General features: G+C 37.4%; 3 protein-coding genes across 3 annotated transcripts; 1 reads left to right on the top strand and 2 right to left on the bottom strand.

The window, feature by feature from the left end:
• Positions 1-344: 344 nt before the first annotated feature.
• Positions 345-7,407, bottom strand: LOC110459287. The gene is made up of 5 exons (XM_021511471.1): positions 7,310-7,407; positions 4,241-4,556; positions 2,829-3,063; positions 1,829-1,927; positions 345-1,252 (listed from the first exon to the last, which is right to left on the bottom strand). The coding sequence occupies exons 1-5, from the start codon at positions 7,405-7,407 to the stop codon at positions 345-347; spliced, it is 1,656 nt and encodes a 551-aa protein (XP_021367146.1).
• An 8,368-nt stretch (positions 7,408-15,775) lies between these two features.
• Positions 15,776-31,510, top strand: LOC110459286 (inactive carboxypeptidase-like protein X2). Its single transcript, XM_021511470.1, has 7 exons — positions 15,776-15,920; positions 25,719-25,930; positions 26,809-26,958; positions 27,260-27,407; positions 29,337-29,432; positions 30,088-30,135; positions 31,025-31,510. Exons 1-7 carry the CDS (start codon positions 15,776-15,778, stop codon positions 31,195-31,197), a joined length of 972 nt encoding a protein of 323 aa, XP_021367145.1. The 3' UTR covers positions 31,198-31,510.
• Positions 31,511-36,454: 4,944 nt separating this feature from the next.
• On the bottom strand, positions 36,455-48,221 carry LOC110459292 (protein amalgam-like). Its single transcript, XM_021511474.1, has 8 exons — positions 48,088-48,221; positions 47,387-47,532; positions 46,604-46,820; positions 45,974-46,134; positions 44,978-45,089; positions 43,228-43,375; positions 41,079-41,227; positions 36,455-40,395 (listed from the first exon to the last, which is right to left on the bottom strand). The coding sequence occupies exons 1-8, from the start codon at positions 48,122-48,124 to the stop codon at positions 40,277-40,279; spliced, it is 1,089 nt and encodes a 362-aa protein (XP_021367149.1). The 5' UTR covers positions 48,125-48,221; the 3' UTR covers positions 36,455-40,276.
• Between the last annotated feature and the right edge of the window lie 23,868 nt (positions 48,222-72,089).

Raw genomic sequence — 72,089 nt, 5'->3', positions numbered from 1 at the left:
CATACAAACAACTGCTCATTCAATGTGTGACGGGCGTATTATATACCGCTCGCGGTAACCTTGTTTATGTTTACAACACGGTTGAAACTCAGGGGTTGACAACTCCATTAGTTATATACTGTCTTCAACTGGTAAATTGCGGGAAATTCAAATTTTAATATCGTCGACAACATGATTTCGAAACATCTTGATGCCACTGCATGGTATGTTGTTATGTATTGTGTTGAAATGTCTTAAAAGCCTTTTTACCACTATTAATAAGATCTTGCTTTAGATATATCCTTTCAAAGTCACAAATGTAGTGTCACTGGTGATCAAAATTTCTTCAATATTCGAATAGTTTTTTATGTCGCCTTTCCCTTCCCCCGTCCTTTTCCTTTGCCTTTTCCTTTGCCTTTCTTGCTGCAATTATGGCAGTACCATTTGGCATTGTCCTTTTTCAAGAATGCTTCATTTCCTTTAAGATTCACACACTTGTAATGGAACCAGCAATTGCATGTGTCACATGCAATGCTCTCATCTCCAATACTGTCCGTTTCCCATTCACAGTTACTATTACAAACACAGCAAATGTCCACATCTTCAACTGTTTCTTTTGTAATTTTTGGCTTCTTTCCCTGTTTTTCTCCCGAAGCAGTTACTTTTGCACGCAGTGCCTGTTTCTTTTTTCTTGGGACAGTTGTTTTAACAAATTTAAGGGATTGTGAAATTGAAATCTTGAGAAAGTGTTCTGTTACATCTTTGTACAAATCCATGACAAGTGTTAACAAAACTTCATCCTCAATTTCATTATCATCAATGGAGCCAAATAAGTCAATCCATTTTTCGAGAAGTATACCGTTTTCGTCAACTGCAGATCTGCACATCATGTGGATGTTGTGATAGTGTAAATGGAAATGTTCATTTGTCAGCTGTGCCTGAACAACCTCATTTAACACTAAGAAAAATCCAAAAACCTCTTCGTTGACAATATGTAGTCCCCTGGAAGTTCCTTGCTTGAAGTCAATTTCCATCATACTCTCTTCAGTGTCTTGAATTTGGTCTTCACTGATACGGAATTGTTTCAACATAATCTGCTTCTTGTAGTCAAGCCGTCGCACCATTTTGCTCTGTTTGCTACTCTGACTTAACTTTCTGGAAACTGATTCTTGCAATCGTTTCGCGATTTTGTGGACACATGCACCAGCTATGTATCTGATTTTGGCCTTGATGTTCAATTTTTTCTTCTTGTTCTTCCATAACTTTCTGAGATCTGGATTCAACAGTTTTGTCCATTAACCAAAAGGCCAATTTTGTCGAAGACTTGTTCTGCTGCTTTGACAACGTCTCCACTCTGAAGAGGTTTTTCACTTTAGTGATGTGTATGTCACTGATTAAAAACTTGTTCAGTTTTTCATAAGCTGTAGTCCAGTTTTGTGAAGTCTTCAGTTGTCCTTTCGTGATGCTTTCAACAACTGAGTACATAAATTGTAGGTGTGTCTCTAAGTCGTTGGGTTCTAATGACGACAGGAGAGATGTGAAGTTGGAGAAGTCACTGTCACTCAGAAACTCTTGCAAAGACCATGGAGAATCAACAATTTGAATGTCTGAAAATTCAGCTTCATCTGGTGTCAAAAATGTTGATTCATTGTCTGTCGCTTGAGATGAGCCTTGCTGAGGTTCCTGGTAGTGTTGTGACACATTTTCAACTGTAGTAAGGTTGCTTTACAGCAAGACAGGTCATCCTTTGGATCTTGAAAAGGTGTAATATAAAAATCATAAACACATTCTGGGTGTTTCAACATAGCTGCACGACTGTTAAAGTTCCTTATAGATAATCCTGCCTTACTCTCAGCTCTGCCTATGGCCACTCCCATTTGTCCTGGTGCAAAGAATGCAAAGCAATCGACCTCAACATTCCTGATGGTCTGTCCCTGAGCCCTATGCACTGTCAAGGCAAATGCAAGTGTGAGTGGTATCTGCGATCTCGATGCTAATGTTTTTTGTTGCTGAGTATCATATGTTGCAAACTTAACAACTGACATTGTCACAAGTCTACCACTAAAATTTACAACAGGCAGCTGTCCCTTGGAGAGTTTGTGAACATTTCCTCGCATTCCATTGTACAGTCCATTTCCAATGTTTTTTATGAGGATAACTGGTGCTCCCTGTTTCAAAATCAATGTTTTTGGCATTTCCTCGTAACAACTTCAAGATACCTGCAAGTAAAATAATACTTTTCTTAAACCACAATCAAATACATGGTTAATTGATACAGGCCGCTTTGGCCCCTTGTTATATACATAAAATGTTATGTTATTGAATATATTAATGATTTTCTTCTACATTTTTCACCAGAATTGATCATATTGCATAAGAAATTAATCTATAAATCTTTCTCATACAATAATGTATATATACTATCATTTGCATAAAATGTACTGTTCAAAATCATATAAAGAAAACCAGAATTGTAAGCCAATGGATACCCCCACTCTACTATTGATGTTAATGTCTCAGGCAATCGGTGCCATTCAGTGGCCATAGCCGCCAACATGAATCCTGACATTTACAAGCTTAAGTCTGTCTTTTATATAAAATACATATCACCAAGTATCACTCCCACAAAATATCAACAAAATTATAACTCAAGTTATTACTGTTATTTTCCCAGCCAATCAGAGGCCATGCATGGTGGCCATCTTGAATCCTAAAATAAACAGTTGGCCATTTGATGTACCAGTAAGTGATCAAGTGCGACCTTGACTGATGACCATCTAAAGGTTACAACTGTATGGTGTAATTCAATATACAGCACATAGTCTCACACAAAATTGAAATGTACAAACATTCATCTTGGGCCTTGTACACCTGTGATTCTCCTTCCATCTGATCTAGCATCTCGTGATTGACATAGCTAGCATCAAAATTGGTTCCATATAGTCGAATCACTTCGTCACCTTCATTTATGTTTTGTATTTGCCTGTCAAGAGTTTTCATCAACTGTAATGTCTGCTGCGAAGGTGCTCCATTACACAGCTCGTTCACTGCTGCTATTAAATCATCCTCGTGTTGTCGCATAACCTAAGTAAAAAAGGTAAATGAACATTTATTTTCATTTCATACAGGGACATTACTCATTCTCTAAACATATTTGCTCTTTGGAAATTTCACTAAAATTATATATATTATAATTTGCATTTCCATATTGACACCAAAATCAGGAACGAATTCTCCCTTTCATGTAGGCCACTACTCTGCCACAAATATCCACATACAACATGAATACAAAATTTGAAATCTCTGAGTCTCCCTTCATGGATGAATGAACACATTTGCAAATGTAGGAAAGTCAAGGGTGGACCAGACAAACATGTACTTATAGATTTATGCCCATGTCTATCAAAGCAAGAGTAGAACTATATATAATAATATATAAATATAACTTACTTTGGTTAAGTTCACATGGTGAGGAAATGTCTTGGCAAATATGTGGCTTTCAAAGCAGTACTTTCCATCATCCTAAAGTCTGTAATTTGGAACTGGTGGCAGCTGCTTAAAGTCTCCAGATGCAATCAACTTTAAAAAAAGATAAATATTACATATAAGAATGTAATCAACGGTTGAATTTTTACTATTAATATTATACATTTGTAAGTGTGCATTATATTTCTAATACATGAGGCCCAATGGGCCTGCATCGCTCACCTGGTATTAATCTCACACTTGTAATCTTAAAAGTGGACTAAAATACAGCTACAGGCAGAATATCAGTGTTTGATTCAAAAGAACCTATTTAAAGATTTAAACATGAAGCCTGAGTCCTTGAATGTCGAACAAGGACATTAGGTTGAAAGTGGGTCAAGGTCATTCATTTGAACAAACTTGGTAGCCCTTCATCCCAGCATGTTACTGGCCAAATATCATCATCATAGGCCTTTTGGTTATTGAGCAGAAGTTGTTTAAAGTAAAATATTGACGCCGGGCGACGGACGCCGCACCATGGCATAAGCTCACTTGGCCCTTCGGGCCAGGTGAGCTAAAAAAGTATTCAGGGCAAGATACAGCAAATTACGTAGTTATGTGGCTTCCACATTTAAGTGTTATAATGTCTGTCTAGTCTGTCTGTTATATCAACCTGTCTGTCTAGTCTGTCTTTATGTTCTATATACCTGTCTGTCCTTCTTTATGTATACTATATCTACTTTTCTGTCCTTCAGTCTGTGATTTGTCTATATTTTGTACTAATCAAAATAATTACCTGAATACCACCAAAAACATGATCTGTCTGTTTCACATGTCGGCACACAAACTCGACCATCTGGAACACTTTCGCTGACAGCATACTAATCTCATCTATGATCAAAACCTCTGTGGCGAGTATTCTCCCTTTGGCATCAGCATATCTGTCATCATTGTCAAAAAGTTCTTGTGACGTTTCATGGCTGTATCTCCCATCCATAATTCCAGACCAGTGATGGAGTGTTGTTGCATTTGCACCTAACTGGAAGCCGGCCATCCCAGTTGTAGCAGTCAGAGCAACCTTCTTGTCAAAAAGCTGGTCTTTAATGATTCTCCTGGAAAAAATATATATATATACATACACAAAAATTATGAATATTTGTTCAATAGCATGACCGCTCTTGAAAAAAGAAACAGGAATTTCACTGTGAACATATCTAACAATAACATATGAATGTAGATTATAACATTTTTCTTATTTCAATACAGAAATATAACCAGAATATGTAACTTCAGTTATTATGTACTTTTTGTCTTTCGTTGCAGGTTGGCTATCAACTTTGAACACAGAGAAGACAGCTATGTGAAGTTCAAAACAATATTGGACAGATGTGTGGAGTTCTATACCAGTATAGATATGAATGCATGCACACCATCTAAGGAGTGTTTATCGAAAATTATCCCAAGAGTATTCTCGGTGTCACCCTCCTTCAAATATGAGAAAGGTGTAAGACAAGTTGTGTTTAAAAATATTAAACGCCAAACGAGCAGCAGCAGCAAAGCATTAATAATACCCAAGATTTGCACATATTCCTTAAACGAACAAAAGGAATTTGAACTAAAATGTCCACTTACATCTATTGTTAATGGTGAGCAGATGTATTGTACCGTGTCATTTGGGAGGGAAACAACTACTTTAACAGTTAGAGACAAGACATTCAACTGTGGTTTCTCTATGGACATGAATCAAAAATATATAGATGGTGTTCATCTCATTCACTCTATGAAATTTTGCCAAGGTATACATATTGACAGTGAATTTGCCAGTTCTGCATTTGTAAGAGAATCGCTGTCTTGTATCCAAGATGAAAGTAGTGTAAAGGTGATACAGCGATCAGTCTTGCAAGATTATCCTTCCATGGAATTATTTAAGCAATATGTGTTGTGAAAGGTGTAAAAATTCAAGTAGAGTAGCAATAAGTAGAAAGAGAAAGTCCACTGACAATAAGGAAAATTGTGTTAAAAAAAAAACATGTGACAATGCTAATGATACAACTGATTCAATATTAACACCACAAAACAACTGTCAACTAGTGATACAAATAAACAATTGAAAGAGTCGACTGTCATACAACTTTCACATGACGATCATGAAGACATGGAACAAATTTTAGAAAAGGTGACGGGTACAATGGCGGCACCAGATCATCTAAAATTGCTACTACAATCTCAACTACAAAATTGTAAGAAAGGAATTGACGCACATCTAAGACGATGGGATCCTGAAATTATAAGTGTTTGTCTGGGATTATTTTTAAGATCACCACAAGCTTATGCAGATTTGAAAAAATCTGGGTTTTTGGTTCTCCCGTCGAAGCGTTTATTGCAATATTACAAAAATTCTGTCAAGCAATCTCCAGGATTTAACAATGACACTGGATGAAACAAGAGGCAAAAAGGCAAATCATTTCAGACTTTGGAAAACATGGTGGCATTGTAATAGATGAAATGTCGATTCAGGACGATCTTGTGATTTCAAAATGTGGTGATGTTTGGAATCTTGTGGGTATGGTTGATATGGGTAAAACTAACAACAACATTGATATTATATGCAACAATGAAAAGAAAGTTCGACTAGCTACTCATGCTTTACAATTTGTGTTCCATGGTCTAACTGGGTTCAGATGGCCAGTAGTTTACTTTGGGTCTGATCCTGCAACAACGCACCAGCTATATACAATCTTCTGGAAATGTGTTGATGAATTGGATGATCGAGGGTTTACAGTGGACTATGTTATGACCGATGGTGCTTCTACCAACAGATCATTCACCAATATGTTATTCTGTGGACCTCCACGTGCTTCTTCATATCTTTTTGTGATGTGTTTTATAGAGAACACCAGATTGCTTCAATACAAGACATCATGCATGTATTCAAAAAAATCAGAAATAATGTAGAATCCAGCAAATTGGACAATAAAACAAAATCTGGACGTTACCTGGTTTTAAACGATAGATGTATTCTGTGGGAACACTGGATTGAATGTTTTAACTATAACTTTCAAAATGGCTTTGCAACTCATCCTAGCCTAACAGATGAGCATGTCAACCTAACCCCTGCCTGAAAAATGAGAAATAAGCTGGCGATGGATGTGCTTAACAAAAACATGCTTTATCTGATGAAGCAATATCAGGCAACTTTGGGAGATCCAGAAAGACTTGCTTCATCTGTTGAACTACTTGAGCACACTTCTGTGCTTATCAATATATTTTGTGATCAAAACCGGCCACTTTCCAGCATATCTGATGAAAGGATAAAAAACATTCAGCAGGCAGTAGATTTCTTCAACACTTGGAAATCGAATATAAACGAATCGGTAGTACATCTTGCCAAGAAAAACCTCATAACATGGGAGACAAGGGAAGACACAAATTCCTCACTCACTGGATTCATTTCACTTTGTAAACGGATGCTAGGAAAGGGGAACACCATCAACCCTGGATACATAAACTCAGACCCTGTTGAGAACCTGTTTGGCCAACAAAGGGGTCTAAGAAATGGGTTAAATACAAATCCAACACTAGCACAGTATGGGCCTTCCAATACAGCGATTATTCTTGGACAATGTAGCGTTTCAAGCAAGGCCAACTCAGGGAAAACTGCCTCATATTTTTCTGCAACAACACCATGTCCGTTAAATCCAGCTAGAAATAAGGATGCAAGAAAAAAGAGAATGTCTATTAGGATTTAATAGGCATGGTGTCGTTGCAGAAATGTTAACATTTGCCCCTGATTTGGTCGTGTTGACAGAAAACGTGACTTATTTTATTCCTTTATTGCAATAAGATTATTAAATATAGTGCTTACTTCAAAAGATGCGTTTTTCCAGTACCGCATTGTCCTGTAACAATGATACTGTGTCCTCCTCTTCTCAAAGTCACCACCTCGTCATGTGCTCGCGCCATTATTGTTTATATTTTGTGATTCCGGCCGGACTCCGGATCCGTTTTTACATATTACCTGACTATTCACCCCGGACCTGCAAAAAAGATGGCCGACACTTTTCCGTCATGGTGCTCGTGACAGGCGATCTCCGGCAGTTTTTAGCTGAAAGGGAACTGGTTAAAAGCGGTGAGTGATACTTTATGGTTAGCGAGGGTCAAGTAATGTTCGCGGCATCGGTAGATAACAATAGATAGCGTGTAAATCGTATATTTTCTCCGATTTCAGCGACTTTTGTGATTGTTGACATTGGAGGCGTTGCATACCTGTTCTTTTTTTATATATGGTAATACCCTTATTTTTTTATATGATTTTTATCTCAATTCACAGTCAGAATTTCAAACACCTATGAACATATGTAGTTTCAGTTTCTCCTTTTTGAGCTTCATATATGTCATATGCTTTATCTCAGACGTAGTGGAGGAGTAGGGCTCTCCGACGAGTGTCATCGTCTAGCTCCATTGCTACGAAGAGGTTTTCAAGTCTGTTAAGACATCTCTCTCATCTGGTGCCGGCACTCGACTTGTCGACGCCCGAATCAAATGGTGGAAACGCTGGGAGTTTATCCATGGTTTTCCTCGTCGCCAAATGGTGTAACGTTTCTGATGATAGCCGATATATTTCAAAGTAGATTCATAGATGGCGAACACACAACTCCGGACACCATGCTGGTTATTTTATTTCTCACTTTATTAGTGTAGCCGGGTATCAAATTGACCACCAAATCGTTATTTGTCGTGAATAATTCTTTATTCGACATAGCTTAAAACACCTACACTCTGTAACAAACACAAATTAAAAGACTACAATTACTCAGAGCGTATACACATTACACATATAAGTTATAAGAAAGGGAGGTTACTCGTAGATATCACTAGTTACATTTAACACGAGTATAAACTATAAATGGACACATTTAATTACATTTGACTAAGATATCAACTTCGTAAGAATTATTATTACAATCATGCTATTTAAATTATATTAAATAGCGAACATAACATATAACATTAAACTGATTTTTCAGAGCGAAAGATCTACTTTCCTATAAATTACTTGTAAAGATCTAAATCATAATGCACATAGATAAACTTTTCCCATAAATAAGCATAAAAGAGGTAATCGCCTGTGTATGGTACAGAGCCGTTTCAACTTCATACAATACTAATCACCGGTGATCCATGCTTTCTTCCTTTTGCTTACGTGATAACATCTAAAATGCATAAAAGCCTTTCTTACTCATAATAATCTGGATATAAACATACAGAAGATTATGGAATAATTTAACCATTACTCATTTATATTTAAATTGAAGAAAATACAAAATACTACTTTGCACAATGTAAAGTTACAACTCACAATGGAGATTTTGAATAGAGAATAATTTAATTTTAAATGCCAAACTAATAAAGTTTACAGCTAATCCATACTATACAAGATAGCTAAATACAATAGATTGAAATCATACATAAAACAGAACTTACCTACAAATTCTCTGTCTGTCTTACAGTCCCTTTGTCATAAAATGTCTTGATCAAAAATAGGTCTTTTCAGTTTGGCAGGCAAGAGAGTACTGGTTTTCCTTACAAAGAGATTCCCGCCAAACTGACCAAAGGGTATTATCATAGTTTGACCAATAGAAATCTGCACAGCTATCACATGTACGCCATGTGATATATAAAAATAACTATACAGGTAAGGTGATATATAAAAATAGAAATACAGGTAAGTTATCAAATAATCACTCCCTGTAACCTATAACACACACATATCTCTTTTACACACTCTAAACAATTTGGGCACAAACAAATAGACATGTATACATACAAATTATATAATACAGGATAGTGATCACCCTATTACATCAGTAAAGAGTTACTTCCGGTGTTCCGGTCGGGTACATACTAAAGTACTGATTATATAAAATGGACATTACAGGCCTGTATTCAGCGCCGTTGTTATTCCTGACCTCAACAACAAAATAACTTAATGCTTCATTTAGTTCAGGTATTGTTAACTTCATAGTCTGTACTGAAGCTTGTAACATCCATATTTTCCCCACTTGTTTTCTCACGGTCTTGAAGCCATCCAATGAAGACACTAACGGCCCGTTTTGTTTTGTATTGAGTGTTTCGGCAAACACCTTCCTTTAATATTGCATTCAGGTCACCTTCTTTCAATGGTTGTCCACATCTACTCTGTTTTTTAAAATCACCGTCTCCATCCGCTTCATTTCCTGTGTAATATTGCCCATTTCTGCATCAGAAATGTCGGAAAATATTGGAGATTTCAGTGTAAAATTTGGAACATCCTTTTCTAGAGCTAACATATCACTCAATACATCATCAGTATCAACCGACTTTTGAGAAAATGCTGACTGTGTAATAAACAGGCATTCATCGTCGGAGGACATTTTGCAAATGGCAGAAGCATGAAAAGAAATGTTGTATATGCATTCAGTGTTAGAATACCTGTACCTGGTTTATATGTGATGAATGAATTGATAAGGTTGAACGCACAGGTGAACACTCATATGCTAGTACCCGTGATTTACCTGTACCTGGTTTATATGTAGTGGACTTCAATAGTGCTATGCTCAACATGTACTATATGCATAACTCGGCCCTAACGGGCCTCGACACTGTTCCCTCTCACACATATAGTACAGTTTTCGGCTCATCTCCTTAACTTTAATGCCTCATTTCTCACTATACAAGCTCATATTGCTATGCCTTCTAACTTTCTTAGTTTAACATTGTCTCTCAACATTATTGCCAGGTAACGCTGGTGCAGAAATTATATGATGACTATATTATTTTTAGGGGGATAGTTGAACGTGAACGGCAATCAATATTACAAGACCAGGACAGATATTGATGGGAGGAAGGAGGATGAGGAATAGAAACTGAACCTCCTCTCTCATGCCTTTGAGAACGTCATGATTTTTTTCAAAAGGCTGCAAGAACTGTACCAACAGTGACATGTCTGCCAGTTACTGTATACTTTTTTTATATTTCTTGTTTTGGAATGACTAACATATCAATTACAGGCATGAATTTAGCATAGTTACAATCGGCGGATTATAAGACAACGATAAAATATGACAAATTGACAATGATAATCCTAAGTCTCGGATGTAAACACCGATCTAAATATATATCTTCTAAGGCAAATAAACACAATAGGGTTCTGCCAAACATTTCGTATGATGTTTATTATTACTCCAACGATTATGTTGAATGTCGTATATAAAATCAATCAAATATTTAAAAAAAAAAAAAAAAAAAAAAAACACTTTGCATGTTCACATTGCTAACAAAATAGAAAACGAGGCAGTCAAAGAAGAATGATGAAAAAGAAAATTTGAGCACAGATGGCAGCACAGAAAACCAGGCGAAGGGCCATAAAATTAAGCAACAGGAAAGGAAAAAAGGTTACATAAACTGGAACTTCATACTGGCAACATGGTCATACGACGACTGAAAACCTGACATAACAAAGGGGAAGCATTCGAAATCAATTTTTTAAGAAATATTGTAGTACCACAACAAAGAAAATGGTAAGAAATACTTTCACTTGATAAGTAAGTGAATAAACCTCTGACTTCACTTTACAAAGCTATATCATTTTCTCTCAAACTCGTGACAGATAAGTCCACAGACCCTTCCAACAGGGAATAGTTCAAACGCTTTCCTTGCAAATGTTTGCTTAATGGAGAAGTCAGTGATCTTTAGTTGGGACGTGTTGAATCTGTGATTATTGATGCTTACAACCTAATGAATGTGATTGAACAGCTTCTGCTGACTAAAGGCACAAATGTTGGAAACTACGTTGGTTTTGATCAATATAAATCTATGGGTGGTGGGAGCAAATTTGAAAAACGTTAAAAATAGGTTTTTAAAAGATAGAAACACTGGCCATGGCTTCCTACTAGTTATTGTCCAGTGAAATAAAAGTCAGCGCCAATGCTAAGCAGTAAATAAAAATCCCTGCTATTCATTGTACGTTTAACAAGGCTAATGCTCAATATCAATAAAATAAAACAAACAAAAGTTATAATGTGTAACTTGATGTTTGTTAATTTCACTCGATTTTACCTGTTCAACTTTGTACATTAAAACTCGTGTGATATAAGAGAGGAATCCCAAACACGGTTGTCTCTTGGCTATGTCAGTGAAAGCAATTATTTCTAAAGTTTTCAACCATATTTCTTGAATCTTCATTTCAACATTCCATACATCAATTGTTCAAGACAGTTTGAAGGTCAAGCTCATTCATTCAAGGTGAAGGCTACAGCTACACAACATGTAACAGATACATTTTCAGTGCTTTCCTAACTAAGTGTTCAAACAAAATTTTATAAACATCAAATCATGCACTACCTGTTTGCATATACACATGCAATCTCAACTTTCAAGTTCTAATACCAACAATAATAAAAACCGTAATGTGCTCTAGCTGGTACATTTGCAGTACTCTTTTAAAATATATTTGAGACTGATATATACATCTTATTTTAAACGCTGGCCTATATAGATGATCAAGCTTAACATATGTTATGAATTTGTATATCCCCCGCAACGAAGGTTGTCCGTCTTTCCGTTTGTCTGTTGACGCAATGTAGTACCGTGTACTCCTCCTAAACTACTGGATGGATTTCAATGAAATTTGCTGATAACAATCCTTGCAGCTTGGAGAAGCGCGAAAAGTATTTTTCGTTGGGTTATCTCTCGTTTTCATGAGGTGATAGCCCTTGGTTCATAAACTTTCTCTAGACCATGACATTGTATAGAAAACGCAAGAACTTTAATTTTTTTATTCAATTCTTTCCAAATTTAGTATGGTACTACTAAAAGCAATAATGTTTAAACATATACCAAGTTTTCTGTCAAGGGTCAACTTTAAAAAAATGTATAAAGATGTCCATTTATGCAACATGTAATTTGAATCAACTCCTTCTTGCCTATAAACTAAGATTCAGAACATTTTCTATTTTCATTTGAGCATTGATGCAATCCCATAAAAGAAATATAAAAACAGGTCCAATTCGTTTGTGTCTCTAGTACTTACAGTACTTTGATTTATCTAATTTGTTCCTTGGAACAGTGATGCAAAATAATTCCATTTGTCATAAGAAGAGACTATTTCACTGCAGTGAATATGTGATCCACTGTATTTAAAAGCTTTTCATTTTTTTGACCGAAATAAAGGTATGGGAAGCAGTCATCGATTTATTCACAATTTGGTTTCTGCAAGTTAACATCCTTAAATACTGTTCAGTTTTAATGAAACTTGGGTTGTGTATAAGCAATATACACAGACTCATGCGAAATTGAAACTTGAAAAAATCATGCATACCCTGGTCAATGTCCACACTTTACAAGATAACTTGCTTGAATAGTCATCGATCAATATACAAACTTAGACTATAAGTTGAAAGTTGAGCGAAATCCATGCATATTTTTTTTAATTAGCATATTACGCTCCAATTGGCCAATGGCTTTTGCCAAGTAACTTTGTCACTGTCATAAGAACAGATTCTGATGAAACTAGGTTAATATATTATTCAACAACAAAGGCAAAGTTCAAAGATGAATAATCTTTGAATCTGTGCATAATCTACTACAAAATTAGTTCTTATAAGAAGCTGTTTCCACAATAATTTAGTAAAATATGACTTAATTCTGATCAAACTTTGTCAACATCTTAAAATATGCCAGTGATTTATAAGTAATAAGGGAATATCTTTGGCTTTAATGGTTTAAAATAATCAGTTATTGACAAAAGGGGTAAATGCCAATTTTTGTTTTTTAACGTTTGAAATATGGACAAAGGGAAGTAATTCCTACGCAAGTAAATTATCTAAAGGTCTAAAATGGTATATTCTAGAGAAAACTTAGTACCCCTCTTCTGACAAACATATAAAGATATACTGTACACACAAGAAGAATTACTTCACAGTGGTACACTTTTACATAAAACTAGAATTCATAACAAAATTAACAGTTAATCCTTTTTTGTTCCCCATTCCCAAAATAATATATTTGTCTTGGTCTATCTTTTGCCTTAAAGGGGCTGGTCGGGGGAAAAAAATACAAAATATATGTGTCTAAATTCGTTCTCTGGCCTTCCAAAAGTTATACTACGGCAATATGATGGTCGAGTTCTGCTTGCAATGTCCGGTTTTGACCACTGAAATCTCGGGGAAGCCCCGCGTAAATTTAGCGCAGATCTATTTATAATATGTCACGTGGTTGTTTCGAAAGTGAGGCAGTGAAGAAAACAACAATAGCACGCCGTCATGTGCCATGTCGGACACAACTAGCGGACAAGACAGCAATACCATACGTAAATAATCGTTTTAAAAGGTCTTGTATGATGCAAGTGTAGTATTCCTACCTATATGTTGTTATATATAACGGTATAGATACCTCGTGCCTGTCATGACTTTTGCATGCATCTTTTTCTTCCGCCGCGATGTTTACATTTGGCCTTGTTGATGATGCGCGTGCGGTAGAATTACATCACTGATCTGGGTCAAATGAGAGTTTTAGACTGTCAGGTGACGATTTCGGATTTCTTTAATATAATAATATTTTTTACTCTTAGGGAGTGAATTTCAGCAAAATTTGAATCGGTATATTTCATAAGAAGGTATTTTAAACATGTGTATGCCCTTTTAGCAAATATGACATTTTTTCCCCGACCAGCCCCTTTAACTTTCAGTACTTTGATTAGAGTTTGTAGATATGCTTTCATTAGGGTGCCTGCATGAGGGCGCTGTTCCTGTGTTGATGGTTCAATTTGTCAGTTGTAATGTCCGCTGCTTGCACATAAGTTTTCAATGTGCACAGAACTGATGACGTCATGTGATTAAAACTAGCTTGCGTGTATTGCTGACTTTCAGAAAATTAATTTGTACTAAATTAACCCTTATGAACAGTAATGTAGACTTGAGGTTGATTCACATAAAAGATTATACTCAGCAACCCACGTTATTGAGGAAGCTATAAACGGAGGACTTTCCATTTACGATCATCTTTTGTGACTAAAATGATCCCGAGCACTGACGAATGAATGTGTTAGATAATTTAGATGTTCCAATATGAAAAACAACAATTTGAACAGGAACATCGTCCGGATAATGAGTTATTAAGTTGCATTGGAAAGTAACGTACGCGGTCATTATCTGCATATTAAGTCCTGTGATTATCCGGTTATTATCTACCTGTACGACAGGTCTACACGTTCGAACAGGTAGGCTGGATTTAAAAATAGACATGTAGGTCAAGGTTCTTTAGGCATTGATCACGTTCGTGTTATCGTGTAAGCTGGGACGGAACTATTTTCAGGCAAAGTCAACATCTTCTATCGCATTAGTCATATCATTGTCTTGTCATTACATGGGTGGAATCATTTCAAAGGTACTGAGATATGATAAAAACTAGAGATATTTGTTCACTGGGTATGTAGTTAGATGGTCAGGTGTGTGGTATCTTGACTCATTCAGTAGTCATACTACTGTCATATTACTGTTCGTCCTTCAATGACCATAGCTTTTGATAGGATGTTAAACAATACTAAACCAAACCAAACAAGCGTACTCAGTATACCCTTGACTTGTGTTAGTGTGCAGGCTTTACGCTACCTCCCCTCCCGTTCATATCATACAAGTGATTTTAGTTTGAGTAACGGTTATATGATAACTTAATATATACGACCATGAATTGTGTCAAGTTGCATTAACAAGCTACTTCACACATCATGCTAGATAGTTAAGATCGGAGATACATATAAAATTGTAAATTAATTATATAATATGGTCGCCTTCGGGTTTAGTGGATCCCTGTGTCAAACATTTTCTTTTGTCTGTTTGTTAAACTAACCTGCCCAACCAGCAAGTGAGCTTATGTCATGGCGCTCCTCCGTCCGTCCGTCAACTACTTTTAAAACGCTGCTAGTCCTGAACGGCAAAGTCGATTTTGAATAAATTTGGTCTGGAGCATCCGCAGGCCGAGTATACTGAATTTTGTATAAGCGGTGGGTGTATCCCGCCCAAGTAAGGAATGCAATGGGTTCAGTCACCATTCCGGGACATACCAAAGTCCTTAAAAATGGTAGTTGTGATTTCCTATCAAACGTTCAGTATTTAGGGAAATGGCAACAACTGGTTCACCCGTTCTCAATACAATGTGACTAGCCGGAATGCTGTACTTGGTACTTGGTTGGCAATACAGGAGTTCTTTTCCTGTCGTGACCGCGAAGGCAGTTCGGCGACACGTACAGGAACTTGTTCTCGTCCCAACCTACCGACAACGCCAGCACACATGCATGGCCCTCCATCGCCGCGCAACAACCTCTGAACTAGTCGGACTGGCGGAGTACATCGAGGGTCAGTGGATAGACGACGATGTCTTCACCCACGCTTCGTGGACTGTCTTCCGACAGAGTGTCCGTACCAACAACGATGTTGAAGGTTTGTTATAAAATTGCTGTATGACGTAACTTCTACATGTTTGATTCAACGTCAAGGCAGGACATGGGATGGCGCTTTTCTATAGGCTGGTTCCCTTCGTGTGAGAGAGACTTCTCTGGTAGAGACCAACGTTTCTGCCGAAGACTTCGCAAGGGACAATCAGAATGGAGAGCTATATGGCCGACGAACTTTCTACCACTGCGTTGTTGAGGAGATGTACAGCTCTGTACACCAGCAGGTTGGTCGGGGCAGAGGAGGAGGAGGAGGCTAGAGACGAGTAAAATGTGTGCCTCTTTTGTGTTAAGAAACTTATGAGAACACTGTGTTGTTTGTCATTTAATTGTGGTTCGTAAGTAGTGTATTGCGTTTTGTGTTAAATAAGTGAGTAAGTAATTCTGAGATCCAATAAGTGATTCTAGTGCTTTAATTATGGGTCAGCGAGTGAGTAAGTGGTACTAGAAAGTAGTGTACATATTGTGCAAGTAGTGCTAAAGGTTTGTTAGGGTAAGTGTTATTGTGCAAGTGTTCAAGACTTTTATTTTAAGGCGACGAAATTTGGGATTTTATCTTTTCTCTTCTTTCTTCTTCCTAATGTCTCCCTTGACATTTCCTGAATTTTGGCCTTTAGTTGAGCGTTCGCCCCTGTGAGGAAGACTTTGGGTTCTGTCCCCTGGCCGAGACATACCAGAGTCAGGAGATGCACTTTAGTCCATGTACATGTAGGCATTGTGGGATAAGTATAGAACTTGGCATGTATATTAGTTATATGATGATATTTAGTTTGTGAAAGTTTCATACTTATCTGGGTACCCCCAAAGACCCACTTTCGGTACTTTTACCTTAGTTTTTGCACATATAATGCTAAAGGACATTTTTTTTAAATTAAGGAGGTGAAAATCTGAATATACCGGAGGCAACAAAATGGCCTTATAGACACTCATCCGTTGTAGAGATTAATATTAGTTATTTAGTTCATGCCAGGAAACCCACTGTCAGACGTGTCCATCGAAACAAAACAGAAATATATCGGAGGTGTAGCTCGATCCTGAACCCTAGCTACTGTTAAATAAACCAGTGACCCGAATCCACCACGGTAACGTCACAATTACCACGTGACCGGTTTCAAGATTCAAGAAGCTTTATTTAACGTCACATATACATGTTACATAATAACATTTACACTGTAGTGTTATTCTTGCGCCAAAACATATTTAAAATTTAACAAGGATCACAGTACTTAGGAATAAATATAAAAACAGGACAACAATTCAAATTAGATATGCTAAAAATATACAGTAGAGCATATGATATCACACTTGAATGTCACACAAGTGTTACAAAAGACAAGTTAAGACACTATACTAATGTAATGTTCATATATGCTAATGTAGCAAAGTGTAAAAATTTACAGGATATACACTAATATAGTGTGAATTAAAAAGAGGCAATGAAGTCATGAATATTAACAGAGCTATAATTATGATATTGTAAAAAAGTAATGATCTTTTAAATAATGGAGCTCAAATCTAAAATAAATATTAATTATATATTAAGTATATTACTGAAGTATATTAAATTAGATAACACAAGCAGCAGTGAAATTAAATAGTTGTAGTATAAAACATGAAGGTAGATTCCAAATGGGGACAACTCACACTATATGGTGTTTGCAGATAGCACATGAGCAGACATTTTTGTTCCAGGTGCGGAGCAGCCCAAGAAACGACTTATAGTTTTCAGTTAATCGAAGTTCATTTGGTAGGCTGTTCCAGACCTTGGAAGCGGCAAATCGGAAAGATATCTTACCAAATGTGGAGGTGTTCACCTTTGGAATCTTTACCAGGTTATCGTGTCTCAGGTTGTAAAAAACTTCTTTCCTCTCTACAAGATTTTGTAGAATTGATGGAGAAATTTCATTTAAAATTTTAAAAACCTCAGAGGCCATATCTTTCATACGTTTTACATCAAAAAAAATCAAGTTTTGTGTTTTCTAAGAATATCAATGACTGGGGAAACATAATCATTTTCAATAAAACGAAGTGCTCGTTCCTGAACTTTTTCCATTTTTCGAGTATTTGTCAATGTACAAAAGTGCCAGGCAAGTGGACAATAGTTAAAATTTGATAGAATAAAAGACTTAAAAATGGTAAATTTTCCTTTCTTTGTAAGATTGTTTCCCAGTCTTTTTAAAACAGCAAGTTGTTTAGCAGCATTTCTGCAAAGGCGAGATATATGTACATCAAATTTAAGAAGAAAGTCAATATCCACACCTAAAAGTTTCACACTGTCTTCACAAATAATCTCAAGGCTTTCAATATTAAAAGATTTGATAGTGTTACTATTCTTTTTGCCAAAACATATTGCCTGAAATTTCTCTGAATTGGCCTTCATACCATTAAAATCAAACCATTCTATAAGAACTTTGCTCTCTTTTTCTAAACAATCTTTCAAATACATATAATTGTCACAAAGCGTGTTGTCGTCTGCGTAATTGTATAAAATACATTTATCTACAAAGGTAAAAATATATTTCATAAAAATATTAAAAATTAGAGGTCCTGCAATAGAACCCTGGGGGACCCCCTTTACATCAGTCCATTTGCTTGTCTCTGGCCCCAGTTTGACCTGCTGTTTTCTGCCACTCAGGTAGCTGCTGATGAAGTCAATAGATGACATACCCAATCCATAAGCTTACAGCTTCCCGAGTAGCAGATTATGAGGAATGCAGTCAAATGCCTTGGACAGGTCCATCAGGATGGCTCCAACATGCTGATGGTTGTCCAAGGCCTGCCTTATATTCACTCAGTTGGTTATGAACGTAGGAGGCGTTCCAGATAATCTGTTCACACATTTTGTGGACATTTCGAGCCCTCCACATCATTATGGATACTTCACTAGAGTTGCGTTCTTGACCACTTTCTTTTTCAAGTTGTTTCCATACTGAAATTAAAAAAAAGTAGCAAAATATATGTAGACGTCTATAAAGGTGTGAAGTAAAATGAAATGTTAGTTTTCCTTAATGAGCTGATTTCTTGTATATGTAACTTTGTTGTCCAAGGCCTGCCTTATATTCACTCAGTTGGTTATGAACAAGCCTTTCAAAACATTTTGACAAAGAGGGTAAAATACTAACAGGCCAGAATTTACTCTTTTCCATAGGATTGTTTTTCTTAAAAATTGGTAAAACCTGTGCCTTTTTCAGAACATCAGGGAAATGGGAAACAGTTACACAATGGTTAAAAGGCATTAAAAAGCTCATTAAAATTATCACCGGTAATGGGCGGTCACCTTCGGTTTCCTATATCTAGGTAATGAGACACATAAACGCTCGCTGAACAATGTTCGATATTAATTTTAGTGCATTACCGGTTTCGCTTATTTTATCAAAGAGTAAAATTTCTTGGTCAAAATCCTTTAAATGACCTTAGCTGTCGAAAGGACGTTAAACCCTATTACACCAAACCAAATCACCAGTTGAGGCACCTGTCCCTTTTGGCTGTAGTCTACATACGAGTTGGAACACTTTAAATATGGATTTATTCTTTTGATCTTTAGTACAACTGGCATCGAAACGCTAAGTTGAAACATTTGCTTCCGTCTGGTTAAAGAAAACATCATTAAATGTATTTTATTCTATTCATTTGAACTTTATGAATGTTCAATCCATTTAAATGTTATGTTGAATAATTTCGACACGGCAAATACTGGTTACTTTTAGATAACACAGATTGTGTTATACTTATTGGTAGTTATTTAAACATGCATAATCCCCCTGTACACATGTAGGTATGATATGTTGGTATTTGTCTTACCTGGGTAACGGTCAGGTGTGTTATACCTCATCTTATCAACCGGTTGCTATGGAAACCTATATCTAGGGTGGCAGTGTTTACCTGTAGGATGTATCTCGTTATGTACTCCGTAAATACAATTAACTTCTGTGACACACGTGTCGTCGACTGTCGAAGGTCCGTGGCCGGAGGAGGTTCTGACATACCTGGGATATACAAGTACCCCCGACTGTAGGAGGTTAAAGCATACCTGAAATATATAGGGATTTAGTCCTTACCACAAAACGGCATCTGATCAAAAACATTTTAGATCGGAGACCGATTGTATTTAAACCAATGAGTGTTTACGGTGAGGCCAGACATGTAAATGGGGTAAGCGGAAACTTGGCATCGCTTATCTAGTGTAAACTCTGTCCCTGGATCTGGTTTATTTTATCAAACATTGAAATTTGAGTTCACGACAAAGGGATATTTTCTGTCTTTGGACTAGGATTAATGCTAGTTACATCGAAAATTTCGTGGATATGTATGGATATTTTCTCGTTGTCTGTAAGTAAAAAACGAAATGTAATTTGCTTGATATGTCACTCAATATATGTATGCATGGTAACGGTGTTGATATTTTAGAAAATATATTTTGCTTTTTGCCTATTGTTAATGTAAATAGTGATAGTCTAAATATAAAGGGTGTCCAACGAGAAATGACAGATAGTAGTATATACCCAATTCTACTCCTAAAGTGGGTTGAAAGATCCCTTGTAAATAAATTGAATGAACTAATAGTGTGCCATCCCTATGGGCTCGACTCGAGCCGGGGAGGGGGCGGTGTGTAGGATAGGGGTAACCTATCTGTCATTATGGCTGAAGGGAGTGATTCTGAATCTCAAGTTACAACCTTCGAGTTTTAGCGAGTTTTATCACAATAACAGACGACTTAAGACGGCGTTATAGCACGGCCGGTGAGGTGATTTCGAAATTTATCCAAATCTCTGATGTGTGCTTGAAGTGATGAAATAAATGTATAGCATTTCTGTGTTAAATCAGATTATTTACCGTTATCAGTATAAAATGTGATCGGGCGGAATACTATGATACATGGCTTCGTCATGGTATTTCATTGAGGTAGCAAAACTTAACCAACCCGTTTGTAGGTATTTTTCTCAGAAAATAAATATGTATTTCTATTAACAGTTTACCAAAGTAGGGAAGAGAGGATTTGACCAAAACTTCAACATCCCTGGGGGACAATTTCATATCCCCTGCTAGTATGTCATAAATATGCATGTATTACATATTCCACATCATAGCCTTGCATCATTTATGTTCACAGAAGGGCAAGGACAATGTTAAAGTTCTAAATGATCTTGTAATATCAAAAACTATTAGCTTTTTTCTGAAGAAATACGGAAAAGGCCCGAACGGTTTTCCAGTTGCTCAAATTACCTGCATTTCGTGTCGACATTACTGTAGATAACTCCATACACTTTGATGTATGTACCCGATGTAACTAAGCATTATTTTGACTGCTTTTCTCCCAAGGATCAAGATTGAATATGGGTGTAATATTTGAGAACAGTTTCTGATTAACGATGAATTACCTCTGATTGTCGGTAATATTTGAGAACAGTTTGTGATTAACGATGGATTAACTCTGATGGTCGGTAATATTTGAGAACAGTTTCTGATTAACGATGGAGTTCCTCTAATGGTTGGTAATAGTCATTATTAAACAGCTTTAACGTTATTGTCCAACACGTTTCGTAATTACCATCAGTGGAAATAGTTCTACGGTGACAAAATAACAAACAAAAACGCAATTTCAGACTTGTTGCTGATGTTACGGTAAGGATTTAGTCGACCAACTTATATTTCGTGTTCTTTACGGGGCTCACTCGATTAACGAAATGTTAATCAGTATGATTGTTAACGTATATACAAATGTATTACCTGTACACGGGTAAATCGTGAGAACCTTTTGCAGACAAGTAGACTGATAACATCACCACCGATAATGATGGAATGTTTAAACGTAAAATTCCGATTAACAAGGTACGTGTGTCAAAGATTCTTAAAGTGCAGCACGTCAATGGGGGTCCATTAAAAAAGCATTCATGACGTCACGCTTCACGTTCAATTAATAAATAAATGTCTGTTTTTCAGGTCTGATACCCCTGATCAGAAGCCAAGGTAGGTGATATTTTTTTTATTTTCCGCATTAAAAGGTTCGTGATATGATATTCTCTTAATAAATATCGCCTCTAACACCTAATGTAGAGTAATTCCCCTGGGATTGTGAATATGTGGAATGTAAGAGGAAATATTAGTTATCAGGATGGTCTCTCGGGCAAGTTTTTTAACGTGTTTATATAAATAACCCAACAATGAAATTAAGGGAATGAATTATAATCAAGATGTCTATATCGGTAAACAGGTCTGCCTGTATACAAAGGTTTTATCTTTATACTAAATATATGTTCACTTTTTCTCTATACTTGTATTAATCTTTTCATGCTTTAAAATGTGATCGTGTGTCTTGCTTAGGGTACAAATAAATAACATCCGTCTATATAAAAGGTAATCACCAGTCAAAATACTCTCTAGAATTAACGTAGCCGATTACAGTATGGCGGACAAGGTCAAAACGACAAGTACGTTACACGTGCAGCTTTTTAACATTATTTACTTTCTTGATACCGGTGTCTATATGTTTTCGTTGTTAAGCTATTCTAAATCTTATCAAAAAGCTGTCATCTTGATTGAACTTCTTTTTTCATTTCTATCATCTACTTTCCGCGATAGTTGCAGTGCTCGTACTGTTGTCCCACCTGATAAAAAATATGACGATGTCGGTCGGACCTCGGTTCGTCGAATAACTAGTATTCTTCGAACAATTGATCTGAACCCTACGAGTTTGAGTAAACGGTGTTTTACTGTATTAATTGTTTCATGCTTTAAAATGTGATCGTGCATCTAGCTAAGGTTACAAATAAGTAACATGTATGTAAGTAAAAGGTAATCACCTGTCAAAATACAAGTAATCATGGAACTGGTAACGTAAGTATGTGTCTTTAAAATTATATATCTATCACATTGAAATTTTGTGATAAACAAGTGCTGGAATTAATTGTGATAGTAACTGCTTTTTCATGAAAATCTTTAATCTTACTATGTATCATCGAATTCATTTTCCGAATTGTTCATATCTAATAGCTCAAATGTGACTTTATACAAAAGAAGTTTATTGGAATTTTAGACAGAATTGACTATATACATGCATATAACATTATCGTAAATTGTAATTATCTACGTCAATATCCATAGACTTAGTGACATTTAAGATAAGACTCGTGTGTGAAGTTCTATACACCTTAGCACATATGATTACTTTCTCAGAATAGATCATTACCATTGTCTTTTGTCCTTTATTGTATGTACTTGAATTTAACTGTGATCAGATGTTTTGTAAGGTTTAGTTCTAGACTTTGTACGGAACGCATCGAGATTATTTTGGATACTCCAGAATATCCCGCCGTCAAGTCAATAGTTATCTCATATTAAATTTCAGTTATTCTGTTATTAATATTAACGTGCGGAAAAACTGTATGTTATATCTATGAAATAATATCTTCAAGTGATGATTAATCATGTCTCTACATCTTATATGTAATCATGTAAATTAAATAAGGACAACTCTAGTTCTTTTATTGAATATCACTTGTTTTTTTAGCCAACGCTAATTTTTACGATGGTACTTCAATCAATATATTCAAAAGGAGCGTATCTGGTAAAGTTATAAAAACACATTGTGAACCCTGAAATCATTAAACACGTTTTCCTACTGTGACTATCCCTACAACTTAATGGAGAAAATGTATAGATGATGTAATATAACCGTATAGTTAACTTTATTTAAAGTCTGTGGGCTTTTTAAAAACAAATAACAAGCTCTGTAGAGCTTTTGACCGACAAACATGTTAATATAAACTTTATTTCATTCCATATTAAGTTGTATATGACACCACATAACATACAAAGTACAGAGGAATGGGATCCGGAAACAAGTTGAAATAACTTATATAAATCCGTTTCCGATAATTTATCTCGTTAAATTAAGGCATGATGGCATAGTTACTGAATTCTATGGAAAGAAATATAAACACTTAAAACAGTAACTTTTACACGTAGTTCGAGGGATATTTGAAATGTTAGTAAAAGAAGAGGGGGATATAGATGCCCGTGCCAATAAGAATAGAAGGAGAGGAAATAGGTGATGTAAAACAAAGGATCGTTGTATAATGAATTGAACTTAGTCAAATCTCTTAGAATGGATGATGAAGTTTTGTACAGATGAAAAAATTAAAAGCATTTTCATCATCTGTAAGCTCATCATTCCCGAACAAAAGTAAATCAGTTGAGAGTGGATGGTTGATTTCGTTAAATGTATGTAAACGTAGTTGAGAAAAAGAAGAAAAAAAAGTAATAGATAATGTGCATTGGTTTCATTTGCTTGCATGCAAGAACACAGCGGACTATCAATTAGATTTCTCTGGTATAGATAAAACGTGAGGGAACAACACTCCATTCTTATTCTAGCATGATGTATCTGCCCCAGTCTGGTACCATTAAAGTAGAAAATTGGAATTTTGTGAGCGGGCTTGTGTAGATAGGTTTTAAGTTTATAAATTGAAGGGTCGTTCTTGACATAGTCGGGCAAGGAGTTCCAGATACTGATGACAGATGGCAAAACAGATTTATTATAGAGACTCGTATGACTAACTAGTGGACGAACATTATTACCCGTGCGAGTATCATGGTTGTGGTAATTTCGGTAACGCTGAGGTAAAATATTTAGAAGATATTGAGGAGCCAGACCATGAACCATTTTGTGGAAAAGAATAAGATTGTGCTGTATACGCCTTTCCTCGAGGGGAAGCCAACCTGTTTCAGTATACAGTTTAATTCTACCTGTGAGTCTAGTGCCGCCAGTGACTATGCGTGCTGCTTCTTATTGAAGATTTTCTATTAACCAGGTTGAGCTTTAGTAAGGCAGTCCCATAAGATATCGCCATAGTCTAATATAGGTCGAATAAGAGAATTTAAATTTACGGAAGATATTTATTTTAGGTGAAATCTTGGATATCAAATAACTGATGTGTTCATTCCAATGACCATTTCCAGAGAGAAAAATACCTAAATGATTGTGTATAGTAACTTCAGAGATGTTAATATCGTTCATATTTAAGGGAAGGTGAACATTTTTAATGGTTTTTCTACTAATGAGCAGGGTTTCTGTTTTGGAAGGGTGAAAATTTACTAACCATCTTTGCGACCATTTATGAATTTAATTAAGGTCACTATTAAGAATGTCTGCGCTGACTCTAGGAATATCAACGGTTACGTAAAGAGAAGTGTCATCAGCGAATTAATTTATTTTAGCTTAAATATCTTTAACAATGTCATTTATATATATCAGAAATAAAAGAGGTCCAAGAATTGAGCCCTGTGGAACAAACATGTGACATACAAAGACGTTCACACTTGGACAATTTAGGCAATAATAATATATTAAATGAGATAAAAACACTTCAGATTTCGAGCTATTATCAGTATAGACACATTTTACACATTGTAGCTAGAACAATACATCTAACATATATCAAAACACCATCAATCTGTTTGTGGCGCCTTTCAAACCATTTTGAGTGCACGAAAGTATGTACAGCGTCAGGGAGAGGGCTTGTTGTCCAATTCCCTTTAAATAGATTGATTTCGTAAAACATTTTTTAATAAAGTATACAACTTTGACACTACACCAACGGATTTCTGAAGTACAAGGAAATAGTCCATGCGCTAATGTGTAACTTTAGCGTGTGAATATGAATACGTTTGCATTTCCTTGTGTAACGCAATTTGTCTACGATAAATACTTCACAGAGGTCCTACCTTACTTAGTAAATAGACGATCTACTGACAATTTAAATGTTGATTAAAATCATGGACATTCCAGATATGTGCAGGAAGCATTTTCTGTCAGGGCCGGACGGAGTAGCCGATAGTAGCCTGACCGCTTCCTCCACGTACAAAAACAATTCAGACCCGAAACATGACTATGGTCCCTCCAGGGGGCGCTTAAATGTTACTGAGGTCAAGGACGCCTCTGGAATGACCCTGATTGGTGGATGGTCAGCAGATAAAAACGATGTCCACCAGTTCATTGAGGTCTGTATGACTGCATACTGGTTATATGAGATAGAGATCTAGTTACCATTCAATGACAATGTAATATCATTAAACACTCGCCGTACAGAATGGGTGGCGGGTCGGGCCAAAAGCGAAAAACAGTAACGCGTTAGAAGTAACATTAAACGCGTTAGAACTGACTTTTAACGCGTTAAATGCACTTCTTACGTGTTACTTTTTTTTAAACGTTACTGAATATCGTTTTTGGCCCGAACCGCTACCCATAGTACAGTTAATTTCAGTTCACTTGTCGGAATTATGCGGGATAAAAGAAATGTTAAGAAGCTGACATAATTATATGTAAATCTACCGTTTGATGTTATAATGTTTTTAACTTAGTCGTTTAAGATTAATAACAAACACAGTTCAATGCACCTTTAACATTCCGGAAAAGAAATACAGACATACTGCTGTTTCGTCCTTCTAAGACTCAACGGTGATTCTAAGGACCGAAATGTTGGAAATATATTATTAATTACTGTTGAAACAGAAGAGAAGGTGCGCAAATCCCTTTATTAAAGTTATAGTTCCCTTTATTAGGGTATGGGGTGGTGGTTTTTTTGCTAAGGTATTAACATCCTTGCCACAACTAGGTGTCTTCTGCATGGTATTTCAGTGAGATAGCACTATAAAGTCGGCGTCAGATATGCGCTTCCACAAGGAGGGAAATGCACCAACATACCATGTATCTTGCACACACTCACGCGCGCTTACACAACATACAGTAGGTAAGTCCTTAAATGACCTTAGCTGTTGACAGGACGTTAAACAATTTAAAACCAAAATTGAACCAAGGTCATATAAGAAATGTTTTTAACAATGTTTTAGCTCAAATTATTTCTGATTTTCGCCACTAGGTTAAACTACAGGGGCCGACCGTGATCCGAGGGGTCGTGACCCAGGGTCGCAATGGCTGTTGTAAACAGTGGGTGACAAAGTACCGGGTCCTGTACAGTCACGACTGTGTTAACTGGAAACCCGTGGGAGGCCCAAACACAAACGACGCCGTAAGTATTCATACGTAAAACGTGTTGACTAAAAAGCTGGAACAAGTGGAGCAAAGTATCTTGTTCAAAGATACAACACAGTGCTGTGACGTGACACGAGCCCGGCGTTCTACGACTAGACTACCGTACCTCCATGAAACCTTTTTAACATTCAAGTTCGATAATTGAATTTTGTAAAAAATAAAGTTATATTTAACAACTACATACGAGTAGTATGTCTTTTGTGCAAAACGATTGTCCATTTTATAAAGAAGTTTAAATGTGTAGATTCATTTTAAACTTTTTCATTTTTTATTTTTAGTTCTTTAAGGGAAATAGTGATGCGGACACACCCGAGGCCAAAATGTTCCAGTGTCCGGTAGTCGCTATGTGTGTCCGCATCAACCCATTGGAGTGGAACAACCATATCTCCCTGAGATTTGACCTCCTAGGATGTCCCCTTCATTCTGGTAAGTTCCAATGATGTGTACCTCCTGGAATGACACATTCATGCAATAGATCAAAGCGTTCGTCAGTTCAAGAAGATATAACTGACCATACCCAAAAGTAAAAATGACCATACCCAAAAGATATAACTGACCATACCCAAAACATATAACTGACCATACCCACTTGGCATTTTAAGTTGACATTTGTCTTTTTGTCTTTTAGTTTGTTTGATGTCATTCCCTTTCACTTGTTTTATCTACCCTTTATTGGCCCTAAAGACCGCTTCTGCGTTGATTGGCCGTTAAGAACTCAGTAAATATATAAGTCTGCAATAGACTGCACCAATGACACCTCATTGATTCGACTGTTGGGTACTTCGGGTAGAAATTTATGCTTTCTTCCTAGGAGACATCAAAAAGATGGAAATTGATTGCTGCCCTCGTTTCAATATTTGTTACCGATACATTGTTTGCTTTTTCGTTTACTAATTCTGTCCTGGTGTTGAGAGACCGCCAGAGTGACAAAGATTGTGTATTTCAGCACTCTTAAGGCCTCCATTTTGCTTTGACATTTTGCCTTAAAAGGGTGGCGGTGAAGACCGAGATTCCATGTACACAAGCTACTACGGACGATGGTTTGCCCGTGACTTAGACCCTGATCGATAACTTAGTAAGGGATAGGGTAGCGGTAAAGACCGAGATACCATGTATACAAGCTACTACGGACGATGGATTGCCCGTCACTTAGACCCTGATCGATAACTTAGTAAGGGAAAGGGTGGCGGTAAAGGCCGAGATACCATGTACACAAGCTACTACGGACGATGGTTTGCCCGTGACTTAGACCCTGATCGATAACTTAGTAAGGGAAAGGGTGGCGGTAAAGACCGAGATTCCATGTACACAAGCTACTACGGACGATGGTTTGCCCGTGACTTAGACCCTGACCGATAACTTAGTAAGGGAAAGGGTGGCGGTAAAGACCGAGATACCATGTATACAAGCTACTACGGACGATGGTTTGCCCGTCACTTAGACCCTGACCGATAACTACGAAAAGCTGTTGATAATCAATGTGTTGACGGTGTCCTCAGATACATAGTACACAGCATGTTATTTCACAATTAGTAGAGCGTGTTTTGGACCTTGACCCTTTACTTTGAGCGATGACCACTAAATATAATCAGATGTAGAACACCATAGTACCATACTTTCGCGAAGATGACGTTTACCAGTATGTAAGTCATCTGTTTATTCGCTGGGTTGAGTCATCATCCATGTAACAACATTAAAACACACATAAGACAATGTACTGTAACGAAGTCGCTTTACATTAGACAATTGACATTGACACGTACCAGAAATACTAATAACAGATACAAATTCACTAACAAGTAGTCTATGCAATAATATATAAATATGAACCACAAAGTATCGGGCATATGTTATTGTTACCTGCACCCAAGAACATTTTCAGTATATAAATAATAGGCTCTTCTTCACGAGTTTTGGTTAAAACAAATGACCGCACCCATCATCAATATGGACATGTTACGGAAAGGTAGAAAAAATGATAATTACCGAGTTCCAAAAAACCTCAATGTAACCCCTTGTAAGGTAGGACGGTGGTGCCTACTGAAGTAAGATAAAGGATAGAGAAGGCACTAAAGCGGGAAGAATCGCGCAGGGCGATAGAAGTAAAAGGTCAGTTTGACACTGGTCAGATAAGTGTACAATAACATACACAATTACGTCATACCTCTCATACATTCCACTCAAAATGAACGGAAACACGAGACTTGGAGATAACGATGATGGAAACGGAGCGATTGATTAAAATCAACGACACAAAATTATACAAACAAATAATGAAGAGTGGGAAATGCGACGCGTGCCGTGTAAGATGATATATCGTAAATGGAAGAAAATTGAATTTCACTATCGTTTCAGGAAATACCTCTGCAAAATCACAAGTTACCATTGCAACAGGGAGTGGCAGTTTGACACCTGCTGGAGTTACGGCCCCTGTCATTACACCTGTCCCAGGTTGGTAGGACTTTTGACCCATCTCTCCTGCTGACCCATCTCTCCTGCTGACCCATCTCTCCTGCAGTTTCAGAGAAGAAAAAAGCCTGATGTATCCCACTGCATGTCGGACAAGACGAAAAATGTGCCCCCCCCCCCCCCAACCCAAATCCCAACCCCAACCCACCCTGTAGAATTGAGGGTTTTCCTCTGTATCTTCTGCTGCCTCGGTTGCAATATTTGGAATTTTCTTTCTCCTTTCTAACAACCATCTTTTGATTCGAAGAGCCTTCCTCGACAATACCTCACTTTTGGACTTTGAACGATTGCCCAAGTAAGGAATAAAGGCAATGGGTTCTGTCCCTGCTAAACGTTCAGCATTAAGGGAATGGCAACAACTGGTTCACCCGTCGTCAGTATAATGTGACCGGGCGGAATGTTGTGGTGGGTGCCTTCGGCATGGTATTTCAGCTATGTAGCACTATAATGTCGGCATCAGATCCGCGCTATCGTCACGAGTCAAATCCACCAACATACCCGATCTCCAGCTAAAGATTAAGTTACAGAAATGTGTCCTGTTAAAAATGCAAGATGGACATATTTCACATTTTCTTGTTAAATGTAATCAATAAAAGTCGGCACAATTGAAAACGTTTGTTTCCGTGTTTATTTACAGGAACTGGTGGGGTACCTGTCCGACCTGTGAACCACGGTGTCAAGCGACGTAAGTACCGTGCTGTATGTACAAGAACAGTCTGAACACCTACTACGTAATAAATAGAAGCATTGAAAGGAAATGATTGCAGTTTGTTTTTTTATCAAAATTAAAACATTAGCATCTGGTTCATAGATTTGAAGGATAATACCGTGTTCTTTGGCTTAAATGTATTTATTTTTGTCACTCATCAAAAAGGATCAGGCACAAGTTATCTCAACTTAGAAACGTCTTCCCAATAAATTTCATTATATAAATTACATGAAAACAGCAACAAATATATTTATAAAGACAATAGCTATATGATAGAAGAGGAAAGGAAGAAAGAAAGAAAGAAAGAAAGAAAGAAATTGAAAAGAATAAGAAAGAGAAATGATTTTTAATGTAGGTAAGCTCTATATGGAGAACTCATCAGCCAGTTTTGGTGAACAGTAAAGAGGAACATTAGGAGAAATATTACAACAACGAGAGATTTCATCATTCTGAATTTGTCGTTTTCTTTTCACATTCATTTCCACATGCACACGCTGGATCACTTATAATATTAACTCTATGCAAATCATACTTTAAACTACTACTATAACGTTCAATTTACGATTTCCAACATAAAAAAATCGGCAACAAATAATCTAGGTTACATTGAATTAGTTATTTAAAACTGTGAACGGATTGCTGTTCTCTGAATGTGTTTGCTAAATCGTTTCGTGTTTTTATGATCTTCGTCCTCGCCTTGAACTACTATATTAGTATGTCTAGCCACGTTCCTCTTTCATATTATTTATGTAACTGGTCGTTTGCTTTACAGTAGCATCAGTTCAATGACATCGGTCTTACATTGACCTTAAGCATTACAGCGAGTGTAGATATGACCTTTGTCTGACCTTGATCTTTGTTACAGAGTGTGTAAAACAATGCAAGGGTATGGCCCCGGGAGTTTACCAGTCGTGTGATACCTGTGACGGCTACGTTACCTGTGTGTGGGGGTTTCTGTACAGGCAGCCGTGCCCGCCGGGCCTCAAATGGAACGACAATTTCCGAGTGTGCGACTTCTCCTCCACCACATGTCCATAGACCTGCTCATCTGACCCGTGGACGAAATCACCGGAATTGACCACCGATACTGACCAGTTACCTAACTGATGAAACCTTCAACAGTGTTCTGTGCGGGTTTTCCCGAAATTTGGCGTCGACCGTACTTGATAGTAAAACTATAATGGACATCATTATGTAATATATGTAATAATAATAATAATAATTCGAAGTTCTTGTATACAGCCTTATCATAACCTAGTTCGTAGGTCATCTCAAAGCGGTTCACAAATTGCTATAGTGCATTTGCAACAAACTATCTCAACTCCCTGGGGAGCATACAGCCGTTGCTGCCATTTCGGCGTCCACAGCTAGCATTCAACAGTTCTAGCACTACCCAACCACGTACTCATTTACAGCTGAGTAGACTGGAACCAGCGGGGTAAAGTATTTTGCTCAAAGATACAACACAGTGCCGTGACGTGACTCGAACCCGCAACCCTTCGACCTCCTGTAAGACTTAGAACCAGGATATGCATTACCTTAAGAATCCCATACTAAATACGGTCACAATACATAGTTTATATCACTCGGACAACGCTATCTAATCTAAGCAGAGTATTTAACTCTTATACAAACAATACTAATGTGACACATATGATGTAAATATTCTCAGTGATTTTGGTTTGTATCTCAGCTACCCCAGAGCAAAGGGAACTGAGAATGTGTTATATTTGGACCTTAACTAAGGTGTTCCCAGTAATTTTACTTGTTTTAGAGGTTAAGAACAACTTGAGGTAAAAATACCGCCCAATCAATCCCAACCCAACCCAGTGAGGATATATACGAGCCCTTCACGTATACATCATTATTAAGGAGGTGAGTGGCTTTTTACCGAAAGTTGTTGTAAAGCCCTGAAACGTGTAACATTATTCGGAACTTCTTAATTTACGTCCAAATATAGCTGTAACAAAATATCAGGTCCCTGTGCCCTAGCGGACAGTCCTTTCTGCAATCTGATCCCTTCAAATGCATAAGGCACATCTGTGTAAACGCATGGTGTTCTTAATTTATATTTTCTAACATATTCGCGGTAGTTATATTTTTGCATTTAGAAGAAGCTAATTGCTTCCATTAATATACATTCAGTATTTACCTAAAAACAATATGTATGACGATTACGATGGACTCAAAAATTTGTACCAGCAGTGAATGCCTATCTGATCAGACACACTAGCTTCGTCTGTCAAACCCTCTATGGTTATAGTAACTGAGAGACGAGCCTAGTATCTGTGATCTGATAATTCACCAGACCATTTATCTATTCTGAATGAAAAATAACACGTCCAATCGCCGTTTTACAAAAAAGGGAGACGGATTTTCATACTTTGTACTTGTTTTCGAATCCTATATGTATATTATGGTTGTATTACTGGAATATCATAGCGATATTGAAATAAAGTTTAAACTAAAATTCTGTGGGAAACAAGTTCTTCATGATTTTCCGTTCCTTTATTTTTTTAAGTATTTCTCGAAAAGTCCAAAAGATATCAATTAAAGCGATTGGAACAAAACAAAGTGTTTAAGAATTGAATGTATAGTATAGACGACCTTGGCTGGTTCAGGGTCAACACGTTAAAGACATACAACTACATACCTACCTCCCCTAGTACTGAGATGGTTACAGACAATCGGGAACCGTCAGCACTTTCCATAAACGAGAACAATATTTTCTCGTTTACGGAGAGTGCCGACGGTTCCGATTGGATTACAGATGGTTCTAATCTACCAACAACAAGTGCGATCGAGGGTCTTGTTCTTGTAGGTTTTTATAAGTTCATCTTACTAGCAGATCATATTTATTTTCATATTTATTTTTTAAAGACTGAATAAATGCATTAATTTATTGCTGTGTTTTTCTTTCATATTTGATTTCATCACTGCAGACTGTCTTATTGAAACATTACTTAGGTCGGGACTTTTCACAGTACACGTTTTGATCACATGGACCTGAGAATTTGTTACAGCTACATTTGAACCTAAACTAAGAAGATCGGAGTAACTTTACATAGTTTAGGTGTTTAGATCGACTTTCGGTAAAAATGACACCCCCAATGATCGTTGTACAGGAGTCTTCTATATGATCATTGGGGCTGATTATCAGGCCCATGTGGTTTTGATCATCAAGATGTAATGGTCAAACATCAAATTAGTTGACCAGATCAGATTGTAATCGTCGACATAGATCTGTGACAGCAAAATCTGTAGGACCAGTGGATAGCTGTATCGAGTTTCCACCATTTGGGACCTAAACAAGATATATGTAGAGCCAATATTTTGGTTTATCTCCCCTTGCTGTTAACAGAAATATCGGATAGGGTCTGGACCAGCTGTATCAAGCCTCACTAATGATGTTTTCAGGTATAGTAGCTGAGAGTGGTGATTTATAATCTCGGGATGATATATGCATGTTTTTGAGCAGTAAAAAATATAAATAATCTAGCATGTATTAACATTTGTAGGTTTTAAATACTTATTTACCACCTAAATAGTGTAACATTGCATGCTGTACACCAAATTATTGACCATAGCAAAACTGACTCAAAGGAACTGGATGCATAGTACCTAATAAAATTAACAACGAGGTAATTATCAAATATACAGTTTCAAGTTGATGGGAACCTTTATTTCAAGATATCTCAAATTGAATTTAAGAAATCTGAAATTATTTGTACAAATGTTAAATGATGTGAAGATACGTACTGGTGCAACTTAATTTAAGATAGTGACAATTAAATTACAGAATCCCTGATTGAATTGGCGATATCTTACAAGTGGATTCTAGATATCAACTGATTTGAGTCTGCATTTCTTTAATTTAACTGAATACATATAGGTTCAATTTTATTCAGCATTGATCTGTGTTAATTTGAAGATATACCTACACTCGGGTAGAAAGCGTATTGATTTATCTAAGCATTGATCTATGTTAATTTGAAGATATTCCTACACTCGGGTAGAAAGTGTATTGATTTATCTAAGCGGAGGTCTGTGTTAATTTGAAGATATACCTACACTCCGGTAGAAAGTGTATTGATTTATCTAAGAATTGATCTGTGTTAATTTGAAGATATACCTACACTCGGGTAGAAAGTGTATTGATTTATCTAAGCATTGATCTATGTTAATTTGAAGATATTCCTACACTCGGGTAGAAAGTGTATTGATTTATCTAAGCATTGATCTGTGTTAATTTGAAGATAAACCTACACTCGGGTAGAAAGTGTATTGATTTATCTAAGCAGAGATCTGTGTTAATTTGAAGATATACCTACACTCCGGTAGAAAGTGTATTGATTTATCTAAGTATTGATCTGTGTTAATTTGAAGATATACCTACACTGGGGTAGAAAGTGTATTGATTTAGCTAAGTACTGGTCTGTGTTGATTCGAAGATATACCTACACTCCGGTAGAAAGTGTATTGATTTATCTAAGCATTGATCTGTGTTAATTTGAAGATATACCGACACTTGGGTAGAAAGTGTATTGATTTATCTAAGCATTGATCTGTGTTAATTTGAAGATATACCTACACTGGTGTAGAAAGTGTATTGATTTATCTAAGCATTGATCTGTGTTTATTTGAAGATATACCTACACTCCGGTAGAAAGTGTATTGATTTATCTAAGCATTGATCCTTGTTAATTAGGTATTCACAGTCTAAATGAATCACACAGCTGGAGTACATTATGCTGTTTGCCTATAAAGCCGTGTCATTCATATAGACTGTAAATGTCATATTTCCACACAGTTTAATGCTTATATTTACCATTTTTAGGGGTTATTTTAATAGCATAAAAATTAAACCTGCTTAATAAAATTCACCTTTTAGTCTTAATTGGTTTATGTTTTGTGTATGTTTAATTCATTGAATAGAACAGCCTTCTTTCATAGATAATCCTTATATAAGGTTACATATATGACGTCATAATCACAGGGACCTGATAATCTGTTACAGCTATATTTGGACTTAAACTATGTGATCGTTGGTTGGGAGTGGAATTTGTAACGGAAGTCGGTCTAAACCCATAAAATATGTAACATTACTCTGTACATCTTAGTATAGGTCCAAATATAGCTGTAACATTACTCTGTACATCTTATTATAGGTCCAAATATAGCTGTAACATTACTCTGTACATCTTAGTATAGGTCCAAATATAGCTGTAACATTACTCTGTACATCTTAGTATAGGTCCAAATATAGCTGTAACATTACTCTGTACATCTTAGTATAGGTCCAAATATAGCTGTAACATTACTCTGTACATCTTAGTATAGGTCCAAATATAGCTGTAACATTACTCTGTACATCTTAGTATAGGTCCAAATATAGCTGTAACATTACTCTGTACATCTTAGTATAGGTCCAAATATAGCTGTAACATTACTCTGTACATCTTAGTATAGGTCCAAATATAGCTGTAACATTACTCTGTACATCTTAGTATAGGTCCAAATATAGCTGTAACATTACTCTGTACATCTTAGTATAGGTCCAAATATAGCTGTAACATTACTCTGTACATCTTAGTATAGGTCCAAATATAGCTGTAACATTACTCTGTACATCTTAGTATAGGTCCAAATATAGCTGTAACATTACTCTGTACATCTTAGTATAGGTCCAAATATAGCTGTAACATTACTCTGTACATCTTAGTATAGGTCCAAATATAGCTGTAACATTACTCTGTACATCTTAGTATAGGTCCAAATATAGCTGTAACATTACTCTGTACATCTAAGTATAGGTCCAAATATAGCTGTAACATTACTCTGTACATCTTAGTATAGGTCCAAATATAGCTGTAACAAATTCTCAGGTCCCTTTAACAGGTAGGCCATTGCAGGAGGTAATTCAATGTTATATTTCAAGTGAAAGTGAGGAAACGAGCAGTAAGATATATGTGTTCCCTGTCTAAATATTATGTTGATTAAATTATGCATACAAGTGTTTGTTTTATATTTCAAATGAAAATGCACAATTTTTAAGTATTATATTTTTTCCTGGTGATGCTGTATCTACTTAAAATACATGTGTGTACTGTTTTGTTAACTGTTTTGGTCATTCCTTAATTATCTCTTGAATTAAGATGAACATCTATACCTTGCAAGATTTGTGTTTTGCAGTTGTTTCAAGCATTATTTTCACTTACTTATCATTAAAATCGATTTTCAATGTCAATTTCAACCCTCGTTAATATTTTAAGAAATATAAAAAAAATAGCAGAAATAATAATTTTTCACTTTATTTATCAATAATTCTGTTTGACAAATTAATAATTATCTGAAAGTAGAAAATAGTTCACATATCTTTCTTCATTAACCAGTTACCATGGATGTGAATGGACATATGACCCATGTATATGAACAGACAACAGTTTCATTCTCTCAAAATTATAATGCATAGTATTAATCCTAGACAGCCGTTTTTAATCACTTATACCACATCAGTCTCTCAAAAATCTTTTTGAATTTTCTGTTATATTTGTCATGAACCAATTAAATGGGTTTTTTCCTTGAAAAAGTTTGAATACATAATTTCAGGTGTTTGTTTTAACCAGGTACATTAAAGTTATATATAGTGTTTTTAATGAACATTCAAGATTTCATAAGTAAAAATCTCTTAAACCCATGTAGACGTTCCAACTTGATATTATTTAATGGGTGGGGTCAGTCTAACTCTGTGTTAAGCTTACATAAAACTTGGTCCTGGATAAACAGTTATCTGTGATATAAGTATATATTATAGAGATATATTGTATCCTTCTCTATATTATTCATTGTATTTAAATCAAATATAAAAACAATGTAATGCAAAAAAATGGAATGTTTGTTAAAATGTTGTGTACAAAAAGATGATGTTAAAAAGGTTACAATTTACAAATGTATGAAATATTTAAAAAGCACTCTCTCCCAATTCACACCTAATTCGATCTACAAACATACAATTATTAAATGTATCTGTTACATTGCAAATTGGAGAAGACATAATAACTGGAAGTTAAGGTAAGTTGAAGCATGTTAAAATCGCATGTACAATTTGAGTCTGCCTCCATTATTATAAACAAATTGTAGGTTAAAATTCTGAATTCCTGAAACAAATTCACAAACTTGATAGATATATAATAGTAACCTGGTAATATCACGACAATCAGACTGACGAATACATACCTCTACCTAGGTATACTGTATTATATTTTATTAGCTCTAATGATTTGATAAACAATGGATGATTTTGAATGGGAAAACAAGATAAAAATATAGAAAAAAGTCCCGCGAAGTCCCAATATATTTCTCAATATTGCATCGACGTTTTGTATTTTTGACGGCATGCTATTATGACGTCATAGATTCGATGTGTCATTGTGACATCATACAGTTTAAGCAAGATGGACTTGCTTGATACAATCGTTGACTTTCGTCCTTGAAGAAGGCCATAGGCCAAAATTTTGAGACTTATATTGACATTTGTTCTATATTTCTAATGATTTATATTCAAAAACCAAATAGACAAATCTTTCAAATATTTTTTTTTACAACGAAACAATTTCTGGGTTCAAATTCATGCATTAGTTTAAAAGAATCACAAAAGAAGATACTTTTTCACCAATGGTGACATTTAGAAATATCGTTCTTATATACAACTCCTAATGTGGTCACATAGAAAAATATATATATATGTGTGAAATATGGTTTATTTTTACAATATATACAAAAATTTAAAATACTGTGAAATCAGATATTTTCGTGGAGCCCAAATTTTGTGGTTTCCAGATAAAACACCATTCCGTGGGTACATGAATCGGGGGCGTTTCTTGGATATTTGAAGGAGGTGGCGTAGAATGAAATCTGTCGGCGAGCGGAGCGAGGGTAAAAAAAAATTGGACCCTTTTTTTGCTAAAAAACATAAAATAATTGTGAAATGCACTAATGTAACGGTTCCTGATTTGGAGCATGTATTTTTTATAGTTAATGTGTCAGGGTTTGACATTTTTTATACCCCATTTCAGACAATTTAGCTGAAAATGCAACCCCATTTGTCGGAGCATACCCAGTATCATATTTATAGTGAATTTTACGGATCACCCATCGGATGGAGGAATCAGTATAAAATGAAATCAGTGTATGTGTTTAATTAATGAATATGATAAATTGCCATATTCAATACAATATTAGTAGATTACGGTTTTGTTTTGTGCTTTTTTGAAAAAAAAGGGGGGGGGGGTGTACACCCATTACGCCCTCACCTGGACCCGCCCCCATATGTATATTACAGGTACCCACTCTAACAGAGAATTGTTTTATGTCAAACTTGTAATTACTTCGCGGACCTATGAATTTGTGCAGAACCCTGGAAACCAACAAAATAAATAATCCAACGAAAATTAGTAATTTTACAGTATTTAACACTTGATTACACAATATAACAGACATTGACTGAATATGACTTCAATATGTACATATGGCTACAAGATAAAGATTAATTGATTTTCTTTCTTAAGTTATGAATAAGGTATTACTCCGAAACAGAATCTAAGCAGTTTGCTACTTCATAAACTATGTAAATGTTATTTTCTGTTACAAAATAATACCCAACAGAAACACTTCTAGCATAATGGAGTTATTTTGAAAGGAAGAACAAATGATCACATTATATATTGTTTTTTGCATATTTAACCCTTTTACCACTGTAGATCATAATGGACTCGTCCATATCAATACATGGTAGAGTCTACTTATAATACTTAGGGGTGAAAGGGTTAACACAAATTCCTTGACAGACAAAGAACTTTCTCACCATCAATAATTTTATAAGGTATGTATTGATTTTTGTTTTCAGAAATAAAATTGTATTTGTTAGGTAAATTACTAAATCATGTAACTAGAAAAATGTACAATACAGCAGACAGAAGCTGTTTGTTCTCAGACCTGACATCATTGTGTTGTCAATTGTGACCATTATTGGAGTGTTATGCAGTGAATTTCTCCACCATGTCATACTTTGTCATACTAACTGGTGTAATATGACTTTCTATTGTTATGTCACAGATGGTTCAATGATGATGTCGTGATAAGTCCTATAGATAATACATCATAGACTACAAGAGGGTATAGTCGAAAACTTGATAGCTATTAGAGAAAATGTTAAACTTTTCAAAATATTTGAAAACAAAATCTGGCTGTGTGAACTGAATCTTCAATAAATTAAATAGATTTTTTTTATCATTTCTAGTTCTTATTTTAGCATGACAAAATCTAAACAGAATGAAAAGTTCGACATTTGTTTCAATAATTCATATAAAAAACAAACTCTTTTGATCTTCCTTGAATATCTGAATAAACATTTTAAATTATTTTCATCAATCATGAAAACCACAAAAAGTTATAAAAGTCCAACTGAAGTTTTTATCACAATAAAACCTACTTCGATGCTTTATAAAGAAATTTGGTAAAAAGACAATTCTTTTTTTAATAAACATACATAGACTATTCAGTTACTTTTACTGTAAATGGCTTTGATTACAAATGAAGACGTATAGAAAGAAGTAGCTTAAGAGAGAGATGTCAATTTATTTTCATGTATTTTTTTTAAAATTAGGGACCGTCTAATCTCCACCTGAGTAAAATATGTGTAATTATTGTCTTGTAGATGTGTCTAGTCCGTGAAAACAAAAACAATCATAATACACTTGTACAACTCAAGTTTGTGACCAGGGCCTGTATTCATGAAACTATTCTCATGCTCAAGCATGGATTTTGGGCTCAAACCTAATTTCTTGTCCTGGTTACAACTTAATAAATAAATCATATTTTGTCAGTGATTTAGAAACATTTTCAAGAGATTTACAGCCAAATACTGTTTTCCAATGTTTACATTTGACATGATCTGAGCACAGAATCTGAGTTTGAGCATGAGGACTGTGTGATGAATACCGGCCCTGATGTGGGGTTCAGACATGTCCAGTCTGAGGACGGTGTGATGAATACCGGTCCTGATGTAGGGTTCAGACTTGTCCAGTCTCTGTATGATGAGTTTCCGACATGACAAAGTTTACATTCTCTGTAATAGACACACCAGGAGGAGAGTGAAAATGGTTGTAAGGCTGACACTGAGAACCCCGGCCCCGCTACGGATCTGTCCGGTACTGTCAGGGGTCGGACTGTTGGATTCTGAAAAACAGCAAACAGACAATTATTAACTTTGTTTTAAGTTCAAATTACAGGAACCGTAAAAAAATTCAAGGATTATGATAATGATTCAAGGCTAGTATTAACATCAATACTGTTGGACTACTATATACTGGAACATTTTTACTCCCAGTCAATTTTCCTCCAGTGTTAATTTCGCCCTTCGCATTTAATAGCTATGCTTACTTATATTTACTGCGATAGTAAAATTGCCCTCATTTTGGAGGGCGACAAAAAGCGAAAGTTTAACTGCAGAAAAAAAAAACCTGTATAGAATATCAACAACAAAGTTGATTAGTTGTTTGTATTAACGACAAAGAGTTGACAAATTTATACTATCGACACATATCACTGACAACAACACATATCACCGACAACACCACATACCACTGACAGCAACACATACCACTGACAACAACACATATCACTGACAACAACACATATCACTGACAACAACACACATCACTGACAACAACACATATCTCTGACAACAACACATATCACCAACAACAACACATATCACTGACAACAACACATATCACTGACAACAACACATATCACGAAGTGTGAACCCCAGATTATAAACCACTAGTTTTCTGGTTGAGATACAGCCCCAGCGTGGAGTAGTAATCCCATTGGTAGGAGTGTATGATTTCCACACTTACGTTTGAGTTCTATCTGAGCTGGAGTCGAGTCGCCCTTGATGTTGGAAGCCATACAGCTATAGAGACCATAATCGCTGAGCTGCACGTTGTAGATGGTCAGTTTAGTGAATACCCGGTCAGATGCGCCCTGGATATATATCACCTTGTAGCTAGAAAATCAAATTAGACTTGGTTACAACACTTTAATTTATCAATAAAGTTATAGTTAGAGGTTAGATTATGTCTTATATCAGACCCCGGAGTGAACCAGCGAGTCTGGGATCTGACGTAACACAATCATTTTATGTCCTTCTTATCATCAATAGTTATATATGTTCTATCAATAAAAGAAAAACAAGTTCTATCATGTTTACAATTTAACAACATTTTCCATTGGTTAATAACCATGTATATTTGGACAATAGACAATGCATGCATGCATGTGCATGTGTTATTTTCCATCAGACCCATGCTCTTCCAAAAAGCTCCCCCTCAAATGTTAATGCGTGACTGGTTAGTATTGTATGTATATGAATATTTGGTAGCGGATAAACAAAAACAATTCTAGGTAACCTCTAGATCTAGTTAAAACCGGTCACGCTCAAAGTCAAAATGATCCGCCGAATTTATAAACAAGTCAAATGTTGATTCACGAGTGATGTCACTAGATTGGTGTATTTGATTGATTGAAATAAACATCCAGTATAAAGCATGAGGTCAGTGTTGAATGTTTACCATCTCACGACAAAATGGCGACCAAAATAGACAAGGTCATAGTCATTCAGATCCCTTGCATACAGAGTTTTAGAAAATATTTTGGGTTGGTGTTATAGTCAGTTTGCCCTTCACTTTTACAGCAATTAATTTGTATGCCCCCACTATAAAATTGGGGGGGTGGGAGCATATAGTGTTGCCCATGTCCGCATGGTCCTGTCCCGTCCCATCCCGATTCAACGTTAACACTTACCAACTTCTTTCTTGCTAAAAAAAAACCCGTCAGAGCTATGAAAATAAATTGTGAGGGCGTCATTGTTGCTTGTAAAATGACTCACTAATTGATAGATATATAACATAGGAGCCATGGTAGTGTTGTGGTAGGACGCTCGGCTCGTGACCGAAGGGTTGCTGGCTTGAGTCGCAACACAGCACTGTGTTGTGGTAGGACGCTGGGCTCGTTACCGAAGGGTTGCTGGCTTGAGTCGCATCACAGCGCTGTGTTGTGGTAGGGCGCTGGGCTCGTGACCAAAGGGTTGCTGGCTTGAGTCGCATCACAGCACTGTGTTGTGGTAGGACGCTGGGCTCGTGACCAAAGGGTTGCTGGCTTGAGTCACATCACAGCACTGTGTTGTGGTAGGACGCTTGGCTCGTGACCGAAGGGTTGCTGGCTTGAGTCGCATCCCAGCACTGTGTTGTGGTAGGACGCTGGGCTCGTGACCGAAGGGTTGCTGGCTTGAGTCGCATCACAGCACTGTGTTGTATCTTTGAACAAGATACTTTATTCTTGCATACTAGACCGATATATCCACATTTCTGGCGGTGCTGGAAATTCTATCAGACCCACTGGTCTAGATCGCTTACACGAGCAGACTGGTGGGGGAATTATAGTGACCTTTTGGGGTCACGCTATTGTTCGTATTGACGTCACTAACAATTGCCATCCGTGCTTCATATGCAAATGAGAAATGTGCAGACAGTTTACAACTTTACTATAAGAGCAGCTGTTTTTACGGGTTTTAGGTAATAAGCAAGAAATAGAATCCATCCCTGATATGAGGTAAGGATAAGGTAATACAAACCCTCGGGATAAGTTATTGAGCAAAAGACCCTCGGCAAAGCCTCTTGTCTCCTGCTCAATATTTTATCCCTTGGGTTTTGAATAACCTTATCAATACCTCACATCAGGGATGGATTCTATTACTTTGCTTGTTCCAGTCTACTCAGCTGTAAACGAGTATGTGGTTGGGCAGTACTAGAATTGTAGAATGCTAGCTGTGACCGCCAAAATGGCAGCACTGGCTGTATGCTCCCCAGGGAGTTGAGAAAGATATTGGCTGGTTGCAAAAGCCCTATAACCAAGAATAATACCGCTTTGAGAAAACCTACAAACTAGGTTGTGATAAAGTGGTATATAAGAACCTCAAATTATTATTAATTATCATTATAAACTTACTTCCCTCCAGTAACAGGTTTGCCGAGCTTTGTCCATATGAACTGGCTCTCCTCGGGTATAGGGTATCCAGCAGCCGTACACTCGAGATCTGTCCGGTACCCTACAGCCTGGGACACCACCCTATGTCGCTGTTCCACTCGCGGCTTAACTGTAAAAATATGTCCATCATGTTATTTTTTTCAATAGTTATGAAAAACAAATCGGATAAAGCTAAAATTTATGAGTTTTTATCTTTAGTGACTAAAATATTCAAAGAATAATTTTTGTAAATACATATTCACACAATCTATTTCTATGGGTTTTTGTTTTTTTTGTTTCAGGGCCAATATTTATTTTGACAGGGGTTTTTTTCATTCTTTTCAAACTTGCCAGTGTAACAACTCAAATTACAGGATTATAACATATTCTCACAAATTCTATCTAACAGATTACCCCCTTGGGGTGAGATTAATATAATCTTTACCTTGGGGATAAGACAGAATCTGACATGTCTATGTAATGCGCTTTTTATACCCAGCAAGACCCATACTCATTACCATGCAAGGACCAAACTAAAATGTCGGCACTTCCTTAGAAACGATGGGCAGAACAGATGGGGAAGATCTCAAAAGCAGAAAAAAAACCACTTTTTTTTAAAAATCTCAATTAAAAGCTTTTTAACTTGCACCGTCAGCTTTATGTGAAGGTTACTGCATAAAGAAGATAAACCAAAGTGTTAATATTTAGTGTTTCACATGAAGTAAAACAGGAATCCTTAACACTTGTCATGTTACTATTTCCCTGGTATGGTACTATTTCCCTGGTATGGTACTATTTCCCTGGTATGGTACTATTACTCTGGTATGGTACTTTTTCCCTGGTATGGTCTATATAAACCAATTTCACTTCCTTCAAATCCATCAGAAGATGTTACCAAATTAAAGAGTTTGTTAGTTATAAACAAGATGCACTGGGCTTAAATTCGCTTGAAAAGGGCAATATTTTTTGTTAATTGCTTCTAAGCTTTCATTTAACTTCTATTTTCAAATTTACAAACCCCTAGGGTGTTTGCCAATTGAGAGATATTTTTTCATAAAAACCTTTCAAACATCCCAAAAATAGCCACAATAGACACTTTCGTCAATAAGTTAGTACATTTTGGGGACATGATTGGATGTGTTCACTAGAAAAAGGATATGGGGGTTCTGTCAATGAATCAGACACTTTGTTGTCAAATGTGGTGTCTATAATTTGAAAGCCTTAATCCCTATTATATTTTGGACAGTTTTAGACAAGCCTTATGAAGCTGAAATACTGTTTCTACATAAAGGAAGTGTATACTGATTTTGGGTGGAAACATAACAACATGTACATTTTACTCTAGTGACGGGCAATCCATGTAAAATTATAATTGACAATCAGTTTGTTATTGGAAGTAGTAAAGCTATCGATTGCATAATCAGTTTATAGTTATATGGGGCTGAACCCCCCAGTCACGTGAGCACACTACTACTACATCAGTAGACATTGCTGCTTACTGTACATTAGGTTTCATTCTTTTATAATGAATGGATCTTAACCAACTTTCATGCAGATTTATCAATCATATACATGTATTAAAAATCACCAGTACATTGAACACATTTCACACTTGGATTTCAATGATGAACTGATTATATTGATCAAATTATAATCGATAATCGGGACTGGAAAGGGTAAACTGATCAATTTTGATTACAATCGATCATCAGTAAATTGATAAAGTACTTACACACTATTCTGACGGCAACAATACGCGTATCCTTCCCAGCTTCATTCTCCGCTGTGCACTTGTACGCTCCACGATGGCTTGGGGTGGCGACACCCATGTTCATGGTGAAATCCTACAAATAAAAGTTCAAGCATTGCTAGGTTACAAAAAATACAGGACAAAAATAGAAATCTGACAATAAAATTCAACGATTTACGGTCATTTATCCTTTATTGTATAAAACAGCAAATACAGATATGTGACCTATAGTATAGTAGTGACCTGTATGTGACCATGTGATATCAATCATAAATGCCTGTTTTCCTTTGCCATTTGACCATTAATGTACTCCCATATTGACTTATAGTGTATTACTCATGCTAAACATGTCCAGAACCCAATGTTATTAAGACCTCATAAATGTGAAAAATAAATGACATTCCTCATAATTGCATTTTTAAATGCTTTAAAGTTATAGTGCGAGTCAAATATAAATGATACAGCTATTTATCTTCCTCTTTATGCTGATGCAGTAGAGAGTACACCATGTTACTGTTAGACTCAGCAACCAACACTGTGTAAACACCAACTTTTACCTGTACACAAACATGATGTCAAGTTGGTGCCAGCAAGTGTTCCTGTCACTTATATTTATGTCCCGACCTACATTCTTTGTCCCTATGATAGACATTGTCTCTGTAACCTACATATTGTCCCTGTAACCTACATATTGTCCCTGTAACCTACATATTGTCCCTGTAAACCTTATTTTGCCTGACTTTGAGTACTTTCACTGTGACCTATATAGTTTCACTGAGTGTGACCTATATTTTGCCCTGTGACATTTTTTAATTTCACTGTGACCTAATTATTGTCCCTGTGACCTACACTTTGTCCCTGTGACATGAATGTAGTATCCCATACAATAGTGTATTTACCTGTGACCTATGTATTGTCCATGTGTATGTACCATTCCTGTGACCTATATATTGCCCATGTGACCTATATTGTACTGACCGCGTGTTCAGCGCCCCCACTAGGGAGGAGTCCTCCAGCCAGCCGTTCCCACTTGACCTTGGGAAATGGTTCCCCTGTGGCATTACACCGGAGTGAGAAAAGCGTGCCCTCCTCAATGGTCATATCACTGTCCGTCAACAGGTCCAGGATCTTAGGTGGATCTGTAAAAACAAATACTTGTTTTAGACAATTCTACTTTGTAAATCTAATATGGAATGGAAGCAAGGTATCAAATAATTAGAAACATTGACAACACAGAGTAAATGTTTAACAAACATACTTTGAAGAATGGAATTTTAATTGTTAAATATCAACGACCAAATTTGAAATCTTCAAAAAAGCTCTGGAAAAAATGATAATTTCAAAATGGTAGCCAGTCGGAAGGCATTGTCATGAATTCTGAGCTAATATTCTGGTAATTGGAATGAGAGAAAATATTCTTTCATATTGTGGAGAGTAAGAAAAGGAAATCTCATCCTTGTGATATTCAAATTGGACAAAAACCTCAGTAGGCCACAGGTTTTACCAAACTTGAAAGCCCCTCAATAGAAATTTCTTTATCCTACACCCAGGAGAGTTCTACAGGTCTAAGATTAATTGCCCTTTTCCTATTTTCACTTGCTGACTCACCTACAACCCTGAGCGTACGCTCATCTTTAGCGTATTTCTTGTCACCGATCAGAACCTGACAAAAGTAACGAGCATTAGCCCAGACTTCCACATTCTGGATCTTCAAACGCCACGAAATGGCAGACGGTTGGTCAACTTGATAATGGAACGGATCCTTGGAGTCTTGTCCAGTAGATATCGTGAAGGAGAATTTAGGGGACCAATATCTCCACTCCACCTGCACATAAAAACATAGCATTTACTCTTACAGGTCAACCTTGATTTTATAAAACTGAACTTTTTGGCAAAAAAGAACTGATTTGCTATTTCCAACTACAGTGAAACCCCACTTACTCGAACTCGCATTACTCGGATAGTTCTCTTGGTCCCGACGGTGTTCTTATATATTCGATGTAAATTAACCTCGGATTACTCAAACTATTCAGCTATTTTATATCTTATTAAATGTTGTCATCTTTATTAAACTGAATTTTTCATTTCTATCATCTACTATCCACGATAGCTGCAGTGCTTGTACCATCTTTCGTCCCACCTGATAAAAAAAATGATGATGTTGGACGAACCTCGGATTCGTTGAATACCATGTATTCATTGAACTACTGATCTGGACCCCCCGAGTTTGACTTAACGGGGCTTTACGGTACATGTAAATTATACCAGGTTGGGTGCTGATATGAGGTGAGCTCTTTACCTCCGTTTCTGTCGGTTTACTGGGGGAGTTTGAAGTGGTAATTAAAGGTGATGGGTAAGACACAGTACCTCCTAAAATTGATCAAATCTTACCTTAGTGTCGGCATCTTTGTTGTGTACAACACATGTTAGGTAAGCATCCTCGCTTTTATTGATGACGATTTGGTTTACACCACCAGGGGTCCTTTTCGTCGGAGGTCTTGTGTCCTGAATCAAGACTTCTGGGTCAACACATAGAGCTGAAAAATACAAAGACAGCCGTTATTGATGTGGGATCTATCCCATTACACACAACACAGGTCTTTGATAGAGGGCCAGAGAAAACTCAGGTTTGCAAATTGTAAGCTGTTAACTTTTGTGACAAAGGACACTGTCGCAGATTTCTGTCCGTCTGGTGCCTCACATTCATTAAAAAGGGGTATAATATAGTACATTTTCACTAAAGTTAAATTGGAGCACAGATGTTCATTCCAAATGTCTGAAATACACATATGATATACACAATAACTTATGTGTTGTGACCGATAGTAGTATATGTATAGCATATGTGTATATCAGACATTTGTAACGAGCCCCTTTGATTGGAGAACCTGTGTATATGGTAACAAAACACGTATCATTTTATGTATTCTGTAATTATAAATAATAGTTATATACGAACACTCAACTATCATAGCTACTTCCGGAAGTACATGACTCATGTCACATCTAAACACACCTGTGCCTTCATAATCCACCTGTAGTTTCAACAATAATCGTCGGCTAATATATCTTTGTAATAAGTATTAACTTACCGACCGGGAGTACCACAAACAGAAGCAGTAACTTCATTGTAAACAGTGTATTTAGTTCAGCACATAGCGCAAATTCCTTCCTTTGCTTTCAAACATGGACGCACACCTGTGTACATGCGCAGATGATGTTTACCTGTGAAGCGGGCAGGTGAGTCAGAGATGCGATCGCGAGTTATCTCCCTCAGAACGGTTAGCTACAGCAGTATCGTCTAGACACCAGTTTCGCGCGTTATGTATTTCCGCGCAGACATTTTATCAAGCTATATCTCGTAACTACGTGACCTGCTGGACACAACACAAGGATATTTTAGACGTTTGGCCATCGTCTGTAAACTGACACAAAAAATTACCGGAATTCGTCCGGAAAACATAAGATTTAATCACTGATTAAAAAACACGCTTAAATATGCAGTTTTGCTTAATGCTCTTTTTATCTTGCTCAAAATAAACCCATACCTGAAAAAACGGTGATATATTTCATTCATGAACCAGTCTTTTTTGTAGTCTGACAAACGTACGAAAATGTCGTATGCAAATGCAATCTGATTAAAATCATATGTTACAAGGCTTCGTTAACTTCGTACTAGGAGCCATGTAACAGATGATTTTAATCAGATTGATGCAAATGAGGCCACATCTCCTCGTATATATATGTGTAACGTGAAACGTTAGCTCTGAGGAGCTATTCTTACGACAGAACAAAAGAACAGAACACACAAAGATATACCATATTTAAATATAATCAGATATTCATTACATAACACTATGAGAACCACGGATTTGGATGTTCTGGTTGCGGAGATACTAGACTTCAATGTGAAATATTAAGTGTCTGTTTTGGATATAAACGATGTCGAACGTTACAATCAATTTCTATTTCTAGAATTTTTCTCGATATACCATATAGCTGGGAGTACTCTTTGTAATATTAAGTTTTCAGATGTATTGTCTCCAGGATATTGATATTGATATTGTCATAGCCCCAAACTCAGCAGCTTATAATGATATTGGGTTAACTAAAATATCAAATAATTTCAATTGTAGATCAATAGGCAAACTTATATTTCTTATCTTTCTATATAAAGTAAACAATGCTTTTTTTTGCTTGATCAGCAATTTTCTTTTTAGCTTTACCATAGTTCCCGGTATAATTTAGAATTATCCCGAGGATGGATATGAATCTACAATTTTAATTTCACTATCATATAAGGTAAATGTAAAATTTAGACGTATTTTCCTTTTTTGAAAGATATTTTGTTTTACTTTTTTGAACATTAATTTTAAGCCTCCACATTTTACAATCATCACCAACTACATTTACGGCTTTTTGTAGACCTTCCGCAGATTCTGATAATATAACTGTGTCTTTTGCATATAAAAGAATAAATAATTTTATGTATGTACCAATGAAATTCTGGCATTGGACACCAATATCTTTAAGCCAATCCACATCATGAAGAAGGAACTACGGGAAGTGGAATGGACAGAAACTTTGTCTAACCTGGATACTGAAGAAGCGTACAACAAATTTCTCCGTATCCATTATACTGTGGACAAATATATCCCAAAAAAGAAGAACACAACTGCAAACAGCAAAAACGGCCTAGCGTTGAACAGGGATCTTAGGAATAAAATCAATAAAAAACATCGGGCTTGGACGAGGTTTATGGAAACAAAAACACAAGATAGGTATAAGGAGTATGCCAAACTCAGAAACCAAGTCAAATGGGAACTCCGGAAGGCAAAAAAGGAGATGGAAAAGGAAATTGCACTTAATGCGAAGCACCAGCCTAAACGATTCTGGAAATATATAAATGCTAAGAGAAAAGTGAGATCGGGAATTTCGGACCTAAAAGGATTGAACGGAAACCCTACAGAAATAGCAACTAGTGATTCGGAGAAGGCAGAAGTATTGGTTAATTTCTTCACGAGTGTATTTACTAAAGAACCACCGGGGGAGCTACCTCCGTTCCTAGCCAGACCTGTCAGTCACCTATTTCAAGACACGTCAATCAATGGAGATGTAATCAAGAAACTACTTTTCAATTTAGATGCTAACAAATCACCAGGACCCGATGGGATGCATCCGAAAGCTTTAAAGGAACTTCGCGATGTTTTGTGTATACCAATTTCGATAATCTTCAATAAATCTCTCTCTGAAGGAAAACTACCCCAATCATGGAAGGACGCGAACATCACCGCTATTTACAAAAAAGGTTCAAAAACCGATCCTGGAAACTATCGACCTGTTAGTCTTACTAGTATCATCGTTAAAACAATGGAAAAACTTATACGTGATAGTATAGTTCAACACATGCAACTGAACAATTTATTCAGCAAAAATCAGTTTGGATTTCTCCCCGGAAGATCAACAACACTTCAAATGTTAATCGTCCTAGATGAGTGGACTCATATGTTGGATACGGGAGGAGAAATTGATGTCATTTATATGGATTTTATGAAAGCTTTCGACAAGGTACCCCATCGCCGTCTAATACACAAGCTATATAATTATGGAATCAGCGCGAAAACTGTTAAATGGATAGAAAACTTTTTAAGTGATAGACATCAAAAAGTAGTGGTTAACGGATCTACATCCAAATTACAGAACGTCTTAAGCGGAATTCCTCAGGGGAGTGTTTTAGGACCAATACTATTTGTTATGTATATCAATGACATGCCCGAGAACACTGCGTCATCGTGCCCTCTATTCGCGGATGATACTAAATTATACCGCAAGATACGAACTGATGAGGATAAGGAAATTCTACAAGCAGATTTGAATAATCTTCAAAAATGGTCTGATGATTGGCTTCTGAAATTTCATCCGAATAAATGCAAGGTTCTTCAGGTTAAAGGATCACCAAACAATAATAGAACATACCGTCTCGCGAGCAAAACTGGAGAAGTCGTACTTGACAAAATCAACAGTGAAAAAGATTTAGGAGTAACGGTGGATGCAAACCTGGACTTTCGGACCCACATTCAAAACTCAATAAATAAAGCTAATTCAGTACTCGGGATTATTAGAAGATCATTTACTTTTTTGGACGAATCGATTTTTAGACAGTTATTTAAGGCTCTGGTAAGACCGCATCTAGAATATGCAGCCAGTGCGTGGAGTCCGTATAAACTTAAAGATATCCAGATGATAGAGAATGTACAGCGGAGAGCCACTAAGCTTCTACCTGGATTTAAAGAAATCTCCTATGAAGAACGTTTAGAAAAATTAAAACTACCGACACTAAAACACCGAAGGACTAGAGGTGATTTGATTAACGTTTTCAAGATTGTGAAGGGGAAGTTTGATGAGAAAGTCACGTCAGACATATTTGTCTACGATATTAACGAAAGAACACGAGGACATAAATTTAAGCTGTATAAACAACGATGTAGTACAGAGCTAAGGAAAAACTCGTTCACGTTTAGGGTAGTTGATATCTGGAACGGTCTACCGGAATCGGTTGTAAATGCAGAAACCACGAAGGACTTTGAGATCCTGTTGGATAACCATCTGAAGGACACTATTTACAATAATTACTGATAATGACTTTTAAAATAACTCTTTTTGGAAAGTTTATATATGTTAACCAGTGACAATATAATATTTTTATACTATGTTTTGTGATATGGACTTAGAGGCTTTCAGCCTGCGTCCATTATTTTTTTAATTAAATTCAATTAAATACATCATTGTGTATAAAGTAATCTTCCAAATCATTCAAGTAAAGAGAAAATAAGAAAGGGGATAAATGTTCCCCTTGCCTAACTCCGATATTACACATGACAAAATCCGTTTGTTCCTTTCCAAACTTTACATACGATTTAGTATTAATGTAGAAATTAAAAATGATATTCAAAACTTTACCTTTAATATTGCTTTTTAGCAACTTTTTCCATATCCCAATTCTCCACATAGTATCAAAGGCCTTCTTAAAATCAATAAGAACACAGTGCAGTTTCTTTTTAGATGAAAAATAAAGTTCAATTAGCGATTGTAAATAGAAAGGAAAAAAAATGTAATGAGTATCCTTTTCGAAACCCCGCTTGGTTCCCATGTATAAGATTTATTTCATTAGATAGTTGATTCAACCTTTCATCTAGTGTCTCTGTGACGAGTTTACCGAGACAAGAGATGAGAGTAATTCCCCTATAATTATCGCGATAATTTATATCCCCTTTATTTTTTTATGTTTGTTTTATTTACCCAATAGTCCACGATTCTGGGATTATACCTGTGTCGAGAATTACATTAAAAAGTTTTACATATATAGGTAAAAAACACAGTTAATTGTAGTTTTCAAATATTCATTGAGAATCCCGTCCGCTCCCCACGCTTTATGATTATGGAGTTTATTTACCGCCCTTTCTCTTTCTATTTCAGTAGTTGTACCGTTTAAGATGATGCCATCAACACTTATCACCAATTACCAATATACTTATCCTTTCCGATCCTCCCATTAGCGATATACGAATTCATTCTTTTACATAGATACATTAATTTATACCCAGTGTTATTTGGTTTGGACTCGTCCTTACTTAATCGATCTACCGGTACCTGATACATGTATAGTTTTTCATAATCATACAAGTAAGCATACAGTTCATCACTTTCACTAACGTCGAAGTTTTCGATCAAACTATGTTCTGGGACAATACAGTCAGGGAGTGTTTTAGCCTTAGCGTTAAAATCCCCCAGTAGTACAATGAGAGTATGACTTTCCGACATAAGAATCAGTTCCTTCTCAATTATACTAAACGCATCATTATTTACGTATTTTGAATTTTCAGGAGGTAAGTATACACACATCCAAAAGTAACATCTTGGTCAACATTTAGAACTTTTTTTTACAGTGTACATCCATTGGACATATTCAACCTCAGTAGAGTAAATAGCCTCTCAATTTTTCTTTGTAAATAATGACAATACCACCAGATCGTTTTACATAATGACCTATGTTTTGCATGAAATTCATATTTATTTGGTAAGTCATTAGATTTGATCAACTCTACAAATTCAGTTATAATATATTAAGACTTCAGACCACACACATTCAACATAGTCATTTTGAGTCCTTCTTGCCGTCCTCTTGAAGGTGGAGGTGGATGAAGCGGTGGCTGATTTCCCTGGACGTCACGTTCATCATCCCCGTGGTCACGCTCGCTGTATTCAGTGTCCGGTACCATGTTCCTGTTGGATTCGCGCTAGCGCACATGGTGGGGTAATGCGTTCCTATTTGAGTCGCGCCAGCGTTCCTTGCTGGACCCCGTTTTCCAACTGGGATCGCGCCGCGATCCTGGTTGGGTCCCGCGTTCCTATAGGGTTCGCGCCCGCGATCCTGGCCCGGACGGTTATAATGCCTTCGGTTACAGGAAGTAACCGTGTTCCAGCTGGGGTCGCGCCAGCGATCCAGTTTAGGTTCTGCGTTCCTTTGGGGTTGGCGCCTGCGATCCTGGCACGGACGGTTATCGCGCCTTCGGTCATGGGAGAGACCCGCGTTCCAATGTGAGTTGAGACCGCGTTCTAGGAGGCGCGTTAGTCTAGTGGTAGGACTCCGGGCTCGTGACCGAAGGGTTGCAGGTTAGAGACACGGCACGGCACGACACGGCACAGGGGTGTATCACCTTGAGCAAGATACTTTACTCCGCTTGTTCCAGTCTACTCAGCTGTAAATAAGTACGTGGTTGGGCAGTGCTGGAATTGTAGAATGCTAGCTGTGAGCGCCGAAACGGCAGCACTGGCTGTATGCTCCCCAGGGAGTTGAGAACGATATTTGCCGGTTGCAAAAGCCCTATATCCACAGATAATTTGTGAACCGCTTTGAGACGACCTACGAACTTGGTTGTGATAAAGCGGTACATAAGAACCTCGAATTATTATTAATTATAATTATTCTCGCGAGGGCTTATCATATGGACGGCCGTCTACGTATACAGTGTGTCATATACTATTTTGGCGTCCTTGCCCCTGTTTGACTTTCATGACTATGGTTTAGGTGTAAATTACAGATAACATAAAACATTAAAAAAAAGTTAATCACATATTTATTGCCTTCAACAAAATTACATAATTACAACACACATAAGTTATATAAATATGCATTAATTGAACAGACAGCGATTGGCATGTGTGTTATGTGTGTTGTGTAACACCTGCCGACATAAAATACAAACAAACCAACTCTGAATTGACATCGACCCCTCTTAATAACTGATCTACGTTTAAGGGTTCTTTACAAATGTCAAAACTATATATGCTATACTGATATAGGTTGGAACACACCTAGGTATCTTACTATATTGAGTTTAAGGAAACTCCTGTATTAACTGATGGCTTACTTTATTGGATTAAAGGATATTCCAGTATTTAATGATAGCTTACTTTATTGGATTGAAGGATATTCCTGTATAAACTGATGGCTTACTTTATTGGATTGAAGGATATTCCTGTATGTAATGATAGGTTTCTACTATAAAAGTTAAGGTTATGCTAATAGTGACGAGGCGTGCATGTCATAAATGAAGGATATCTTGGTGTTTTGATTCATTCGTTTTCTTGACGTTGAAAATAATTCTCTCAATCATACAATGGAAACGTTTTCATAAAAACCCAAAGCATAAGTCAGTGGAGGGTTATATGCTTAGGTGTGCCGTGTGCCCCGTATCAGTGAAGCACCTGTTGTTCATACACCCTTGTCCAGTTGCGCTGTAAAGCACCTGTACACAATTGCTTTCGTGGGATAAAGCATTGTCATGAACCAGCTCAATGTCATGCAATCAATCCTCTACCTGGTCGCTTTTTCATGTAAAATATCTTGTCATATATCAGTAATAACTCTCTGTGAACCTTGGCAGTGATAGTTTTCCCTTACTTTAACAACAATATGAAACAAGTTATTGCAACTTAATCACTCTTGATGGCCCGAATGTTAGCGCGGGGAGGGAGAAACCCGGAGTACCCGGACCTTCAACCGTAGACACAAGTGGCATACAAAACGTTCTTGGTTCTTTTTACACCTCTTGCAATCACTGGCCTTTCTTGATTTCTCGACAACCATTGCTTGCTATCAATGCCCCTCTGTAGTTCAGAGTAATTGACCCTGTAAGTAACTCAAACAACTTTCGTGTGTCGCAATTGTGGTGCTTTTTCAATACGTATTGAGCGAGCACATGTAAAACGTTTGTCCTGTTGTTGAGATGTCAGCAAGATTCATCGGGCACCAAGATTTGTTAATTCCCAGCATGTGGTCAGACTGTGATGTGTACTGCCCTCTGAAATGCCGACCATATGATCTATCTCAGAAACGACATAACGACCATCATCTTCACTTATTGCTTTCATAACAGTAAGGTTCTTCTTGTGGTCTGCCTAGCCACGTGTCCATTCTGATGTCAACTTGACCATCCTTAATGTGACAGCAGAGGTGCCTTTTATGCTGCACAACTCTGTATGTACCTGCTCTGGCGGTATCTGTAAAGCACACAATGCTTTGGTATTTGAGCGTGTTTCAGTTTTAGTCTGTTCCTTTATTTAATCATTGAAAGGTAGCCAAAAGCCACGAGTGCAAACCATTCACCAATGAATAGCTTGTCAGCTGATGTCTAAACTTTGCTCGTGGCATTGTTCGCCAGACTATTTTGCAGTCTGCCAAAGCGCTAGAATATTTTATTGTCCGTTCGCACGGAGCTGTTTTGGAAAGTATTGAAAATATTAGTTATGAAATGTATGTATCATTATATTCATTTCCAAGTTTCTATAACTGCCTTCGTTAGGTAAGGTATAGCTGAATATCAACCATATGACAGTGAATGTCATTTGTCTCATAAAATTGGTAGATTTGACAAGAATTAACTATGCTTATACAGTCATATATAACAAGCATATGACTGTATTTTGTAATCCATCCTTTTTCAACTTTACAACCATTCCGGATTGATCGTCGCCAATCTCCGAACGGTTGTATAAGGATGATTGAAGAAGAGTTATCTCCCCGTGACTATAACTGCTGCCCTGAACTCCATTAGACATGAGAGTTTAGATGTGACTTGTGCTAGGATGTACGCGAGCTGTAGGGTGTACGGTCAACATTACAGCACAGCTACCGTAATCACGTGCTGTAGGGTGTACGGTCAACTTCACAGCACAGCTACCGTAAACACGTGCTGTAGGGTGTACGGTCAACATTACAGCACAGCTACCGTAAACACGTGCTGTAGGGTGTATGGTCAAAATTACAGCACAGCTACCGTAAACACGTGCTGTAGGGTGTACGGTCAACATTACAGCACAGCTACCGTAAACACGAGCTGTAGGGTGTACGGTCAACATTACAGCACAACTACCGTAAACACGAGCTGTAAAAACGAACTGAACTCCAGTCCAGGAGTCCATTTCTTGAGAGGTTTCTTTAATCAGTAACATGACAGCATGTAATAACTGTGTTGTACCTATAAGGGTTTTTGGGTAATAAAGAATGTAATAGCAGAGGTGTTGGAAAATAAGCACAGAGTTTTTATTTTTCTGGATCTCGTCTAGTTGTATCTCTGTTTTTTACGAAAAAACGTCATTATTTGTCAAATAAAAAAAAAATCTGTTTCGTTGTAAATTTAACTTTTAAAAATCTATACATGTAAAAAAAATAATATATATATTCAACGTTCTTTGACTATTGGAATACCAAGTAAGAACGTATTGTAATAAGCATATCTTGTAGAGATGAATGTACAGGGGCAATAACTCGTAAAAATTAACCAAGAGAGATAACTCGTGTTGGCTTAAAAGTATGTTCGATTTTTGACGACTTCATTACTATAATCCGTATGCATGAACACCAAATAGTTTCCTGCTTCTCTACAGGTAATATGCTAGCAACTGAAATGTTTTTTAGCGTGAAACCATATATATCTTTTGTGATTTTAGTGTCTGACTAAGTGTCCTTACATAAAACTTTACCGAACTTCGCGTGTCAAGACGCCTCAGCTTACCAATAGATTTGAATAAGATGTTAATCACGTAATAGTGTGGGTTTAAAAAAAATAAAAGTTGTAAAAAAAATGATTTGATTTATCAAAATAAACATATGACGATAGTTTAGATTTTTTCGATCCCACTGAAGAACAACTATTTAACATTGGTCTTCGTATGCTAACTAATCTTCACACACAGGAGTCGAGAGGAGCTGTGTAACCAGAACAGACTAGCTGATGACGTCATAACAAGATCTGTGGCCGTATAATCTAGAGATATGACGTATTCAGTGACCTGTAAAACAAACAACAGCAATACCGTGTAATTTGAAGACACGTATATCATATACGCAATACATGCATGTATATGAGACTGAGTTTAATTCTGTTTACACGTAAAAATTCACAGGGATCCGAGAATTAGTTTCAGCTATATTTGGACCTAAACTGAGGTGTCTGAAGAAATGTTGTACGTTTAGGTGCTTTTCATTGGGGTGGCATTTTTACCGAAAGTTGATCGAAACCCATAAAACGAGTAAAATCACACCGTAAACCTCAGTTTAAGTCCAAAATGTAGCTATAACAAATTCGCAGGTCCCTGTGGTTACATTTCTTCGCATTTATTTACACATGGTTGGTAGATAAGTCTACTGTGCCTACTGTGTATATCATGCTAACGTTTGATGTCTTCTAAATCTGTAATCAAAATTACTTTTTATTAAAATGTTAACAAATTAGCGACAGAAATAAAACGGGGAATCGCATCAATGCTGAAATTTCCTCGTACTCTCCTAAACCTTGCACGAGTTCTCGTCCTAGAGTGCAGCTATTTTTTGTGGTGTTCCATGTGCATGGTGCAGACACATTGGTATTGGGGCTGGCTATGCACGTGTTATACACGTGTCTATACTCAATCCAGTATGTGCTGAAGTGAACCTTACACTGTCAATCTGGGCCGTTCTACACGTCTGTGACATTGAGATGAGAGACAGGTCCCTGCACATCTGATGATGTTTAACGAGTGTTAGACTTACTCAAGTCCCTACACATCTGAGTATGTTTAACGAGCGTTAGACTCACTCAAGTCCCTACACATCTGACGATGTTTAACGAGTGTAAGACTTACTCAAGTCCCTACACATCTGACGATGTTTAACGAGCGTTAGACTCACTCAAATCCCTACACATCTGACAATGTCTAACGAGCGTTAGACTTACTCAAGTCCCTACGCATCTGACAATGTAGTCTATATATCGAGTGTCGTTAGACTTACTCAAGTCCATACACTTCTGACGATTGTTAACGAGTGTTATACTTTTTCAAGTCCGTACATCTCTGGCAATGAAGATTATATCGAGCGTTAGACTTACTCAAGTTCCTTCACTTCTGACGATGTAGATATATCGAGTGTCGTTAGACTTATTCAAGTCCCTACATATCTGATGATGTATAAGGAGTGTTAGACCTATTCAAGTCACTACACCTCTGAAGACGAAGACTTTGAGTGTTAGACTTGCTCAAGTTCCTACTTCTGTAACGGCGTGGATCTCGGAAGCTTGACATGCTCAATTCTTTAATTTATTTCGTTGTAGATAATAAATTATGATTATTAAGTTTTTAGATTTCAGACTTTGTAGGTATAGTTAAACAGGCTTGTTCTAATGCCAACATTTAACATTTCTAACAGTGTGAGATATTGAGTGATTGGTAACTCGCGATCCTAATTTAATATAGTTTATATTAAAACTAAGTGAGCTGAATCCAAACATATCAGGTTAGCTATAAGCTCGCAGATGTTTTCTTGATACTTCCTGTATTGAGTATATCCTATGTACATGCATAATCTAAGGAAATATAACATGACTATAAACCCAACTTTCCGTATAATCTAGAACAATGTGAATCTCTCTCGTTGTGTAACACACTATTCACCTCTACCTGGCCTTCCTCGATATCCAGGGGTTACGCCCACTTTTGCTCTCTACACCCCTGGAATATGTCAAAGCAAAATTGAAGGCACGAAGATAGCTGTTTGATTGGTGTCAGGTTAAAAAAATGACCAATCGCTAACCTGAGCCATGTCCTTTGAAGATAACAAAGGAGAGACGCCCGACTTCAAAGCCTGTCAATTTTTACCGTTACGTGACCGCGAGATTTATTTGGTGTACATCAAAGGATCGAACCAGTATTCGTGTCTCATCAACAAGGTGGCGCACACTGTGCTTTCAATTTTACTATGACATATTCCTGGGATGTAGAGAGCGAAAGTGAGCGTAACCCCTGGATATCGAGGATGCTACATGGCTGGATCAGTGGTCACGTGTTGCTGTTATTGTACTGACCTGTACCCAAGACGTGTCGACCTACCTTACAGTCAGAGGGTCGCTTTATTACACAGACAATAGAAACCCTCTAAAGCTCTAAAGCAATTAATGTTTTAGCAAACGTTGTTATGGTTTATAACACACATTGCTATTGATGACAAACTTAATAAAGCCAGGCAGAGCTGATGTAAGTTTGTCAGCAATAGAAATATGTGTTATAGGACCATAACAATATTTCCTAAACTATTCATTATTTATGTTACGCTTCATTTAGTTATTAAGTGTTGACAACAATGAAATTGATGACGTCACAGTATAGATGGATGACGTTTCAATAGCAAATGTTGGGAGGCACGGTAGTCTAGTGGTAGGACGCCGGGCTCGTGACCGAAGGGTTGCGTGTTCGAGTCACGGCACGGCACTGTGTTGTATCTTTGAGCAACATACTTTACTCTGCTTGTTCCAGTCTACGCAGCTGTAAATGGTTGGGCGGTGCTAGAACTGTTGAATTGGCAGCTCCGGTTGTATGCTCCCCATGGAGTTGAAAAAGTAACCACGGATAATAATTTGTGAACCGCTTTGAGACGACCTACGAACTAGGTTGTGATAAAGCGGTATATAAGAACCTCGAATTATTATTATCATTAATCATTATAGTCTCCTAACAACATTTGCCTTCTCAATGAATGCAATGGAAGGATGCAGAGTAAATATGTTTTCATTAACTTGCTTAGATAAATTCCTTGAAAGTGACGTTTTTACTATACAAAATCATTATTAGAGTTAAACTAATAATCGAGAGGAACGGAAATCTGCTAGACTTCAGTATAATGTTCAGGAATAATTATGAAACTTGGACTAGTACACTCCCCTAACAAATTCACTACGTTGTCAAGTGTCAGCGCGAGCTAGGCACGTGACGTATGTCATTGACGAGACCATTTGTCTTACTGTCTCGACGACTTTCCTTTCCATCCAAGGTTAATCTCACGTCCGTAGGGGAGATTCTACATATCTACATTTATATGTACCTGTCACTTATATCCCAGTGTGTGTGTGCATATTTACCTGTATGTCGTATATCCACGTGGACAGCCAGTGTCAGTGAAGTTTTTAAACGACGTCCACTTTTTGGTACAAAGTGACGAAAGGCCTAATGGGCCTGCTTTCATGGAAAATTGGTCAGAGTTGTGAGAAACATGAAGGAACTTCTTCTAAAGGCCCATAAAGCTCAGAGTACCGAAATTTGGCCGGTAGCTTATAGCTGTAATAGAACACTATCAATTTTTTTAATGACCTGTTTGAACTTTGACGAAATGAATAAATAACTAGTAGTTACTCACCAGGAGAAGAGCAGCCGTGTTCAGCCTGTAGTGTAGTTTGCTGCTCGCTATCGAGTTTGTTGAAATACATTTACTCTTGCCCCACTTTGAAGGCTGATGATGGTGTCAATAGCACTGAATATCAGTAGAGCGATGTATACCCAATAGGCCTTTTGTTAAAAGTTAATGCAGAGACGTGTATACTACAAGGCTTTATATGTCTCTGGTTTATGTATTTGACAGTATTAATATCAAGTCTATCTTGCTCTATGTCGACATGTTTTAGAATTACTACAGAAATATTATAACAGTACGATATGGTCTCAGTAGTCATACCAATCGCCATTCTGAATTCTGAATGGTTGTAAAAAAAACACCTTATTAGGGTCAGACGGGTGTCTTGTGTTCTATTTATAAGCTTTAACTTCTAAACTTTCCTGTAATAATCTACTCCAGCTGGGGTCTAAATTCGGAGTTCAGTTCTTCTTTTTGAAGCAGTCGCAGAGTTTACTTTTTTATCCCAAGTGCGGACGATGAATACTTTATTGCAAGTTATTAAAGTATTCCTCTGCAGTGAGGGATTAAGAGGATAGAACAGGATTTATCATGCCTATTTGAATTCCTCTCTTATGCACTTTCGTTTCTTTGAACAGTATGTTCGACTTAAAGTTTCAAGAACTTTGGTTACTAACGTAAATAAAAATTACGTTTAATATTTGTTTGGAAACAATTAAATCTACCTTTTGTTTTATAATTGATCACATTGATTGAAACATATATGTATTATACCACGGAATTAGATTATATGTTATCTAAGTCTGTGATTATACTGTCCGAATGTAAGTCGTGTAGTAATTGGATAGTTACTGGTCACTATTAACGTTAGCGCCACCTAGCGGTCAAAAGCCTCCCATACATCTATTACCCTCGCCCTTAGGTCACAGGTCAAGGTCGCTCTTACGGTAAATAGTTTTTTGTACAATAACTTGAGTTTCCTTTCGTCGATCAAATCACCAATCTGATTAAAATCATATGTTACATTGCTTCGTTAACTTCGTACTACGCCTGAACATCTGAGTGTGCCGCGGTCAGGGTCACGTTCAGGTGACCTTTATATTTATAAATACTCATTAAATTTTGACATATCAGAGACCCTCTTTCAAAGGGCGCTCGGAGTTGTAACAAATATGGCGGACATTGATGACAATGATGCGAAAGTTCTGAAGTTGTTTGAGATTGATCGTCTGAAACCCGAACAGAAAAAGATATTCGAAACTTTATCAGAGAAGAAAGACTGTATGGCGGTGTTGCCTACGCAATTATTACTCAATGGGTACATTTTCCTTGGCGTCGTAGAAACGTCAGATCCCGCCGCCATATTTGTTTGAAAAATTAATCTGTTCGATACCCTCGCAAATTTTTGCTAGCGCGCCTCTGATTGGTTCATCTAAAGGTCACTTGAACGTGACCCTGACCGCGGCACATTCAGGCGGAGCCATGTAACAGATGATTTAAAGCAGATTGTCAGATCACGGACTTGGATAGCAATATAATCCCGTGGTCAATCTAAAACGTTAAACATTGCTGTCTACATGCAAATGTTTGCTTTGAATTGCATTTCATGTCCAAGGGTCAAGGTTGATAAATTCAGAGACATAAAATGCCAGTATCATATACGTATCTGATAGAATACACTGTGTGTTTGTAAAAAAGAGCATAAATTATGGGTCACGCAGATACCTCACACTCAAAATACATGTACAAGTCAGGTTGTCCCTGTACTCAGAGACGTTTTATAGTATACGTCTCTGCTGTACTGTAACACCGGCTGGGATTAGTGTAGCTCACCGATATCTTGTTAACACCAGTTTATCCAGGGCTACAGGTGATATGTTGTCTCACCTGGCCACCAGGGACCATTGTTTCTGATAAGACTCTTCGAATGTGTGCTAAGTACTTACTGTATGGAAACTCGTTCATGTCAAAAACAACGGAATTAGATTAAGTCCGTGCAGAACGAAATAAAGTTCAACTCCAACATTATAAACTTCATGGGGTTCACAATATATTAAAACGCTTTCGTATTTAAAGTGTTTACAATTTACGAGTTAAACGCAATAAACAGCATTGTGTCGCGTTCAATGTGACATGAACGACCTTTCAAGCTCGGTTATCAATCTCCACCAGACTTTATTTTGACAGCTTGATTGTCTTTTATTCGTCAGACAATTAAGCTGTCAAAACAACGCATATCTGGCTATTTCAGTGTAATTATCTTACTATGTAAAGTGTTATATTGATATCCTTGTTATCGTTAAGTGACATCAATGAGCGAACTACATCCAAGCTATCGTAACCTAACAGCACGCGCAGTTCAAGCTCACTATGCGTAATGTATGTAATCTTAAGTTGTCCGACGGGCAGAAGTGCATCAGTAAACACAGGGCCCCGGGGAGGGTCACTCGTACTAACACAGCAGAAAAGGGCCCCGCGGAGGGTCAATCATACCAACACAGCAGCACATGGACCCGCAGAGGGTCAATCATACAAACACAGCAGCACATGGACCCGCAGAGGGTCAATCATACATACACAGCAGCACAAGGACCCGCAGAGGGTCAATCATACAAACACAGCAGCACATGGACTCGCGGAGGGTCAATCATACAAACACAGCAGCACATGGACTCGCGGAGGGTCAATCATACAAACACAGCAGCACATGGACTCGCGGAGGGTCAATCATACAAACACAGCAGCACATGGACTCGCGGAGGGTCAATCATACAAACACAGCAGCACATGGACTCGCGGAGGGTCAATCATACAAACACAGCAGCACATGGACTCGCGGAGGGTCAATCATACAAACACAGCAGCACATGGACTCGCGGAGGGTCAATCATACAAACACAGCAGCACATGGACTCGCGGAGGGTCAATCATACAAACACAGCAGCACATGGACTCGCGGAGGGTCAATCATACAAACACAGCAGCACATGGACTCGCGGAGGGTCAATCATACAAACACAGCAGCACATGGACTCGCGGAGGGTCAATCATACAAACACAGCAGCACATGGACTCGCGGAGGGTCAATCATACAAACACAGCAGCACATGGACTCGCGGAGGGTCAATCATACAAACACAGCAGCACATGGACTCGCGGAGGGTCAATCATACAAACACAGCAGCACATGGACTCGCGGAGGGTCAATCATACAAACACAGCAGCACATGGACTCGCGGAGGGTCAATCATACAAACACAGCAGCACATGGACTCGCGGAGGGTCAATCATACAAACACAGCAGCACATGGACTCGCGGAGGGTCAATCATACAAACACAGCAGCACATGGACTCGCGGAGGGTCAATCATACAAACACAGAAGCACATGGACTCGCGGAGGGTTAATCATACAAACACAGCAGCACATGGACTCGCGGAGGGTCAATCATACAAACACAGCAGCACATGGACTCGCGGAGGGTCAATCATACAAACACAGCAGCACATGGACTCGCGGAGGGTCAATCATACAAACACAGCAGCACATGGACTCGCGGAGGGTCAATCATACAAACACAGCAGCACATGGACTCGCGGAGGGTCAATCATACAAACACAGCAGCACATGGACTCGCGGAGGGTCAATCATACAAACACAGCAGCACATGGACTCGCGGAGGGTCAATCATACAAACACAGCAGCACATGGACTCGCGGAGGGTCAATCATACAAACACAGCAGCACATGGACTCGCGGAGGGTCAATCATACAAACACAGCAGCACATGGACTCGCGGAGGGTCAATCATACAAACACAGCAGCACATGGACTCGCGGAGGGTCAATCATACAAACACAGCAGCACATGGACTCGCGGAGGGTCAATCATACAAACACAGCAGCACATGGACTCGCGGAGGGTCAATCATACAAACACAGCAGCACATGGACTCGCGGAGGGTCAATCATACAAACACAGCAGCACATGGACTCGCGGAGGGTCAATCATACAAACACAGCAGCACATGGACTCGCGGAGGGTCAATCATACAAACACAGCAGCACATGGACTCGCGGAGGGTCAATCATACAAACACAGCAGCACATGGACTCGCGGAGGGTCAATCATACAAACACAGCAGCACATGGACTCGCGGAGGGTCAATCATACAAACACAGCAGCACATGGACTCGCGGAGGGTCAATCATACAAACACAGCAGCACATGGACTCGCGGAGGGTCAATCATACAAACACAGCAGCACATGGACTCGCGGAGGGTCAATCATACAAACACAGCAGCACATGGACTCGCGGAGGGTCAATCATACAAACACAGCAGCACATGGACTCGCGGAGGGTCAATCATACAAACACAGCAGCACATGGACTCGCGGAGGGTCAATCATACAAACACAGCAGCACATGGACTCGCGGAGGGTCAATCATTCAAACACAGCATCACATGGACCCGCGGAGGGTCAATCATACATACACAGCAGCACATAGACCCGCGGAGGGTCAATTATAAAAACACAGCAGCACATGGACTCGCGGAGGGTCAATCATACAAACACAGCAGCACATGGACTCGCGGAGGGTCAATCATACATACAGTTACAACACTAGGACTGAGGGTATCCATAGATTGTTGTGGTTCTGTAGAGGGGTCTAGCAACGGGAGACTTGATCTAATTGTAAAGTTTGTTTTTCAGTTGTATAGGATACTCAAACGTGAACAGAAAGTAAAATCTCGATGTTTTAAGAAGAAATTAACTGAATTTGATTACATCAGTTATGACACAAGTTAATCAAGATCTGTTAATCACTCTTGACACACGGCTGGTCAAAATACTCCCGTGTCAATGTGGAGGCCAACGAAAGGATTTTTTTTGCAAATTCATACTGAGGCATCAAGGGGAGAATTTCGCTAAAATCCTATTAAGGCGGCGAATTCAACAAAGACATGTTTTGAAATTTCATAACTAAACAAACAACTGAAAATATTGTCATTTCCAAATCAGTCGACCAATGGAGATATTTTTATTTATATTAGACTCATATTAAGTCCAATGCATAACAATTACCAGAGACGTATTAAGCCAGTACGTAAATAACTTCTGGTCGTGTAAGACTGAAGTTTGACACTCTCGAAAACTCTCCGTCTTTCGGTGTTAAGCCCAGTAAAAGGTCCCTGTAAAATATATAAAAGACTGGCGCACCGCGGGCCCTCGGCGAGATAGTCGAAGAGTCTTTGTTGACTTTCCGCTTTGTGACGTAACATTGGACAACGTGTCGTAAATTACCGAACCCAGCATGTCATCCGATAGAATATCCTTTGTCCGAAGGTAAATAACAAATTCAGCCTGCGGCCAAAGTGACCTGTAACACTGACCGCTAAACAAATGTGAACAAACAACAAGTGCAAAGACGTAAAACACGTTAGTGTCACGTCACAAAAAACACCGGAAACCTTGATAAGTCGGCGTCTAGAGTTGTTTTTGTTACAGCTATGAGCTTCATGTTTGTCCGCCCTGTACCCTCAATAAACCGGGGGAGGTCTTAGATATTGTTTATCACGTTTAGCTTAAGACTGATAACCCCAACATGAGAAATAAGTTCTGCGGGGAGACTAATTACGCCCTTTTGATGACTTCGTCACTCTGATCTGTCCCTTTGACAACAGTCCATGTCTTCTCAATCTCCCCCTGTTGAAGAACAACCCCCTCTGTACATATTTATATATAAAAAACAGCCCCCTCTGTACATATTTATATATAAAAAACAGCCCCCTCTGTACATATTTATATATAAAAAAACAACCCCCTCTGTACATATTTATAAATAAAAAACAACCCCCTCTGTACATATTTATATATAAAAAACAACCCCCTCTGTACATATTTATATATTAAAAAAACAACCCCCTCTGTACATATTTATATATATAAAAAAAAAACCTCTGTACATATTTATATATAAAAAAAAAAACACCTCTGTACATATTTATATATAAAAAAAAAAAAACCCTCTGTACATATTTATATATAAAAAACAACCCCCTCTGTACATATTTATATATATAAAAAAAACAACCTCTGTACATATTTATATATAAAAAACAACCCCCTCTGTACATATTTATATATGAAAAACAACCCCCTCTGTACATATGTATATATTTATATATAAAGAACAACCCCCTCTGTACATATTTATATATATAAAAAAAACAACCTCTGTACATATTTATATATAAAAAACAACCCCCTCTGTACATATTTATATATTTATATATAAAGAACAACCCCCTCTGTACATATTTATATATAAACGACTTTCATTCAATTTTTCCTGTTTTTCCAAACGCCCAAAGTTTATACCGAACATTAATAATGTGACAATTTGATCTAAAATTTTGTCAAGAAAACGTCTCGAAAATAATTCATACAAGATCCCCTGAGGACACAGATCAGAGGGTTAGATATCCCTATATTGGCTTTCTCGAGTTTTACACTTTTTTTCTATGTTCGTTTTAGCCTTACATCATTAGATATAAGTATTTCAAAACATTTATGATATGTGAATATCTAAAGTACCTAGGCCTGGTATGGTGATGCAATTTAAATTTCGATTGCAAAACTCTTTCCGATCTGCAACAAAATCTGGTTTAAGGGACATGTTAGTGTAGATATACTCGAGCTCTTTCACCTTATTCGGATTTGGAATTCTTCCGTGACGAATATTAATGTTATCAATATTTATCAAAATTGATAGTAAAGTGTAAAACCTCCCCTGATCCCTGAGCCTAGACGATAAACGGGTCAGCTACATCGATGTTATTAGTACTTCAACACTGATATGATAAATCTAGGTATCAACATAAACAGCTGAAATGTCTGATGGTATTAATATCTGGTTGTGCCTGTAATCTTTTGAAATCAGCACAAAATAGGTCACTGTGACCCTGATCAACTTTATATATTTTATTTTCCAACGTTGTTTTTCCGATTCGATTACAACAAACTAGGAAATAGATAAGTATACGGGTGTGAAATTAAAATAAATAAAACACAAATGTGTGAAAAAGTATGGAAGTCGCCTGCCCGACCACTTGGGTTTTCTCTGGGTACTCCGGTTTCCTCCCACAGTAAGACCCCGGCGCGCTAACTTCCGGACCAACAGGAGTTTTTAATATAAGTTGAAATGGCTTCTTTCATAATTGTTTTAAAATAAATAATGTAAAATTGAATATCAAATCTTAATGTGATATATCCTGTAAATGACGAAGCCCCTCCCTCCGCCTCTAGAAGACATTTCCAGCCTGACGTATAATATATACAACCGACCAGCAAGGTGACGTATTAGGGTTGTGCTGCCCTTTTGTCTTACCTGTAATATATAAGTTTAATGATCGTCGTATGGTTAGCTTCTTAAACGTTTTTGGTGTGTGAAGACGCTTCGGTAAATAAGTTGGATTTTGAAAACTGCTTTTGATTCGTGTTTATCACCACAGCCTCTATAAAATATTTCCGATAAATCAATTTTTAAAGTAAATTGAATTTAATACCTGCCGTGAGAGTCGTAACGGTTGATGCAGTAATCCAGGCACAAAACATGTCTACGTATAAAAACGTTTAGACTAACAGAAACAAGTTTTTTGTGTATGTTATATGTTCAACAACGTAATCCAGCTAACCAACAGACACGGCGTCAAGCTTACAACTATATAACCCATTCGGTAGAGAACACAATTTAAATAAATACATATTCGGTTGAATACAGAATTGCACCAACCAGCCAACATTGAACAGTACAATTCTCAGGTGAGCTGTTATTTATAGCTGTATGGCTCAAACTCCGACACACAGGTGACTTGTGATAGAAATCCACGGCGCTATCTGGTATAAAGAATGAAACTCAACAAAATTGGAGAGCCCTTGATATGTTGCACCATAAAATCACAGGGACCAGAGACTCAATAACAGGGCAAATGATTGTGCATGTCCTGGTGTGTAGGGGGTACATGTATTTAACGTTAATACATAGGAAGTGTGTATGTGTTTGGAAGGGAGGAGTGTTTGATCACAGGGTCATGCGAATCAATTTTAGGGGCATGCTAATTGTATCCACCCTGTTGTGTAGGGGGTAATATCAGACGTTAAGAGGTTTAGATCACAGGGACATGTGAATCCATTACAGGGAAAATTAATGTACATAATTATCCTGGTGTGTAGGGGGTAAGAACAGACGTTTAGAGGTTAAGATCACAGGGAACCGCGAAACAATTACAGTTTGTATGTTTTACATATCCTAGCGTGTAGGGGGTAATAACAGACGTTTAGCGGTTAAGATCACAGGGACCCGCGAAACAATTACAGTTTGTATGGACCCGCGAAACAATTACAGTTTGTATGTTTTACATATCCTAGCGTGTAGGGGGTAACATTAGACGTTTAGGGGGTTAAGATCACAGGGACCCGCGAAACAATTACAGTTTGTATGTTTTACATATCCTAGCGTGTAGCGGGTAACATTAGACGTTTAGGGATTAAGATCACAGGGACCCGCGAAACAATTACAGTTTGTATGTTTTACATATCCTAGTGTGTAGGGGGTAACATTAGACGTTTAGAGGTTAAGATCACAGGAACCCGCGAAACCATTACAGTTTGTATGTGTGTACTTATCATGGTGTATAATATTTAGACGTTTTAGGATTTTTATGTCGAACAGAGTTAGAATCAGGCAAATATAAGGCTAAGGAGTCGTCTTACAAATATAAGGCTAAGGAGTCGTCTTACAAATATAACAATTATTAATTAGTACATGCCTGGTGGACGGTTCCCTCTCTCCTCTATCACCCCTTTCTATCCCTCCACTACAAACTTTATCCCTCCAACTCATTTCCGATTTTTTTTCTGCGTCTGCTGGATGGATAACCGAACTACTCGGTAGTGAAGCGGACGTAAAACCACTTAAACTAACAAAGACAGTTTTAGGGTTTTCGGTCATCACTCGATAGATATTTCCCGTCCCCATATGATGACACAGCTAAAATAAAACTCACATATGAATCTCATAGACATGGAAACTTGATTGAAATTGTCTTCATCCCAATAAGAAGGTTATATCCTAAAGTCACATGCTTTCCTGATCGTCACCCAGCCCTCAGTGTGGCCATTTTCATTATATGTCTATCATCCTCAATGTCACACTTCTATAGCGTCACATCTGTTAAGTGTTAATTATGACGTCACAAGGATGATATCACAAAAGTAAATACGTGAATTACACGACATAGCTTACTGAATAACACAGTAGTGATGTAATGAAATTGTATGTGATCGTATTATTACATGCACTGTATATCAGTTTTAAAATGTATCAGATATTTTATGCGTCGATCGACCCTAGATGTCGTCGTAGCGTGGAATATTCAGAGAAATATGTTCTGAGGATCCCATTATATTGGTTTGGATTGTTTTACGTCCTATTAACAGCTATGGTCATTGTAGGACGTGCCAGGTTTTGGTGGCGGAGGAAAGTTGGAGTTCCCGGAGAAAAAAAACACCAATCTATGGCCATTGTCTGGCCATTGCCTGGCGACTGCCCCACGTAGGTCTCGAACCCGCGACCCAGTGGTGGAGGGCTCGTGGTAGCTGGGCCCCTGCCCAAAACCCCGATAGGGTATACTGTTCTAGGGTGGGTGGTGCATTGTGTCAAGTGAGGTTTCGCTTTAACATATCACGGTCACAAAAGCAGAGAGAACAACAAAACTACCTGTAGCACACATGCATACACACTACGTGAACAAGTCAGGTGGCCTAGGGCTATAGTAATAAGCCTGATAGGAAAGCTACTGTGTATACCGCTAAGCGTTTTTGAGAGCCTGATAGGGAGCTTTATCAGATATTGTTTATCAATCTAATGATATGGTCACTATGACCACATAGAGTACTTATCTCACCCAGGGCCCCGGTTTTGTTCGTTACATTGGCTGATTTGTGCCTCTTCTTTGTATTGTATTTCGCCCCGAAAATACGAGATTTTGTCACTTTTAATTCTCGTTGTTTCACCTTTTCGGGGTGAATTAAGGTAAATTTATTACCGAAACCCTCAGTGAATTCTACACCAAATTGTAATGCATTTCTATATAAATATACAGCATTTGATATAGCGCCCTATCTAGCTAGAATAAGCCCCGCTTTACGGTACATAGCTACACAATATATACAATCAATACAATAAGCATATATACTTTAATCAATATAATTTTGAGGAATTCGCAGGATAGGGAATCAGCACCTTATCAGGCGCTATCAGGCGCTAACCATTAGTTTTATGCCACCTGGCTAATATCTCCCCATGTGTGTATGCCTGCGTGAGGTATTGCGTTCTGTTTGTAGTGGGACCGTGCTTCCAACAGTATCATTTCTCTCTCTCTCTCTCTCTCTCTCTCTCTCTCTCTCTCTCTCTCTCTCTCCTCGACAGTGTCACCCAAGGCACCCGTCTTCACGAACCCCGGGCTGTTACGAGCACGTTAAACCCCAATAAAAATGTATAATAATACTTTAGTATTGTATCTTTATAATCACATACACATTAATATTCAACTGGCCGTACTAAATCACACGAACTGAACTAAACAACACACACGCACCGAACTGTTCCAGTAATCACTACTATCAGCAATGATATCGGATAGAATTCGTTCAGAAACAATAGCGGATCCTATAACAGAAGCATTTAATTAACTAAATACCTTTGTGATAGTCCGTGTAAAACATGCAGGGCTATTTAACAGAGCCTATTGTGGTACAGACGGCGTGCTGACTTTGTACGGTTTAACGTGGAGGTCAGAATGCCGTTTAAAGGAACATCTGACAGATACAAATCGGTCGAGTTGTCCCTTATAGGACATGTGTGTATATATATAGTCAGGTAAAGAGGACAGGCAAAGGACATCTTAAATGTGATATAAAAAAAGGAAACATAAAATAAAATAAAAAAAGAAACTTTGTGAACGTCATTCGTTGACATTACAATGTACATAAATGAGCATACGGATAGTATATAATTATATTGGTATTACATACATGTATATAAAACTACAGGTCTAACGAGTACAACACAGGTGAATTAACGATAATAACAAACCATGCAATTAAACCATCATCCAAACATTTATCATTTTTCTTGGAGATCGCAATGATGTTGTTGAAATATTATAATCCCTATCCCACTAAAAGTTAAAGGTACTACAGCATTCCGCTGTTTGTCTTGTAAACATAAAGTTACGCCCCACCCCAATCCTCCACTTCATTTCGTCCTGGGTCTAGCTGCAGAGGAACTGATCCAGTGTATAAGT

Source organism: Mizuhopecten yessoensis, unplaced genomic scaffold (genome assembly GCF_002113885.1).
Source record: "Mizuhopecten yessoensis strain PY_sf001 unplaced genomic scaffold, ASM211388v2 scaffold10007, whole genome shotgun sequence".
Classification (NCBI taxonomy): domain Eukaryota; kingdom Metazoa; phylum Mollusca; class Bivalvia; order Pectinida; family Pectinidae; genus Mizuhopecten; species Mizuhopecten yessoensis.
Note: the sequence above shows the minus strand (reverse complement) of the source record. Positions and strands in the feature narration are given on the sequence as shown.

Coding starts and splice junctions, on each gene's coding strand:
- LOC110459287 (XM_021511471.1), bottom strand. CDS start 7,407: ATGGCGCGAGCACATGACGAGGTGGTGACTTTGAGAAGAGGAGGACAC. Junction 1,928..2,828: donor GTACAAGGCCCAAGATGAAT/GTTTGTACATTT, acceptor TTGCCTTGACAG/TGCATAGGGCTCAGGGACAG. Junction 1,253..1,828: donor GGCCATAGGCAGAGCTGAGA/GTAAGGCAGGAT, acceptor TGTTGAATCCAG/ATCTCAGAAAGTTATGGAAG.
- LOC110459286 (XM_021511470.1), top strand. CDS start 15,776: ATGGCCCTCCATCGCCGCGCAACAACCTCTGAACTAGTCGGACTGGCG. Junction 26,959..27,259: donor GCCCAAACACAAACGACGCC/GTAAGTATTCAT, acceptor TTTTATTTTTAG/TTCTTTAAGGGAAATAGTGA. Junction 30,136..31,024: donor GAACCACGGTGTCAAGCGAC/GTAAGTACCGTG, acceptor TCTTTGTTACAG/AGTGTGTAAAACAATGCAAG.
- LOC110459292 (XM_021511474.1), bottom strand. CDS start 48,124: ATGAAGTTACTGCTTCTGTTTGTGGTACTCCCGGTCG. Junction 46,821..47,386: donor ACAAAGATGCCGACACTAAG/GTAAGATTTGAT, acceptor TTTTATGTGCAG/GTGGAGTGGAGATATTGGTC. Junction 41,228..43,227: donor AAACCTGTTACTGGAGGGAA/GTAAGTTTATAA, acceptor TTGATTTTCTAG/CTACAAGGTGATATATATCC.